The following is a 72089-nucleotide window of genomic DNA, read 5'->3' as shown; positions in this document are numbered from 1 at the left end:
GTGGGAAATTGGAAAGCACTTATACCTGGTGTTTATACCCCAGCGGTGGGCGTAGGGCCAAAGGAGGCCCCGGAAGCTCCAAATCTGAAGCTAGCTCCACCTACCACAGCGCCCTTGCGTGAGCACCCAGCCGTACGCCCGGCACCGCACCAGAGCTCTCGCACCTGGCCTCGGGCAGTCCTCCCACCAGGCTGCAAGGCTGGGCATCCTCGTGTCACCCGGTTTGACAAATACCGCAACGACGCACAGAGAGACCGAGTGCCGTGCCCACCGTCATGCGGCTGGCTTGCGGCAGAGTTAGGATTTGAACCCGTGGCCGCTGAGCCCAAAGTTGGGGCCCCTAACCCCTGGGTGTTCAGAGATCAGACTGGACGTGGCTTCATCACAGAGAGGAGAGGTGGTGTCAGAGGGCCTGAGAGCTTGGGGTGCAGGGCTCTGCAGTGGGAGGCTGGCTCTGAGCACCACCACGTGTGCAGCTCTGCAGCTGCGCCGCCCGGGAAGACTGCAAGGGGAGGAGCAGGGCAAATGCGTGTGTGGTGTGTCCTGCTGGTGACCGCCCGGGCTGGCCCTGCCCAGAGATGCCTGGGGAGGGCAGCCCACACTCCCCAGCTCACAGCTCTGCCCAGCACCCTGGAGTCTGGGGAGTGGCCCCACCCTCTAGAAACTTCTGAGAAAAAGGGACTCACAGAGGTGGAGGGAGTGGTGGCTGGCTCATGGTCATTACGACAAGGAGGCTAGTCTCAGGAGAAGATTGCAAATAAAGACGGGAGATGGGGCTTCCCTGGTGGCGCAGTGGTTGAGAGTCCGCCTGCCGATGCAGGGGACATGGGTTCGTGCCCCGGTCTGGGAAGATCCCACATGCCGCGGAGCGGCTGGGCCCGTGAGCCATGGCCGCTGAGCCTGCGCGTCCGGAGCCTGTGCTCCGCAACGGGAGAGGCCACAGCAGTGAGAGGCCCGCGTATGGCAAAAAAAAAAAAAAGACGGGAGATGTTCCAAATGGGATCCTAATGGCCTTGCCTCGGGAAGACTTCAGCTGAAGAGGGTGCCGTGTCTAGGGGAGAGGCACTGGTGTCCAGCTCTGTGCACTGTGCTCCCTGGTGGGAGGCCCTGGCTCAGGCCACCAGGACATCCTGGGCAGGGCCATCCACGACTCATGGATGCAGAGCCCAGAGCCAGGGCATGCGGTCACCCTGGCTGCCTTGCTGCCTCCCCTGGGCTGCAATGGGGGCTAGCTCAGGAGCATATAACTCACGTACCCCAGCCCTGTAACTGAGCTCCAGCTTGGCTTCCCCGACAGCCCCGGCTCTGTGCTTCAGGACTCAGGGCCGGTCGCTGGTACCCACTGGCAGCTCTGTGGAATGCCTGCCCAGCCCTCTGCCCCGGCCCCTGTGCCCAACACATCAGACTTTTCAGGGTCTCTTCTGATCTCCAGGGCTGGCACTTGGCCAACCTCCAGCTGGACGTTGGCCTCAGAGCCACATGCTCCTGGATCAACATTGCATCACTTACTAGCTGTATTCCCTGGGCAAGAGACTTTATCTGTGCTACTGGTTATTGAGTTCTTATCTCTCAGCTCCAAACCCGCCCTGTGGGATGCTACAAGTCAGGTTTATGCCCTGCCAGGGACTCTCTAGGCTCCGCCAAGAGGGGACACCAGAGGGAGCCCGCCAGCCTGGAGAAGGAAGAAGGGACCTGCTCCCTGTTCCCACCAGCAGTCGCCTTGCACTCCAGCAGCAGCTGCTGGTTCCAGTTGTCCGTGTCCTCCACAGGTCTCCGTGTACCTTCAGGGTCTGGGTCCCAGCCTCAAAGGCCCCTCCTCCAAGTGTCTAGGTCTTTATAACCCCCGAGTCTCACCTTTGTTACCCCAGCCCTGGGAGCTATTACCACTATTGAGCATCTTTTCATGTGCTTAATTGCCATTCCTATATTCTCTTTAAGGTATCTGTTGAAATCTTCTATTTTGAAAAACTGGATTGCTTTCTTGTTGTTGAGTTACAGGAGTCCTTTCCACATCCCTGCTGTTACTACTTCTGTGATATCTCTGTGTTCCCTTTTGTCTTTTTAGTTCTGCAGTTCCTGGTTAGCAATGCTTACGTGAAATTAGCTCTGTCAAAAAGACATTTTCCATCTTCTGATGGACACACCTGTTCATTCTTCAGATTCTGCATCCGTCCAATGGGGACTCCACGCACACAGGTGGTCATGAGGGCTCAGTGACGAGATGCCTGTGAAGGGCATCACGGACCGAGGTCTGGCGCCCAGGGAGGACGTGGTTTGGGTGCCTGAAGCCTCAGCAGCCGAGGGCCCCAGTGCAGCGCCCTGTGTCTGTTTTAAGCTGAAGGAAGAAGGAGAGTGCTCTCTTGGGTTCCTCTCATCTGACAAAGAGGCAGTTCTTTCCAGCCAGGAGCTCTTGTGAGAACTGATGGAATAAAAGAGAGACCCGGACCTGCGTGTCTCTCCACCGTGGAGTGGGGCGGGGGCCGAGGGAAACCTGCCTTCTTACCCAGACCGAAGCCACGTTTAAGAAGGGCCTCAATGAGAAATCAAAAACTTCTGACCTTCAAATACACTGATAAGAAGCAAAAAAGCAAACTATAGACAGGGAACAACGAACTCACTAATAAGTATACAAACAACCTAAAAAAATGGGCAAAAGATTTGAATAGCTACCTCACAAAAGAATGTATCTGAATAGCCAGCAGGCACATGAAAAGATGCTGGATATCAGCCATAGAGAAATTCAAATGAAACCACAGTGAGATATCACTGCAGCCCCCACTAGGATGGCTAAAGTTAAAAAGGCTGACGATACCAAGTGTTGGTAAGGATATGGAGCAACTGGAATGCTCCTCCTTTGCTGATGGGATGCAAAAAGATACAGCCACTTTAGAAAACAGTTTGACAGGTTTTTTATTTTTTTGGTTTTTTTTTTTTTTTGGCCATGCTGCACAGCATGTGGGACGTGGGATCTTAGTTCCCAGAACAGGGATTGAACCCCTTCAGAGGAAGCGCAGAGTCTTAACCACTGGACTGCCAGGGAAGTTCCGACAGTTTCTCATGAAGTTAAACAACACTTACAAAATGATCCAGCCATCCCACTCCAGGCATTTGCCTGAGAGAAATGAAAATATCTGTCTCTATAAAGCCTTGTATGCAAATGTTTGTAGAAGCTTTACTCACAACAGCAAAAACCTAAAAACAACCCCAATGTCCATCAACAGGTGAAGGAATAAATTGTGACATATTAGTAGAATGGAATACCAAGTCAGCAATGAAATCAACGAACAACTGAACACAGGAACACGGATAAATCTCAAAATCACGCAGAGGGAAAGAAATCAGACACAGAAGATTACACACTGTATTCTTCCATTTATATGAACCTCTAGAAAAGATTAATGGAGTCTCTAATGATAGAAAGCAGACCAGCGGTTGCTTAGAGCCAAAGTGGAAGGGAGCATTGACTGGGAAGGGGCACGGAGTACTTTAGCGTGATGAGAATGTTCTGTACGTTGATTATGGCAATGGTTACGTGTATAAATTTGTCAAGACTCATCACAATGTACACTTAACATGGGTGCATTTTATTGTGTCTCAATTATACCTTAAGAAAGTTGATTTTAATACTGATTTTTGTTTGTTTTTTGGCCGCACCGCGAGGCATGTGGGATCTAGTACCCTGACCAGGGATCTAACTTGTGTTAGATCTTCCCTGCATTGGAAGCGCAGAGTCTTAACCACTGGACTGCCAGGGAAGTCCCATAGAAAGTTGATTTTAAAGATATCACTCAGGCAGGGACCCATCACCAGAGAGAGCCCCTAAGTAGCACCCCTCACGTACTCCTCACACCCCTGTGCTGGGTATCTCTGGGTACCCTCTCCCCACTCCATCCTGCTCTGTGTCCGGCAGGCTGACGAGAATGGACTGCATGGACAGCCCCTTGCCAGTTGTCTTCGTATTAAATTCGTATTAAATTCAGAATGACAGGCACCAGCAGATCCGAAGGAAGAGGAAGGTTAGTAGGAGTATCTCTTCCTCTAGCAGATCCTGTAGGGTTGCTGCAGGCCACCGGTGCTCCTGGACTGTAGGTCACAGGCCCCTCAAGGCAGTCCTGCCTGGACCACTCTCCCTTCCAGGTTCTGGTGACCCTTCCATACTCCCACTCTTTCAGCGTCTGCACTGTCCCTGAGGAGGCCCTACACTTGTGCACAACGTTTGAACGGTCCATTGGTTAAACCCCTTCAAATCATCCTAATTCGAGTATGCCGTACCTTGCCTGCTGGGATCCTGACTCATAGAGCACATGACCTTTTTGGTAAAACAAATCAGAGGCTCTGACACTGGCAAGAGAGCCTGGGGAGCAGGTGGAGGTGGTGAAGGCAGAGCCAAGGGGCCCTAAATTTCCTGCTAATGTGTGAGTTCTCATGTCATCGCCCACTGGGGTTGACTCCCAGTCTTCTTCCAAAGCCTTGGCCCAGGCCTGGAACCAGATTCCTTCCTTCCTTCCCTAAAAGGGCTGTTAGTTTTTAAATGAGTCAATACCAAGGGACATTAGCAGGGAAACAGGACGCAAGAGGCCTGAACCACGGCGGGTGGCACAGAGCAGGTTGAGAGCCCACAGCAGCCCTCACCTTTGTGTTACTCAGTGTGGCAGCAGTGGTTCCCAGCTGCCACAGTAACAGCCGCCACTGTGCCCTTGAAGCTCGTCTGGCCGTCTTACCTACATTAGCACATCTTTTCCTCTGCGAACACTATGACCGAGGCACCTCTATTTCCATTTTTTACACATAATGAAGCTGAGGTTCAACGAAATCAAGTAGCTTGTCCAAGGTCATACCGCTTATAACTTGCACGTCCAGATTCGAACCCAGGTCTCAGTCTGAATCCCAGTACTCTTTACTGCTGCCCTTCCTTACTAATCTTGGGTTATAAACACTCAGACCTTGTCTGGATGGTGCCCCCACCTGTGGAATCCAAGGACCAAAAGGATCTACCTCCTGACCGCCCCCCCCCCCCCCACCAAATGCCTTGATGAAGCCCAGGAGACCCAGGCCCTCCTGAGCAGAGAGGAGGGGAGGCGGCTGGCCAGGCCATCGGTCCACCTGGCCCTCCACTGACCCTGCTGTGCCACACAGTGCCGCAGAGCCCAGAGAACTCACCTCACTGGGCAGGGCACTTGTCCTTGGCATGGGGAGCCCCTCTGTGTTCTAGTTTCTTAGAGGAGTGTTGAGGACACGTGTCGGGCTGCCCAGGTCTCTGAAATGCCTTCTGAGCGTTGTCCCAGCAACAGTACTGGTCCCTGGCCTCCCCTTGCCGCTGGAGGCCAAGGCTGACCTCATCTCATGCGCCTCTGTCCTCATCCCCCAGAGCCCAATTGCATGCTCTGGAATTATTTTTGGCACGTATAAAACATCACGTAGAGTTTACAGGATATATATAAAATGATCACCTTTGTACATTGCCAAGGTTTTAGAAGCCCTGTGAGAGCCAGCCTCCTTGTCCCCTAGATCAAGGTGTCTCAAGGGCAGCACTGTGAGATTTGGGCAGGATAATACTATGGGGGGTGTGTATGGGGGGAGGGGCCTTAGCAGCACCCCTGGCCAGTAGCACACTCCCCTGTCCCCCACAGTTGTGGCAATCAAATACTTCTCCAAGCACATGGGGGCAAAATCACCCCAGTACAGGACCTCTGCCATGGAGGAAGCCACTACTCTGACTGGTGACAGTCACAGCTTTGATGTGTAGAGTTGTAACACCCACGTGTGCATCCTTAAAGCAACATGGTTTTGTTTTGCTTGTTCTAAAACTCGGTCAAAATGGAATCATGCCTGTGCTGTTCTGTGTCTGTGTTTGTGAGATTCGTCCTTGCTACTGCTTGTAGTTGTTGCCGCCCGTGCATTTTCGTAGCCGTGCAGCCTTCCATCGTGTGAGCCTGCCACACGTTACTCACCCACATCCTAGCACTGGTGGCCCTGGGGGCTGTTTGGGTCTCAGGCTATGGCGAGCAGTGAGACTGGGAGTGGGCTCGAGCAGCCCTCCTGGGGCACAGACCTGGGCATAGACTTTCTCCTACGGTCACAGGGAATGGGCATCTCTAGTGGTTTTTGAGTAGTTGTACTAAATCAGCTTCCCACTGGCAGGGTGTGAACATTCCTGTTGCCCCACGTCTTTGCCGACGTTTGCGATGGCCAACTTTAACATTTTTGCCAACCTATTGATGCACGTGTGCCTCCTCTGTTATCCTGCACACCCATTGGTCTGCACACCATTGGGAGCCTGCCCCCCATGCTATCCTGAGTGACCCGAGCCTCCCTCTGTCTTAGCTCTTCCTACCTGCATTGCATCTGCCTCATTTCAGGCCCTCCCTCTCTCAGGCCTGGAAGCCCCGCAATAGCAGGGATGTGTCTTCATCGCCGTGTCCCCTGGTCCCACGAGAAGTCTGTGTGTTGGGTGAATGAATGAATAATTCGGGGGGGGGGGTTGTCCATGCGTTTGGAGATGCTGCAGCCCAGTGGAGATAAAGAATGGGCCAGGGGGGCTTCCCTGGTGGCGCAGTGGTTGAGAGTCCGCCTGCCGATGCAGGGGACACGGGTTCGTGCCCCGGTCTGGGAAGATCCCACATGCTGCGGAGTGGCTGGGCCCGTGAGGCATGGCCGCTGAGCCTGCGCGTCCAGAGCCTGTGCTCCACAGCGGGAGAGGCCACAACAGTGAGAGGCCCGTGTACCGCAAAAAAAAAAAAAAAAAAAAAGAATGGGCCAGGGCTCCGTGGAGGAAGGCAGAGGCTCCCCACCCTTTAACCCTGCCCCTCCCGGTGGGACACTTGGCCCCAGCTGCATTTGGGGCTGAGGGAACAAAAGCAGAAGCCCCCCAAACCCTCCTTCTTGTAATTGTCCTCTGCTCACCCCCATCCCCCAATATACTTTGTCCTGAAAGCCACTTGGGGTCCCAACAGGGAAGCAGCAGACAGCCCCACCTTGGGCACCTGCCCTGCTTCCCTCAAGTGGCTGGATTTCTGGGATGTCTTGGTTGGGCAGGGAAGGGAATAGGCTGGTGGTGTGATTGAGGCAGTGTGAGCTAAGTTTGTCTGCTTTTCTGCGGCACTTGGGGGACAATGACAGTGACCAGATTCCCATCATAAGAGAGGGTATCCAGTGCGGTTTGGGGAGGGGCAGACAGATGGGAGATAGAAGCTGGCAAAGCTAGTAGCTTGGAATCCTGAGAGTGTGGGAACATATGGGGGAGGCAACGGTGCAGGAGAGCCTTCCTTTAGACAGAACACTTGGGGGACTGCCAGCAACCCAGCCTGGTGCGGTGGAGGGCGGGGTGGACAGGTGGAACTGGAACTGGCCCACTGTGTGTCCACTGTGCGCCTGGTTCCATATTAGGTGCTTTGCCAGCATCGTCTTCTTTTCTTGTCTTAAAGATGAGCTAGGGTTAGCATCTTCCCATCGTGCAGGTGACGACTCTGACACTCAGAGACAGAAGTAGCTTGTCCAAGGTCTCTGCTTCCACAGCAGAGCACGCGCTCCAGCCAGGGCTGTTGCCTGGACCCGGGAGCCTCCCCACTGCATCACACACTCCATGAAGGCCAACGTCACATTGAACCCAAGGTGGATTAAGCCCAGTGCGCAGGACCCAGAGCAGACGATGATTTCAGCTTCCAAGAACCCAGGGAGCCTCTCCAGGACCTGGGGGTGGAGGAGGTGTGCGAGCCAGAGGGGAGCAGGGCTTAGAAGAGCAGGGGAGTCCTTTAGAGATGAAGAGATTCCACTGCAGTGGGAGTGGGTATGGATGTGGGGGGGGGGGCGGGGAGGGCCTTGGGCGTTTCAAGATAAAAGGCCTTTTTGGTTGCCAAAGTTACCGTCCACCATCTTTCCAGAATACCCCCCAGCCTGTACTTTCAAAGCATTTACAGTTTGAAGCCCTTTCACCCAGATGACCCCTGTAAAGTCTTCCGAGGGAATACAGTTGCCAAATAAAATACAGGAAAATTTGAATTTCAGGTAAACATCAAATAATGTTTTTTTTTAGTGTAAGTATGTCTCAAATACTGCATGGGCTATACTTGTACTAAAAGATCATATGTTCATTATCTGAACTTCAGATTGATCTGAATTTCAGAGGAGGTGGCGTGGGCTGGTGTCACCCCCATTTTATTCACAAAGGATAGAGGCACAGATAAGTTGTGTGGGGCACAGCTGGCACTGGCACCGCGCACCCTGATTCCAAGACCGGGTCCCTTCCACTCCACACAGCTGCCACCTCTGAGAGCTAATTGCCAAGTGGAGCTGCAACCTGACATCTGGGGCATGTGTCAAACCACAACAGAGCCTGTCTTCCCTTTTATCAAGAGCGGAGCGGGGAGCTGCCGGAGCCCTTGGAGGGAGGGAGAGGCCTCACTTCAAAGGCCTCCTCGCTGAGAATTCCAGCCACAGCCTTCCAGTTTTGCTCTTGGCTTCATTTCTTGGACTCGCTTGGCTCTGGGGACCAAGGTTTTACTTCTGTGTAGTGAGAAGATATTGCTTCTTTTTCACACTGGGGGGAAAAATACCACCTTCACTAAATGGTGCCAGGCCCTTTTCCAAATTATTTTACATCCATTAATCTCCACAGTGACCCCATGAAGTGCCTTTGTGTACTGTTGTCCCCATATTACAGATGGAAAAATTGAGCGCAAAGCTCGTAGGGGGCTGTCCAGAGCACATAGAAGGCTTCTCTGCCTCTTTTCTGGATCAGAGGTCTTCCTGGCTCCCCTGGGCGGGGGCGGGGGGAAGCCATGTGCCATGGAGAGTTGCTCCGAGAGCTCAGAACAGAAATCTCACTAAGGCGGGACCCAGCAAACCAAGTCTCCCATTGTCCCACATTCCACCGCCTTCCTCTGCCTTCTCCATGAATGCATGGAGAGAAATGAGATTCGAGCTTCCCCCTAAGGACGGAGTCCTCAAATGCATCCTCAGGCCAGCCCAGCTCCTTCCCTTTCTGAAGTCCTTGTGTTGCTGGGGCTTCAGAGTTAACATTCAAGGGACATTTCACCCAGAGTCACCAGCAGTGATGGGAATGCTGGGATTTCAGAAAGATTATCAGCCACAGGCTGGGAAAGGCAAGCGACTTCAGGTGCCCCCTCTCCTCCCCAACAGAAGAGCCCACTGCCCCAGATCTCTGGCCAGCCAAGGCCTCCTGACCCACAGTTCCACGGCTCGGCGATAAGGTTGCTGTGGAGGAGATACCAAGGAAGTAGGTCCTGCAGCTCCTTCTCCTTCTCGCAGGTAGCAGAGGAGATGAAGCCCAGAGGTGTGGGCACATCTCATGGCCCTGTGGGTTTTTGGCTTTCCCTCAGAGCAGAGATAGCCCTGTCCTTCATACATTTCATCCCCCGCCCCACCGCTGTGTGTGTGTGTGTGTGTGTGTGCGTGTGTGTGTGTGCGTGTGTGCGTGCTGGGATGGTGCTGCCATGGGTTCTGTGACCAGCCTCTCTCTCTCTTTTTATTTTTTGTGGCGGTACGTGGGCCTCTCACTGCTGTGGCCTCTCCCGTTGCAGAGCACAGGCTCCGGACACGCAGGCTCAGCGGCCATGGCTCACGGGCCCAGCCGCTCCGCGGCACGTGGGATCTTCCTGGACTGGGGCACGAACCCGCGTCCCCTGCATCGGCAGGCGGACTCTCAACCACTGCGCCACCAGGGAAGCCCCAGCCTCTCTCTTTGAGACAACCCAGATAGGCCTCAGCTGGGCTCCCTGCCTCGCTGGGAAGAAGGAGGGGAAGCCTTAGGGACACTCTCCGTGGTGTCAGTGCAGATGGGAACACGTGTGTGAACAGCCCTGTGTCATCCGTCAAGTGCTGCCTGCCTCGACCCGGCCAGTCCCGTCCTTGGGCAAACCTCGACTCTCAAGCCCATTTCAATACTGTAGTCAGGAAAAGTTAGAGGAGGAACAGTGCTTCCAAAATCACAGTTAAGAACAGGGTGAAAGCACGCTGATTTCAGTAGCCTCCAGGCTGCCTTCCCATCCTCTCATCCCACTGCTGCCAGAGGGATCTTTGCAAGGGCTGCCCCTCTTGGGTAGAAGTTCTCTGATGGCTGGAGGACTGGTTCAGCTTCAGCAGTCAGGCACTCAGGTCCCCGTCTCAGACTGCATCTTCTCCTTCCAGCCTGTGGACCAAGCCCCACTCACCCCGCACTCTGCAATCCCCGTGCTGCTGGGAACCCAACCCCCCTCCTTCGTCCCAACCGCCTGGCTCAAGGCCCATCTCTCCCTTCCACCCTCCTCCGGCCTCCCTGGCCCTTGCTGCCCACACCAGCCATCCTGTACGTGTCCCAAGGCTGTCCAAGTTTGTTATCATTTTGTGATAAGCACCTCACACAGGTGCTCAGAGCTTCCCAGTGGACGAAGCACCTCCACAAGACACGCTCATTCCTCACTGCAGCCCTCCAATGCAGGCCTTCCTCTCCCCACTCTGCAGACAAGCCTCAGAGAAGCTGACTGATTCTAAATCACCCGGTTTGTGAGGCTGAGCTTGCTTCCGGGGCTGACGTTTCCTGACCCACACTCTCTCTGTTATCCCACATTGAAAGGTCCACAGCCAAGCCGTGTGGGCACAAGTGGGGTCCCTCAGTGCCAGATGCGAGGAGCGTTGGTCCTCTGGTTCTCCTGAACAGGCCCGTTTAGAAAAGCAAGTCTCCCCAAAGACAGGGTTGCAGAGATTTATCACCAAGCTTCCAAAATTAGAAAGAGGGGTTAGCATGCCTGGATGTGGGCTTTGGGCATTTAGGAGGTAGACTGGTCTCTGTAGCAAGGTTTCTGTCTCCCCCAAGAATGGTGCTGCTGTCTGCTCCCTACTTCCTCCTCCATCCTCGGAGACCCTGTGTCTCTCTCTGCGGGAAGGAGGGAGGGTGAGGATTCTCTCTGCCCACAGGGCCGTTGGAAAAGGAACCAAGAAGCTGCATGAAAAGGGAGGACACAACTATATCATTCCGAGCGAAGGAGAACAGGGAGAGGGGCCACCCTGGCTTTACGAAGGACCAGGTGGGAGAGGGCTCCTCCAGGGCTGAGCCAGCCGGCAGGACCCATTGCCTGGGGCCTGGGGGCTGACAGCGGTCCCACAGCACCACCTAGTGTCATCCCAGAATAACATGCGTCCCTTCACCCTGCAGAGTTGGGCGCTGGACAGGAACCCAGAACACGTCCAACCGGCCAGGTGAAAATCTGGATCTACACGAATGAAGAGCACTAGAAATGGCATATATGGGTATGTGTGTATCTGTCTATCTCTATCTATCTATATGTATATTCTTATTACTTAAATATCTTTAAAAGGTAATCGTTGGGAGAGTTTGGCTGTTTCCTACGAAACTAAATATATTCTCACCATATTATCTAGCAATCATGCTCCTAAGTATTTTCCTAAGTGAGTTGGAACTTATGTCCACACAAAAACCTGGATATGAATGTTTATATTGGAACACTTGATCGGAAGCAGTCAAGATGTCTCTCATTACGTGAATGGATAAACAAACTATGGTACATCCATACCATGGAATTGTTTTTCAGTGACAAAGAGACATGAGCTATCAAGCCACAAAACGCCATGGAGAGATGTTGAGTGCATATTACTGAGTGAAAGAAACCCGTCTAAAAAGGCCACATACTTTATGATTCCAACTATAGGACATCCTGGAGAAAGCAGTGGTTGCCAAGGGTTTGGGGGAGCAGTAAAGGTTGACGAGCTGGAGCACAGGGCATGTTTATGGCTGTGAAACTATACTGGATGGTACTGTAATGGTGGATACCTGACCTCATGCATTTGGGAAAACCCATAGAATGTATAACACAAAGAGTGAGCCCTAGAGTAAACTATGAACATTAGCATTTTAAAAAATGTATCAAGATTGTTTATCATTGGTAACAAATGCAAAATATTAATAACTGGGGTGGAGGTCAGGAGAGAGGGTATATGGGAACTCTCTGTACTTTTTAGGTTTTGTAAACCTAAAACTGCTCTAAAAACTAAAGTATTAAAAATGTGAAGGGTAGTTGACTGTTTAAACAAAAATAGTAACCACCCACTCTGGGGTCTAGAATATATGTATGCAAAATATATGTATAGATGTCGATATATATGTGAAAGGTATGATAAAATAGCATAAATACTGGAGGGGAAAAAACAGAAGTATACTATGGTGTGTAATATCACACCAAATGTGTTATAGATATATACTATCCTAAAATAATTACTAAGATAAGAATACAATAAGCCAACAAAGGACATAAAGTGGGTCATGAAAAAAAAATGAACACTTTGGGAAAGAGCAGAAAATTAAGGAAAAGCGATCATGAACAGTCTGGACAAATAAAACCTAAACAGGTTTCTGGTTTAGCATATAAGGAGCTTAGAAGTCATCACTCTATCCTAACAATTAAATGGGTGGACAAACTGAAAATCAGCAGACCTTCTTAGGTCTGTCAGAGAAGTGAGATCACAGGGCAAACTGCTGCCCCCAAATTGGAGAGACAGCTAGGTGGATACATAGAGTCACAACTTCTGCAGGAACTAGCACAGAGGTGGGAAAACTTGAACTGTAATTGACAAATTGCTGGAGGCTCAGTGTAGACTAGTATGAGGGTTAAAGACACTTAGGGATATGTCTGACAAAAGATATGATCTGTACGTTGGAAGCTACAAAACATTGCTGAGAGAAAGTAAATAAGATCTACATAAATGGAGAGATAAACCTTGTTCATAGATGGGAAGACTCAATATTTTTAAGACCTAAATTCTCTCCAAGTTGATTTATTGGAGAGAATAGGTTTAATTTGACCTGAGATCTTAGATTTGATCTGAGATATGATATAATCTCAATCAGAATTCCAGGAAGGATTTTTATAGAAATTGAATACCTGATTCTAAATTTTATATGGAAATGCAAAGGACATAAAATAGCCAAAACAACTTTGAAAGAAAAGAGAACAAAATTGGAGAACTAACACTACAAGATTTATCATAAAACCACAGTAACAATCAGCATAGTATTGACATAAAGATATAAAAGTAGATCAACACAATAGAACAGTTTCCAGAAATAGACCCACACATATACAGACAACTGATTTTTGACAAAGTTGCAAAGGCAATTCAGTGCAGAAAGGACATTCTTCTTTTTTTAATTTTGTTTGTTTATTTTTCTCTGCATTGGGTCTTCGTTGTTGCACGTGGCCTTTCTCTAGTTGCGGCGAGCGGGGGCTACTCTTCGTTGTGGTGCGCGGGCTTCTCATTGCGGTTGCTTCTCTTGTTGCAGAGCACAGGCTCTAGGCGCGTGGGCTTCAGTAGTTGTGGTGCGTGGGCTCAGTAGTTATGGCCCGTAGGCTCTAGAGCACAGGCTCAGTAGTTGTGGTGCACGAGCTTAGTTGCCCTGCGGCATGTGGTATCTTCCCGGACCAGGGTTCGAACCCGTGTCCCCTGCATTGGCAGGTGGACCCCCAACTACTGCACCACCAGGGAAGCCCCAAGGACAGTCTTTTAAACAATGATTCTGGAACAACTGGCATATATATGCAAAAATATACTTCAATCCGTACCTCATTTTTTATATATATATATATATATATTTTTTTTTTTTTTTTTTGCCATGCCACATGGCTTGTGGGATTTTAGTTCCCCTACCAGGGATTGAACCCGGACCCCCTGCAGTGGAAGCATAGAGTCCTAACCATTGGACCTCCAGGGAATTCCCTATATTTCAAAAATTAACTCAAAATGACCATAGACCTAAATGTGATTTCACATTTATTTCACATAAACCTATGAACTTTCTAGAAGAAAACATAGGCGAAAACCTTTGTGACCTTGGATTAGGCAAAGCACAACCCATAAAAGAGCACAGTGATAAATTTAAAATTTCTCTTTAAAAGATATTGTTTTTTTTTTGTTTGTTTTGTATTTTGCGGTACGCGGGCCTCTCACTGTTGTGGCCCCTCGCGCCGTAGAGCACTGGCTCTGCACGCGCAGGCCCAGTGGCCAAGGCTCATGGGCCCAGCCGCTCCGCGGCACATGGGATCCTCCCAGACCGGGGCACGAACCCGTGTCCCCTGCATCGGCAGCCAGACTCCCAACCACTGCGCCACCAGGGAAGCCCAAAAAGTTAAATATACACTTGTCATATGTTTCAACCATCCCACCCCAAATATTTTCCCAAGAGAAATGAAAACATACATCCAAGCTTGTACACAAATATTCATAGGAATTTTATTTGTAATAGTCAAAGGCTGGAAACAACCCAAAAGTCCCTCAACAGGTGAATGGATAACAAATTGTGGTACATCCATATAATGGAACATTATTCAGCAATAAAAAGGATTAAACTGACATGACAACATGGATGAAGCTTAAAATAACTATGCTTAGTGAGAAAGCCCCCCAGAATTCATGCTTATGATTATAATCTGAAGATTATAGAACTCTAGAAAATGCACACCAGTCTGCAGGGAAAGAAAGCATGGTTGCCGGGGGGAAGGGTTGTGCCAGGAAGAGTGGGAGGAAGGGATGGGGTGATGGACATGCTCGTTATCTTGATTGTGGTGATGGTTATATGGTGTGTACATAGGTTAAAACTTACCAAATCATATGCTTTGTATGTGGGTAGTTTATCGTATGCCAATTATACCTGAATGAGTCTGTTTGTTTATTTATTAAAAACAACAAGACAACTGCACTGGAAATTGTTAAGGTCAGGGATATGTGTATTCTCTTCTCATATGTTCCATGGAAGCTATGCCAGGCCTGGGTGTGCAGAAAGTGGCCAACCACCATTTGATTACTTTCATCCCTACAAGAGGTACCAGCATAGAAATAAAACTCATTGAGCAGGGATGGTAGTTCATGTCATTTAGTTGGTGGGGATATTATTATTCACTGATGTAGCCAAAGTCACAGTGGGTGAGGGGAATTGGTGTGGTCACCAATTTCTCTGGACTGCTAGTTCAAGTTAGTTCATTTCCATCTGAAATGTTTGCAGCCCTGGATGGGTTTTTTTGTTTTTTGTTTTTTTTGCGGTACGCGGGCCTCTCACTGTTGTGGCCTCTCCCGTTGCGGAGCACAGGCTCCAGACGTGCAGGCTCAGCGGCCATGGCTCACGGGCCCAGCCGCTCCGCGGCATGTGGGATCCTCCCAGACTGGGGCACGAACCCGTGTCCCCTGCATCAGCAGGCAGACTCTTAACCACCGCGCCACCAGGGAAGCCCCCTGGATGGGTTTTAAAGAGACAGAACGGATGCCACACAGCCAGGGAACAAAATAAGATGAGACAAGAAGGATGATAATGGTGGTGATGAGAGTCATAGTAATAATATTATCTACCACTTGCTGGGCACTGACTATGTGCCAGGGCAGTATCTACTTCATGGCTGTTAACCCTCACCCTGCTCCTATGAGAAAGGTGGTATCATCCCATCTTGGAGAGGAGGAAGCCAAGGTGGTGAGTAGCAAGGGCTCATATAGCTAATAAATTGTAGAGTTAGAATTTGAACCCATATCTGTCTGATTCCAAAGCTCTTACCATTAAACCTCCCCATTCCCAGGCCAGCATAGATGTGTGAAGACTGGGACTTCCTTAAATGTGTGAAGACTGGGACTTCCTTAAATACCAAAATACAAAATACATGCATGTCCATCTATGCATACACAGGAACACACACACGTTCAACACACATACACATGTGTACACACACACACACATTTGAATACACATGCACACTCACACCAATTGACCACCCATACATACACATATGCACAAACACATGTCCCCTGGAGACAAACAAACATGCACATAAACATTTGTGTGATGCACACAGCCAAACACGCACTGCATGTGCACCTACACACAGACACACACTTAGGGCATCCTAAGAACATACATGCTGTCCTTTCTGGCTTCCCATTAGTAGTGGCCAGTGCATCCCACTGCCAGCTTCTCCCAGCCCAGGCCCCAGGAATCTTCAGGAAACTGCAGTCCTGAGTCTAAAGTGAAATAATGCCCAGGCCTCTGATCTGGGAACTGCATGCAAGTCAGGGCAGTCAGATGCATCACATTTTATCATGAAAGAAATTTCTGATGTGCTTATTAACCTTTGAAAATACCAGCTCTCAGTCCCAAAGACCTCCTGAGTCCAGATCAAACTGAAAAATAACCTTGTGACAGACCACCCGGTTCTGAGCTGATGGGAATTACTTTCAACCCAGGCCAGCATGTCCCTCAGACAAAATGTTCCACATACCAAACCTGACAGCAGCCAGCTCTGGGGAGTAGGGGAGCCAAGTGTCAGCTATTATAGATCATGTCCACAGTGGCTGTGCCATGGGATGATTGCTCTGGGCCTGCGTCACAGTGGGGGCATCCGGGATGGCAGGAAGGAGCCGGCCCAGGTGCCTTTGACATTTATGTCGCTGTGCTATAGGGCAGAGTCTGCCTGTCATCACAGACAGATGTAGCCCTAGCCTTGGGCAGTTATTTTCTGTTTCGAGTGTTCAGTTTGGGGTAGAATTGTAGTTCAGTAGGTGTTGTCAGAAGAAAAGAGACAGAGTGTCATGTGGAAAATTAGGGATAAGCTGATAATTCCAGGGTTGGAAGAACTGACTCATTCACCGCACTATCTCGTGGTGGAGGACAGTCTCCCTGCCTGCTCTCTTTTGGGCCACATTCTGGGCTCGGAAGGCAGTCTCTATTATTTTCACAAGTCTCAGTGTTTTTCCTACCCCATGAAACACAAGTGAAACAGAGCTTTTCCATTGTAACAGCTGCCAGGGACCACAGAGTTTAGCCTCGTCTCTGCTTTGAATAAATTGGGTGGCCTTGGTCAAAACCCTTAATTCCAGAGCCTCAGCTTATATATAGAAGGTGGGACTATCAGTGCCTGCCTCGTCTACTTCACCAGTCTGCCATGAGGACACACAGGGCTAATGAGAAGACTGTGCTCTGAGTGATCAGGAAGGACTGCCCTGCAGTGCTACAGACCGTCCCACTACTCGGTGGGCTGCGTGGATTCAAGTTCTAGCATCACAGCCACATGCACAGCCCCCAGCAGCTACTTCAGAATTCTCACTCCTGCAGCTCCCAACACAACCCTACCTTTTCTCAGCCAATGACTTTGCTTTCCATTGCTCAGAGAAGAGAGAGGCCAAGAGGCAGGAAGGCCCTCTGATTCTCTACTCAGAACCTATCCACACTCTACCCATCTTTAACTCTCTGCCTGCTGGTTCAGAGGCCCCTTCCCATCAATGGACAGCGTCCCCACTTAGAATCTTATTTCCTGATACTTCCTTGGGGACCTCCCCTCATCACGTATCCCTTCTCGCTTTACTCTTTCTCTTGCTACTGGTCCCTTCTCGGCGCACAACGGGGCTTTGACCAAGGAATTTGTGTCTGTAGGAACCTGTTGGGGGTTTGGACCGTGAACAGGAACAGGGCGGAAACACTCTGGGTGAGGACAAAAATGCAGCAGGTGTGGCCCTTGGGAAAGGCTTCAAAGATAAGGTTTTGAAGACTCTACGGAAGTTGCAAGGGTGTTGCTGAAAATTGCAAGGGTTCTTAGATTGTCCAGACTGTCACCCTTCTCCCTCAGTCCCTGTTCTTTCTGTCTCCGTCCCTCTCCCTGACATCTATCCTCATACCCTCATCTTGAAGAATTAAAATCCTAGTCCCTTTAGGGAAATAATGAAAAGTTCAGACTTTGTAAAATCACTGGCAGTTGAGTAATTGAAACATCACTTTTGTTTTACAAATAATAGGACTCATTCTTGCTGCACAGAGCTAGGCATCCCTCTCCCAGATTTGACCTGATGAATCCTACCAGTAGATGCAGCCAAGTTGTCTTGAAACTGTCAGTCGGAGGACCAGCTCTCTCCATTTCCCAGGGGTGAATAGAACCCCACCGAGGCCAATCAGCTTCTTTCACCAGAACTTGAACTTGATGGCAAGCATGTAAAGTCATCCCTCAGCATCCGTGGAGGATTGGTTCTGGGACTTCCTTAAATACCAAAATACAAGGATGCTCAAATCCCTTACATAAAATGGCATAGTATTTGCTTATTGCCTACACACATTCTCACTTACACTTTAAATCATCTCTAGATTGCTTATAATACCCAATATAATGTAAATGCCGTATTAATAGTTGTAAATACAATGTAAATGCTTCGTAAATATTTGCTGGCACATGGCAAATTCAAGTTTTGCTTTTTGGAACTTTCTGGAATTTTGTTTCTGTGAATATTTTCAATCCACAGTTTGAACCCATGGATGCAGAAGTCGTGGTTGTGGGGACTTCCCCGGTGGCACAGTGGTTGAGAATCTGCCTGCCAATGCAGGGGACACGGATTCGAGCCCTGGCCCGGGAGGATTCCATGTGGTGCGGAGCAACTAAGCCCTTGCGCCACAACTACTGAGCCTGCGCTCTAAAGCCCGCGAGCCACAACTACTGAAGCCTGCGCACCTAGAGCCCGTGCTCCACAACAAGAGAAGCCACCCAATGAGAAGCCCACACACTGCAGCGAAGAGTAGCCCCCGCTCATCACAACTAGAGAAAAGCCCGCATGCAGCAACGAAGACCCAATGCAGCCAAAAAAAAAAAACGTCGTGGATGTGTCATGTGTGGATTCAAAGGGCCAACTGTAGGTGGAACCACGTCATTCTGACAGCAGCCTCCTGGAGAGATTTCTCTTCAGTTCTTGCCTGGAGCTTGCATCCTTCAAGTCCTTCTTGAGGCTTGGCTGTTCAGCTTCCCCTTTAACTCTGTGAGATATTAAGCATCCTTCCCATCACTTCCATCTCTGTTTTATAGGAAAGATTTTAGTCGCTTGTAACCAGAGAATCTTAACTGATAAGCATATACCTCTGTAAAGCTCTCCCTCTGAAGATCTTCAGAAAGCCACCGACTTGGCTACCACATGACCTTCTTGTACCCTCTTTGGAAACACCAGGCATTAGATCCTGAAAGTACTTTATCCTCAGAGTCTGCAAGATAAGTACTATCATCATACCCATTTTTCAAGTGAGAGACTGAGGCTCTGAAAGATGTGGGCATCGGCCGAGGATTAAAGCTGGGACCAGGAAACTTGGTCATCCCATTAGTAAAATTTAGTGTAGCCCAAGAAAAGGAGGTTAACAGAAGGAAAGTGGGAGAGTCTCTGGCCAAGATAGCACCTCCCTCCATCTCTCTCTTTCTCAGACCTCCTACTCTGCCATTTCTGCTTCTGCTCCATTTTCCTGCCTTTCTCTGTAGACTGGCTTTCTTTGCTCACTCATTAGTGAGCATATTGCTGAAAAAGGCTGTTCCAAACCTAACTCTAAATAGTTACTCACTTCAAGCTTCTACCATCAACTATAGTTTCTGTGTTTCTTAGTTTGAAATATTGAGATAAAATCTGCTTGGTACCTGGACAGCTGGGGTCAGCTGAAAAATGTCCACCCTCCTGAAAAGATATTTATTTCCTAATCCCTGGAACCTGTGAATGTTATATGGAAACAGGGTCTTTGTAGAAGTGTTAAGGATTTGAAGATGGAGAAATTACCCTGGTTTATCTGGGTGGGCCCTAAATGCAATCGTATGTATAACCTTACAGAGTGAGGCAAAGAGAGATTGGGCACAGACAGAAGAGAAGGTGATATGAAGCAGAGATTGGAGTGATGCAGCTGTAAACCAAGGAATGCTTGCAGTCACAAGAATCTGGAAGAGACAGATTCTCCCCTACAGCCTCTGAAGGGAGCACAGCTCTGCTAATACTTTGACCTGAGTCCAGTACTACTGATTTTAGATTACTGGCAACCAGAACTGGGGGAGAATACATTTCTGTTGTTTAAAGTAACCAAATTTGTTATGATTTGCAACAGAAGCTACAGGGAACTAATACAGCAGCCAATGGATTCACTTCTCCTGCGTTAGGTGTCCACTCATTGTCCAATCAGTTAGTTTTATCCAGGGGGATGTTAAATGAACAACCACAGAGGCCTATCCTCTGGGAAAGTAGTTGGTATATTCTCAGAGAAAAGACATAGCTGGGAGACACTTGCATGCATCCCACTACTACTCCATGATACCTTTTATCCGATAGGTGTGAGAGGAAGTGTTGGGACACACTGGGCAGCAGTCATGCCTGAATGCATCACCAAGCCTAGGGCTCTCTCCTTCCCTGCCTGAATAGGGAATGAGTTCATAAACAGAGCTCTTACTGGGCAGTGGGTGAGGTTAGAAGATGAGTCTATCTGTCTAGCTAATTCAAACAATCGTTTACTTAACACCCTTCTTTAGCCAGGTGTTGGGACAAGTTAGTACAGGCACCAGCCTATAGTCTGATGGAGGGCAAAACCTGCACATCCTGGACAGCTGGGAAGAACTTAACGGGATCCTTTCATTGTTCAGTTAGTCATTTATTCAACAAATGTTTGCTGTGTACATATGTACCAGGCTAGGTGATATTATAATACAGTGTATAAAGTCATTGTCTTCATGGCATGAGAAAAATAAGCAAGCAGATAAATGAGCAAAATAATTGAGCACAAATTGAGAAAAGAGCTACTACAGAAGAGACTTAAGATTCCAAGACAGCAAACGGTGCGTGAGTTGATGGGGAATGGTGGTGGCAATCAGAGCTTGGAATCAGGTGTTATTTGGCGGGGTTGGTGGGGTGGGGCCCCGTGAGAAGTTTGAACGGAGAAGTCGAATGGGCAGTTGGATTTAAACCTGGGGCTGGGAGAAAAGGTTTGGGCAGGAAATTTGTTATTGAGAGCCATGGAAACGAAGGAAAGGTCTAGGAAAAAGAGCACATAAACACCTTCTACTTGTGAACAAGCGGTTTACAAGAAACAATCTATTGCTTCATAAGCAGAAATTTATTGTTTTATAAATAGACATTGCGTAGCTTCCTGCAGCCTCCTCCCTCCTCCCTCTTCCACACTACATTTCCCAGAATGCCCTAAGAACCGCGCGAGACCCGGGATCGCTCTCAGACGCTTCCGGCGTAAGTGGCCCGGATAAGTATGGCGATCCTCGGAGCGTTTGTGTCGCTGTTCACCCCGCAGGCAGGTTCTCGGGTCACCTGGCGGGTCTGTTTCCGGGCCCGCACTCGGCCCCGGCCCGGTTCCCTGTTCCAGCCTCTGCCCGGGGTCTGCGGGGCGGGAACGCCATGCCGTGGGCTCGGCTCCGAGGCAGGTAAGTGACCTGCGAGGCGTCCGCTTGGGCGTTCTCCTGGGAGATCTAGAGCCTGCTTCAGGCTGGCGAGACCCACACGGGGGCCCCGGCTCTTCCTGCAGCGCGACCTTAGACCCAGTCGTCTCTCTCCTGTACCCGCGGGGTCTGTAGTCTACCGCGTTTGTTCATTAATTCCTTCACTTAAGCGTCAGTGCCTGGACTCCGCTCTTTGTAAAGCACAGAGCTACGTTTAGGGGATACGGTGGACTAGGACTGACATGGGTTTTGCCCTGAGCTAACTGGCGGCCCAGTGGGGAATGGCAGTACATTGTGACCCGGACTGTGATAGGGGTCGCAGAGAAGAGTGGCACTCAGACTAGGTTGAAAAGGCAAGGAAGGATTCCTGGAAAATATGGCCAAAGCTGAGACCTGGTTAATCGTGCCAGGGAGAAAACAAGAAGCATTCCACGCGGAGGAAACAGCATAAACAAAAGTCCAGAAATGAGACCGAACACAGGTAGTTTGGGAACCCACTTTGGAGGTAGGATTGATGAGGCTGGTTATGACTTTGAATCTGGATATCAAAGGAGAAATCAATGTTACTTCTCAAGTTTCTGGCTTGAGCAGTTGAGTGGAGAGTAGTCCCATTTACACCAAGACAGAGAAAATTAATTATAGGGCAGTTTTTTAGATGGGAATGAGAGGAGGAGAAATCGGGGAGAAAAGGCAGGGGTAGATGAGGTAAGGAGATGGGAAGGGAAGCAAAGTTAAACGTCTGTTTTGGACGCATTAAATTTGAGGTGCGTTTGAGATTCAAGTGGAGGTGTTGGGTATGCAGTTACATAGACATTGAGAAGTACTGGAGTAAAAATGTTAACCGAAGCTGGCGGAGTGGGAGGGACTGTCTGAGGGGAGAGTAGTGCTGAGCACGACTGTGTGCCAGGCACTGTAAGAGACCCTGGGTGCCAGAGACCAGTACAAAACAGGATTGTGGCCTTGGGAGAACACAGAGTCTAGTGGGGACACGGTGCAGTAAGCAGATCACCTTAACTTTTTTTCTAAATGGTGTTGAAAGCCATTGGTGAGTTTTAAGTATGGGAGTGACCTTGATTACACTGTTAAGATAAAAGTTCTTTTCCAGTTTTATTGAGATATATTTGATATACAGCAATGTATAACTTCAAGGTGTACAACATAATTTGATTTACATATATCGTGAAATCGTTACCCCAGTAAGTTAACGTCCATCTTCTCATCCATCTTCTCATAGAGATCCAAAAACAGGAAGAAAAAGGTTTTTTTTCTCATGATGAGAATTTTTAGGATTTACTCTCAACAACTTTCATGTATACCATACAGCATTCCTAGAATTTATTTATCTTATAACTGAAAGTTTATACCTTTTGACCGCCCCGCCCCCCCAGCACCTTGCACTTCACAAAGGTCATACGGTATTTGTCTTTCTCTGCCTGACTTATCTTAGTGTAATGCCCTCAGGGTCCATCCATGTTGTCACAAATGGCAGGATTTCCTCATTTTTTGTGGCTGAAAAATATTCTGTGTGTGTGTATTATTTTACATATTAAATTTTAAACTTCTCTGACAGCCATGATTTTCTACTAGGGCGTGATCTTTGGGATGCTTTTCTTCTCACTAATAATATTCTTTCTTAGTAACTGTAAAGACAGGATGCTATCAGGAGTGCCTACTCTAACAGAACCACCTTTTACATGTTTTTAAACTATCTTTCTGGAAAAATTCAGAAGTATCTGTAACAAAATTGTATGTTATTCACTATATTTTACATACACGTGTGTATGTATATGTGTTTATGTGTATATAAAGATGTGAGGTATGTAACATCTCACTCTTGTGTGCACATAAACATATACGTATGTATGTAAATATGTATCATTTATCAGTCGGTACTTAGGTTGTTTCTATGTCTTGGCTATTGTAAATAATACTGCTATTAACATGGGGTTGCAGGTATCTCTTCAACATAGTGTTTTCATTTCCTTCAGATATATTCCCAGAAGTGGAATTGCTGGGTCATATGGTAGTTTTTTATTTTTTAGGAACCTCCATACTGTTTCCATAGTGGCTGTACCAGTTTACATTCTCACCAACAGTGCAGAGGGGTTCCTTTTTTCTGCACATCCACACCAGCATTTGTTATCTCTTGTCTTTTTGATGATAGCCATTCTAACAGGTATGAGATGATATCTCATTGTGGTTTTAATTTGCATTTCTTTAATGACTAGTGATGTTGAGTACTTTACATGTACCTTTCATACATCTTCTTTGGAGAAATGTCTGTTCAGCCCCTTTGCCCATTTTTTAGCTGGATTATTTGTTTTTTTGTTATTGAGTTGTATGAATTCTTTATATATTTTGGATATTAATTCCTCATCAGATATATGGTTTGCAATTTTTTTTGCGTTTCGTAGGTTGTCTTTCCATTTGTTGGTTGTTTCTTTTGCTGTGCAGCAGCTTTTCAGTTTGATGTAGTCCCGCTTGTTTATTTTTAATCTTGTTGCTTGTGCTTTAGGTGTCATATACAAAAAATCATTGCCAAGACGAATGTCAAGGAGCTGTTTTCCTGTGTTTTCTTCTGGGAGTTTTATGGTTTCTGGTCTTACATTTAAGTCTTTAATTCACTTCGAGTTAATTTTTGTGAATGGTGTAAGCTAGGGGTCTAGTTTCATTCTTTTACATGTGAATATCCAGTTTTCCCAGCACCGTTTATTGAAGAGACTGTCTTTTCTCCTTTGAGTATTCTTGGTTTCTTTGTCAAATATTAGTTGGCTCTATGTGCATGAGTTTATTTATGCACTCTCAATTCTGTTCCCTTGGTCTCTGTGTCTGTTTTTATGCCAGTACCATACTGTTTTGATTATATAGCTTGAAATTAGGAAGTGTGATGCCTCCTGCTTTGTTGTTCTTTCTTAGGATTACTTTGGCTATTCAGGGTCTTTTGTGGTTCCATACAAATTTTAGGTTTGTTTCTTCTGCCTCTGTAAAAAAATGCCATTGGACCCTCGATAGGGGTTGCATTGAATCTATAGATCATGCTGGGTAGTATGGACATTTTAACAATATTAATTCTTCTAATCCATGAACACAGGATACCTTTCCATTTATTTGTGTCGTCTTTGATTTCTTTTCAGCAGTGTTTTGTGGTTTTCAGTATAGCAATCTTTCACCTCCTTGGTTAAATTTATTACTAAATATTGTTTTTTTTTTTTTTTTTTGCGGTACGCGGGCCTCTCACTGTTGTGGCCTCTCCCGTGGCGGAGCACAGGCTCCGGACACGCAGGCTCAGCGGCCATGGCTCACGGGCCCAGCCGCTCCGCGGCATGTGGGATCTTCCTGGACCAGGGCACGAACCCGTGTCCCACTGCATCGGCAGGCTGACTCTCAACCACTGCGCCACCAGGGAAGCCATAAATATTGTATAGTTTTTGATGCTTTCTTTTTCAGATAATTTGTTGTTAGTGTACAGAAATGGTATTGGTTTTGGTATATTAATTTTGTGTCCTGCAACTTTACTGAATTTGTTGATTAGATCTAATGGTTTATTGATGGAGTCTTTAGGATATTTTTATAGATAAAATCATGTCATCTGCAAATAGAGACAGTTTCCTTTTCAATTCTGTTGCATTTTATTTCTTTTTCTTGCCTGAGTACTCTGGCTAGAACTTCCAGTACTGTGTTGAATAGGAGTGATGAGATTGGACAGCCCTGTCTTGTTCCTGACCTTGGAGGAGAGGCTTTCAACCTTTCGCCATTGAGTAGATTGTTAGCTGTGGGTTTGTCATATATGGCCTTTATTATGTTGAGGTGTGATCCTTTTGTACTTAATTTGTTAGAAGTTTTTAATAGTGAATTTTGTCAAATGCTTTTTCTGCATCTGTCAAAGTAATCATGTTTTTTTCCTTTCATTCTATGAATATTGATTGATTGACCTGAGTATGTTGAATCGTCTTCGCAGCCCAAGAAATAAATCCCATTTGATCATGGTGAATGATCTTTTTAATGTTATGCTGAATCAATTTGCTAGTATTTTATTGAGAATGTTTGACCTGTAGTTTTTATTTATTTACTTATTTATTGTTGGGTCTTTGTTGCTGTGCGCGGGCTTTCTCTAGTTGCAGCGAGCGGGGGCTGCTTTTCGTTGTGGTGCGCGGGCTTCTCATTGTGGTGGCTTCTCTTGTTGCGGAGCCTGAGCTCTAGGCTCACGGGCTTCAGTAGTTGCAGCATGTGGGCTCGGTAGTCGCAACGCGCAGCCCCTAGAGCACAGGCTCAGTAGTCCTGGTGCACGGGCTTAGTTGCTTCGCGACTTGTGGGATCTTCCTGGACCAGGGCTCAAACCCATATCCCCTGCATTGGCAGGCGGATTCTTAACCACTGCACCACCAGGGAAGTCCTGGCCTGTAGTTTTCTGTTAGTATCCTTTATTGGCTTTGGTATCAGGTTAATGCTGGCCTCATAAAATGAGTTTGGGAGTGTTCCCTCCTCTTCGATTTTTTGGAAGAGTTTGAGAAGGATGGGCATTAATTCTTTAAATGTTTGGTAAAATTCATCTGTGAAGCCATCTGGTCCTGGGCCTTTCTTCATTGGGAGAATTTTTTATTACTGATTCAGTCTTCTTACTAGTAATTGGTCTGTTTTGATTTTCTATTTCTTCCCGATTTTGTCTCGGTAGATTGTATATTTCTAAGAATTTTTCCATTTCTTCTAGGTTGTCCAGTTTGTTGGCATATAGTTGTTCGTGCCTCTTATGATCCTTTGAAATTCTGTAGTATCAGTTGTAATGTGTTTTTCAGTTACAATTTTGTTGGTTTGGATCCTCTTTTTTCCTTGGTCTAGCTAAAGGTTTGTCAATTTTGCTTAGCTTTTCAATGAACGAACTCTTTGTTAATCTTTTCTGTTGTTTGAATTACATTTTTAAGAGATGACTGTGATTGTTCTGTGGAGAACGGTCAGAATGGAGGCAGGGGGATAGGTTAGGAGGCTAAGGCAAGAGATAGGATGGCCTTGACTAGAGTAGTGGCAGTGGGAAATGGAGGCCTAAAGACCGATTTATGAGGTGTAACAGGCAGTATGTTTTGTGTCAGTATCCTTTTTTGTAAAATGGGGATAATCGTAGTATTTGTGGGGTTGTTAGGAGGATTAAACGTGCCAAGTATGTAAAGTAGTTAGTACCGGCACATAGTAAATATCTAACAAGTGTCAGCTGCTAACATTACTCCTGCTGTTGGCTAGATGTGGAGGGTAAAGGAGAAATCAAGAATGACTGTAGGCTTCTGGCCCACGTGACCTGTTGGATGGTGCTAAGGATAATAGGAAAAGCAGGTTCGTGACAGGAGAGAAATTATGGGTTCTGCTTTGGCAGCATTGAACTGCATGTGAGATATCCATTGGGTAGTTGGATGGAAGATGATCTTGGCTGGAGATTCAGATTGTAGAGTCTCCAGCATATAGAAGTAATTATAGGAGGTTAGGAGATCATCCATCAAGACTGTGAGAAGGGAGGAAAGAAGAGTGTAGTTCAGAATCCTGAGGGACACCAGGACGCCAGCATTTATAGGACTAGCAGAGGAAGAGGTGGTTGGGAAGGAATGGCTTTTTTTTTTAATGGAAATGGAGGTTGGGCAAAGGGATAGGCAAGCTGCATAAGGCAGAGCTGAGATCTGAGTCTCCTCCTCTTCCGTCCAGCTTTCTTCCATGATGCCACATGACCTCTTCAGTGTCATGTCCAGTGACCCGGGCCTCTTTTTCCTAGCTGGATCCCCTCAGCCTAGAATTTCCTTCCCTTTTTCTCTGCTCTATTCAGGCGCCTGGGAAGCCTTCTTTGACCCTACCATGCCCTTCTCTGCTCCCAGGCTATGTTTAGTTTCTGCCTCTGTAATCACACAACCCCCTGTACCTTCCTTGTATGTAGCACTTGCTCTAAGGAATGTAATGGAAGAGTGGAATTGATCTAGGCTCTGGCATCAGATAAACTGCAGTTTAAATCCTGGCTCTATCATTTAATAGCTAGTTGTCTTTAGGAAGACTCCAATATCCGATATCCTCATCTACAAAACTGGGATGTCAGTATTTTGTGGGTTGTTGTAAGCATTCCTGAAAATGTATGTAATGAGTGGCATATAGGAGACAACTCTGTAGATGGTAGTAACCATGATTGTTGTTAATGTTGCATTAGCTACTTTTTTCATGTTGCTTTCTTCACTAGACTTTCAGTGCCTTTTTGACAGAAACTGTATCTTTATCATAGTGAATGCTCAGTAATTTTAAATGAACGAATGAAGGAATCTTGGAGGTATTAGTATTATGCATACTGAGGTAGACCTCGTGTTAATAATTTTTATTGTTGACTTTTCCATTTAGAGGTCTTATTGGTTTGTCATTTTTGACATCTTATTTACTAAAAATTCATTTTAACAGAATCTGGTAGCTCAAAGATCAAGAAACCTACCTTTATGGATGAGGAAGTCCAAAGCATACTCATCAAGATGACAGGCTTAGATCTGAAGAAGATTTTTAAGCCAGCTATACAAGAAGTGAAGCCACCAACGTATAAGCTAATGACCCAGGCACAGTTGGAAGAGGTATGTGAATGTAAGAATATTGGTATAATACCTTCCTTTAAAGGATTAAACAAGATTTCCAGGACCCCTTCAGACGCTGGTAGCTGCTCTTCCACAGGTGCTAGTGAGGGGGAGTTGCAGGCACAGAAGTGAGAAAAGAAATGTGAGCAGGCAGGCAGAGAGGAGCAGGGGGTATGGCCAAAATTAGGCAGACTGGGCGTGTGGTCCAGGCCTGGCTGTCCGGCAGAGCCGCCTCTGCTCCAGAACCAGCTTGATCAGCCTCCCTTTGTGCTGCCTGTTCCAGCTTCCTTCCTAGAGGAACATTTGTTGTGAGTACTTTGAGGCTGAGGCTTTGGTGAGATTATGAGATCCTTCTGGACAGCATCCAACTCCAGGCAAGGGTCCTCCTGGAGTCGTGAGTATTGAGTGCTTTGTGGAAAATGCTTTGATGTATGAATATGTGAAGAGCAATAGCTCTTCTTTCTAATTCAAAAATAATTAAGAGTCATAGCAAAAAATTCAAATACCCAATAGCATATCACACGAAGGGCCCCTTTCACCTCTCAGAGGTAACCACCGTTAACAGTATGGCATGGAGCAGTGTGCTCAGTGGTTAAGGGCAGGGGCTCTGGAGTTAAGTTGCCTGGGTTCAAATCCTAGTGCTGCAGCTTCTTAGCAATTTACTTAACATTTGTGTGCCTCTATTTTCTGTCTCATAAAATGACATAACAGTAGCACTTAGCTCATAAGGTAGTTGTGGGCATTAAATGAGCCAAATTTAATACAAAATATTTAAACACATAGTAAGCACCCAATAAGTGAAATCCTTTGTCCTATTTCAGGCAGCTTTTGTGGCCTGGCTCTGTCTTAGAGCATCCCTTTGCTGTTTTGAGAGTGGTTAAGCCTGTAGCTAGTGCTCTCAGCCACACCACAGAGGCAAAGACCAGGGCCCAGGAGCCCACTTATTCATGGCTACAGCCTCTTCTCTTTGAAGTCTTTAGCATTTTTCATTAGTGTCTGCTTTTGTCAGGTGATCCTTTTGGTCTGTAACCTTGCGGCTTTCCCAAGAAATATTTTATTTCATTAGGCTACAAGACAGGCAGTCGAGGCGGCTAAAGTCCGATTAAAAATGCCACCAGTTCTGGAAGAGCGAGCGCCAATAAATGACGTGTTAGCTGAAGATAAGATTTTGGAAGGAACAGAAACAGCCAAATATGTGTTTACTGATATATCATATAGCATACCACACCGGGTAAGTGTATGTCTAATTGCAAAATGATTTTTATTTGAAATACTGTGTAGAGATGGGCCTGAGGGACGAGGGTCAACATCGTGTGACCCAGCTGTCTCTGAATCTTCCAAACCAGAATTTCTGCGACTGAGTGAGACCTGGCAGATACAGCATAAAGAAGAAAAATGCAAACCAGTACCACATCATCATGTCACCATTTCCTTACAGATTATGGACACAGTATTTCCAGATTGACTGCAGAAAAAGAGACAGGTGTGCTGAGACAGAACAAGACAGAAACCTACCCTCAAACCACAAATAGGAAAGTATCTTCAAGGCAATATAGGAGAAGGGAGATTCTGCTCAAGTTAGACTGATTTCCGTAGGTGAAGCTTTTTAAGATGGAAATTCTTGCTGATGCCAAAAAAACTCAGACTTCCTGAAGGATTTTCACTGTTCAGAATTTGCAGTAAAAATGGCAGGTTTCCCCAGATAATTTTCAGGCACCACTTCATCTGTTGTAGTTTTTATTGTCTAGCTCCTCTTCCTCTGATTGCCAGTTCCAAAAGAACACTCTGGCACTTACAAAATATATTAGTTGTTGTTTGAGCCTTTTCAAGTAAAGAGCAAAAGAGTAATTTACAGTTCAGCCCACAAAATGCAGTAGAATATTGCATAGTGATAGGGCTGGGAAAAGGGCCACCCTGTACTAATCTTTCTATCATATGTGATTTTGGTTGGAAGACATGATTTGAGTAATGTCCATGTCTGTACATCAATCACCTGTATATCTGACATAATGAACAGGGATCAGAATTTTCATTTTTAATTATAGAGTTTTTGCTTTTATATATGTTTGCAGTGCTGTGCAGGCTGGTTGTGGGAGCATTCTATAACCTGAGAGGGAGAAAGGAACTTGGAATTCAAATTACCAAAATCCTTTTGAGGAACAACTGTGGTACTTTGCCATCTGCTATTTTTTTTCTATTTGCAGTGCTTGATGAAAGTTTTAATTATATTATCCTCAGAACACATTCAGAGACTCTTAACATTTCTGAAGAGTTGAGTGTCAGTACCATCTGGTTAATTTAAACATTAATCAGATGGGTCTCATTTATCTGCTATGTGCAAGGCTCTGTGTAAGTCACTCTGGGTGTTGCAAAGAATTGTAATCCACAGTTCCTGACCTCTTCCAGTTCTGTAACAATATTAACAATATCTGAGAGGTGTTAAGAATCCTGCACGTGATAAATTGCCAGTTGGGTGGTACACACAGTGGGTGGAATTCAGTGGAGGAAGCAGTCCTGTGGCCTGGGATTTGGCAGGCGGACCAGCCAGTCTGACACTTTTGTCTCCAGTATGAGGCATCGCAGAGGTGTGGGATTAAGACTCCACACCTTTGGGTTTGTTCCTTCAATCCCTGGGACTTTAAACATAAATCATAAAGTAGTAAAGTCTGTCTGTGTGAGACTTTAGGATGGGGAAATGAAATAATTCAGAAAGGTTTTATAGCACTTCTTTCTTTTGAAATGGATTTAGATGAATCTCAGGTCACCTTTTTTTAGTTGAACCGTTTTATGTATCGAACCCACTTGAAGGCTATAGATCACATTTAGTACATACTTTGATTTAGGTTTCTGCTTGTCAGAGGCACGGCAGTGATTAGTGAAGGGAGTATCAAATCTCGCCAGGTCTTTGAGGCTTACAGTTATCGTTGAAATCATACAGATGATTGCATCTTATGTTTCCCGGTTGCATTTTATATTGTTGATTGCAGGTTATTCTTATAATGGTGCTTAGTGGGACACTGGAACTAAAAATTAAGTCCTCACGGCCTCATCCTTGACTACGTTTTCTATTTCAGGAGCGTTTTATTGTCGTCAGAGAACCAAGTGGCACACTACGCAAAGCCACTTGGGAAGAAAGGGACCGGATGATTCAAGTTTATTTCCCAAAAGAAGGTCGTAGAGTTTTAACACCAGTAATTTTTAAGGAAGAAAATCTTCAGGTAAGGTGATTTTGGTTTCATAGAGGTAGCGCTGATGGTTTCTTTGTTGAACAGTTGGCTCTGGTGCTGCTGGGCCTTTTGCTTTGATAAACAGACATTTCTAATGATAAGGAGGGTTATTTATCTTGTAATTGGCTTAGGTAGGATTTGAATCCAGGTGTGACAGTTACGAAGCCTGTGTTGTTTCTGCATCCCTCTTGCTGGGCACAGATGTGGCCTGTGTGTGGATGGGCAGGTCCGGCATGGCGTCAGGACAGGTGTTGCACTCTCATGTTCTTCTCATCTAATTCTGTGTGTTGGTTTAGACCATGTACAGCCAGGACCGGCATGCTGATGTCCTCAATCTCTGCGTTGCCCAGTTTGAGCCAGATTCTGCTGAATATATCAAAGTGAGTATATTCTACAGTTTCTAAAGTATGGGCTTAAGTGTGATTACGAGTATGATTTTTTAATCCAGCACAATGAGTTAGGTTATAAGCTTTGATACAGGGGAAAAGAAGGGAAATGCCTGAACACCTATCAAGTGCCTGATGTACACCAGATAGATATTTTCATCCTCACAACCCTTGACTGAAGGATGAGAGAATTTAAGAGAGTTAAGTAACTTGTTGAAAGTTGCACAGCTAGTCAGTGGTAGAGGTAAGACCCAAACTTGACGGCAAAGACTATTCTTTTTTCAGTTAATCACACAAGAAAACAGTTGTTCACGGAAATTTGCCAGAATGCAGTGTATGTATCTTACAGTTCAGTTTAATAAATAATCATATAGTACCTTCCATGTATAAGGTATTGTTGTGGAGGTGTAGGTTATGGCATGAACTAGGATAGGGAGCCCTGTCAGAGTCCACAAATGATTGTGGGGAAGAGTGCTAGTTAAGTATACAGATAATTAGCACTGTAGGTCTAAGATGTTAGGTGCTAAGAGAAGGTTACAACGTGCTCTCAGGCGTCATAGGGTTCTTGAAGAGGGTTCTAGAAGGGCAGGGAACATTATGGCTGGTGGAGTTGGGTGAGGAGAGGTGTTTCAGGTAGAGGGGAAAGTATGAACAACAGGCAGGAAACAAAGTATACTTGAGAAATGGCCAGTCATCTGGTTTGCTTGTACATGCAGTGTATATGTAGGGGAGTGGTTCAAGATTAAGCTAGAAAGGTAGATGGGGCCATATCACAGGTGACCTCAGATGCTAGGCTGATGAATCTGGACTTCAGTCAGCAGCCTTTTGAACACAAGAATGCCCTCATCAAAGTCCTCATTTAGGAAGATCACTCTAGAAGAACTGAAGGAACATTCGTTAGTAAGTTAGTGTGGGGTAGCTGATTGGATAGGGAAAAAAGGGAGTGGTGGCCCATTATTTCCAGTGGTCCATATATATATATATATATATATGTAATAGGAGCTTAATAAATAGTGCGTGGCTGGGCTTCCCTGGTGGCGCAGTGGTTGAGAGTCCGCCTGCAAATGTGGGGGACACGGGTTCGTGCCCTGGTCTGGGAGGATCCCGCATGCCGCGGAGCGGCTGGGCCCGTGGGCCATGGCTGCTGAGCCTGCACATCTGGAGCCTGTGCTCTGCAAGGGAAGAGGCCGCAACAGTGAGAGACCCGCGTACCGCAAAAAAAAAAAAAAAAAAAAAAAAAAAAAAAAAGTGCGTGGCTGCTGAAGAGTAATTGATCTGGCTATAAATGTTTGGCAGACTTGTTCCAGGCCCTATATACTTTGACAGTAGAGGCTGGTCTAAATCATATCTGCTGGTTAGTGATAGTGGAGGCCGGTATAAGTAGACCTCGTTTACTGATACCTTCTTGGGCAGCTCACATGCTAGTAGATGTATACCCAGTAATGCTGCTCACTTCTATTTATTTTCATATCTCTGAAAAGTTGCATTTTGTGTGGACAGATTCATCATCAGACCTACGAAGATATAGATAAATATGGAAAGTATGACGTTTTACGTTCAACAAGACACTTCGGTGGAATGGCTTGGTATTTTGTAAATAAGAAAAAGATTGATGGTTTACTGATTGACCAGATTCAGAGAGATTTGTAAGTATGATCTTAGTAAGTAAAGAAATTCTTATTATCATTAAACTTGTATTTAATCTATGTTATTTTTCCAGTGATAACAATGTACTGTCCAGTGATAGATTTCACTTACCTCAGTTTGTTTATGGGTTTGTTTTTCCAGTATAATCCAGTTTTCTCAGTCTTTGCTTCTGTGTTGTGTAAACGGGGCTGGATTCTTTGAAAGAGTAAATGGCTTTGGATCTGTACTGTATACCCTGGATATTGACTTATCCCTGGCCTTACTGGTGCTCCTGGATACCAGTGAACTTTCCATATACTTAAAGGGGATTAAATAGGAAATGTAAAGAAGTAGACATAAGCTCTGATGGGTGCTTTTCAGTAAAAGTCATTTAATTTATGAAAATACTCTTGCTTTTGATCCTCCTTGTTTTTGCAAGATTTTTAAGGCATTAAAAAGGTTACAGGTTTTTTTCAAAGTTGTGTGAAACAAAGAATGTCTGTTGTATTTTAGCATTCAACTGGTGTGCACCCAGCCTTCTAGCTGAAGTAATACTTTACAACTTGTGATGAACTGAGGAGATTATTTTTGAGTATCTTTCCACTGGTTGAGTTAGAGAAAGGCCAAAATAACAAGGAAAAGAAACCAACACGGCTGTAGTAAGAAAGTCACCAGAGAGCTTAGTGATTATTGCCATCTTGAATGTAAGGAGTTTTGACTCAGACTATCCTCCGTGTAATCTGAATCGTTCACACAAAGGTAAGGCATTTGGAACTAGAAGGTTCCATATTGTCTAAGAATTACAGCCCATGTGGAAACAGCGTCATTTCTCATAGAAACATCATTCCTAATGGTAAGTGATTTCCAGGCTAGCCCTCTTCTCCAGCATATGTAGTGTAATCCAATTCAGAGGGCAGAAATATACCTTCATCCCACATAAGCAAGAGGCTGCTGCTGGTCATGAGGATGCTCAAAAATGACTTGCCTTTAGGTGCATTAGCAGTGACATCTCCTGTGAATGAATTTTCTTATAAAGCTTCTCAAATGTAAATATTCTGAAATTATTTTATTATAAAAAGAATTTAACTTTTTTTTATTTTTTGCGCTACGCGGGCCTCTCACTGTTGTGGCCTCTCCCGTTGCGGAGCACAGGCTCTGGAGGCGCAGGCTCAGCGGCCATGGCTCATGGGCCCAGGCGCTCCGCGGCATGTGGGATCTTCCCGGACCGGGGCACGAACCCGCCTCCTCTGCATCGGCAGGCGGACTCTTAACCACTGCGCCACCAGGGAAGCCCGAATTTAACATTTTTTATAAGAAATTAGAGCAACACAGAAATGTACTTCTGGACTTCCCTGGTGGCGCAGTGGTTAAGAATCCACCTGCCAATTCAGGGGACACGGGTTCTATCCCTGGTCCAGGAAGATCCCACATGCCGAGAAGCAACTAAGCCCGTGCATCACAAGCCTGCGCTCTAGAGCCTGCGAGCCACAACTACTGCGCCCACTTGCCTAGAGCCCGAGCTCTGCAACGAGAAGCCACCGCAGTAAGCCTGCGCACCGCTGTGAAGAGTAGCCCCTATTCACTGCAACTGGAGAAAGCACATGCACAGCAATGGAGACCCAACACAGCCAAAAAGGAATAAATTAAAAAAAAATGTATTTCTTTGAAAATTAAGGTTCTTTATTGAGGAGTACTAATAAGCGATATTATGGTAATACTCATCACACGTACGCTTTACCTGTGAAGCAGTTCATTTGCATACTGGGAGGGAATTTTGAGTTCCCTGAATTTCCTGATCTGCTTAAGTAAAACTTCCTGTGGGAATGCTGAACAGGACAGTTTGCTGCAAATTCCCAGGCTAAACAGTAGAGGGTGCATGTCCTCAGTGAATGGAGCCCAGGCCAGAATTGAGATTCTGCACATTTATTTCAAACTGAAGTTCCACTGTTGGTTTTGAATTGAGATGCCTTTAAAATCTTTGCATGTAAATTTATTTATTTTTTTTAAATTTCAAATATGGGCTGGGTGTGAAGCTAAATTATTCTGTGAGACACAGGCATTGTACCGTAGCATGAACGTAAAGAAGCCCTAAGCATGACTAAGATATAGAAACCCATTTAAGCTCTTGATGGGTTCACGTGGTTATGCTCTAAAGAGAATTACTGCTATCTTTTGTTGTCATGTTTATTGGACTATTAGATTACAACAAACACAACAGATTTATACTGAACATTTAAAAAATATTTTTCCTCTGGAAAGTTTTACTTTCTCACTTCTGGCTTCTCAGTTCTACCAAGACATGGCCTTTAGGGTGGATGGGCCTTGGACTGAGCCCAGAGCATCTCTCAAAGGTCACCATGTCTTGAGAAATTCTTTACCCCACTCTAGAAGGGTTTTTATTTTTCCTTTAACATCTTTATTGGAGTATAATTGCTTTATAATGTTGTGTTAGTTTCTGCTCTATAACAAAGTGAATCAGCTATATGGATACATATATCCCTATATCCCCTCCCTCTGGCATCACCCTCCCATCCTCCTTATCCCACCCCTCTAAGGTGGTCGCAAAGCACGGAGCTGATCTCCGTGCTATGCGGCTGCTTCCCACTAGCTATTTCACATTTGGTAGTGTATATATGTCAATGCCACTCTCTCACTTTGTCCCAGCTTACCCTTCCCCCTCCCCATGTCCTCAAGACCATTCTCCACGTGTGTGTCTTTATTCCTGTCCTGCCCCTAGGTTCTACAGAACCTTTTTTTTTTTTTTTTTTAGATTCCATATATATGTTAGCATACAGTATTTGTTTTTCTCTTTTTGACTGACTTCACTCTGTATGACTGACTCTAGTCCATCCACCTCACTACAAATAACTCAATTTCGTTTCTTTTTATGGCTAATATTCCATTGTATATATGTGCCACATCTTTATCCATTCGTCTGTCAGCGGACACTTAGGTTGCTTCCATGTCCTGGGTATTGTAAATAGAGCTGCAAAGAACATTTTGGTACATGTCTCTTTTTGAATGATGGTTTTCTCAGGGTATATGCCCAGTAGTGGGATTGCTGGGTTGTATGGTAGTTATACTTTTAGTTTTTTAAGGCACCTCCATACTGTTCTCCATAGTGGCTGTATCAGTTTACCTTCCGACCAACAGTGCAAGAGGGTTCCCTTTTCTCCACACCCTCTCCAGCATTTATTGTTTCTAGATTTTTTGATGATGGCCATTCTGACCGGTGTGAGGTGATAGCTCATTGTAGCTTTAATTTGCATTTCTCTAATGATTAGCGATGTTGAGCATCTTTTCATGTGCTTTTTGGCCATATTTATTTCTTCTTTGGAGAAATGACTACTTAGGTCTTCTGCCCATTTCTGGATTGGGTTGTTTGTTTTTTTGATATTGAGTTGCATGAGCTTCTTGTATATTTTGGAGGTTAATCCTTTGTCAGTTGCTTCGTTAGCAAATATTTTCTCCCATTCTGAGAGTTGTTTTTTCATTTTGTTTATCGTCTCCTTTGCTGTGCAAAAGCTTTTACGTTTAATTAGGTCCCATTCATTTATTTTTGTTTTAATTTCCATTTCTCTAGGAGGTGGGTCAAAAAAGATGTTGCTTTTATTTATGTCACAGTGTTCTGCCTATGTTTTCCTCTAAGAGTTTTATAGTGTCTGGACTTACATTTAGGTCTTTAATCCATTTCGAGTTTATTTTTGCATAGGTGTTAGGGAGTGTTCTAATTTCATTCTTTTACACGTAGCTGTCCAGTTTTCCCAGCACCACTTATTGAAGAGGCTGTCTTTTCTCCATTGTATATTCTTGCCTCCTTTATCAAAGATAAGGTGACCACATGTGCGTGGGTTTATCTCTGGGCTTTCTATCCTGTTCCATTGATTTATATTTCTGTTTTTGTGCCAGTGCCATACTGTCTTGATTACTGTAGCTTTGTAGTATAAAGTCCGGGAGCCTGACTCCTCCAGCTCCATTTTTCTTTCTCAAGATTGCTTTGGCTATTTGGGGTCTTTTGTGTTTCCATACAAATTGTGAAACTTTTTGTTCTAGTTCTGTGGAAAATGCCAGTGGTAGTTTGATAGGGATTGCATTGAATCTGTAGATTGCTTTGGGTAGTAGAGTCATTTTCACAATGTTGATTCTTCCAATCCAAGAACATGGTATATCTCTCCATCTGTTTGTCTTTAATTTCTTTCATCAGTGTCTTACAGTTTTCTGCATACAGGTCTTTTGTCTCCTTAGGTAGGTTTCTATTTTATTCTTTCTGTTGCAGTGGTAAATGGGAGTGTTTCCTTAATTTCTCTTTCAGATTTTTCATCTTTAGCATATAGGAATGCAAGAGATTTCTGCATTTTGTATCCTGCTACTCTACCAAATTCCTTGATTAGCTCTAGAAGTTTTCTGGTAGCATCTTTAGAATTCTCTATGTATAGTATCATGTCATCTGCAGACAGTGACAGTTTTACTTTTCTGATTTGGATTCCTTTTCTTTCTTTTTCTTCTCTGATTGCTGTGGCTAAAACTTCCAACCTATGTTGAATAATAGTGGTGAGAGTGGGCAACCTTGTCTTCTTCCTGATATTAGCGGAAATGGTTTCAGTTTCTTACCACTGAGAACGATGTTGGCTGTGGGTTTGTCATATATGGCCTTTATTATGTTGTGGTAAGTTCCCTCTATGCCTACTTTCTTGCAGGTTTTTATCATAAATGGGTTTAAATTTTGTCAAAAGCTTTTTCTGCGTCTATTGAGATGATCATATGGTTTGTATTCTTCAACTTGTTAATATGGTGGATCACACTGATTGACTTGCCTATATTGAAGAATCCTTGCATTCCTGGGATAAACCACACTTGATCATGGTGTATGATCCTTTTAATGTGCTGTTGGATTCTGTTTGCTAGTATTTTGCTGAGGATTTTTGCCTCTATGTTCATCAGTGATATTGGCCTGTAGTTTTCTTTGTGACATCTTTGTCTGGTTTTGGTATCAGGGTGATGGTGGCCTCTTAGAATGAGTCTGTGAGTGTTCCTCCCTCTGCTGTATTTTGGAAGAGTTTGAGAAGGATAGGTGTTAGCTCTTCTCTAAATGTTTGATAGAATTTGCCTGTGAAGCCATTAGAAGGGTTATTTTTATGTACCCTCTCAGCTTTGAGGTGGCAAATGGTAGGAAGGTATTGACTATGTGAGAGCACAGAGATTATTTAGTTTGGGGAAGGCTAGGTAAGTTTTAAGGTTGAAAATTGTTTATAGGTTTCACAAAAGATAAGTACAAACTGTAAGAATTGAGCTTTTTTGTTATGGCTTCATCATAGATAGTTGTGTGACACTAGATAGGTTGCTGAGGTAGAACCTGACTTTCCTTTTGTTTGGTATGCATAATTGCACATTTGCTTCCCTAGGATGCTGATTTTTAACTGATGTGTTCCTGGGAATACAGGAGGCCTGGGAGTCTTGCCTTGGACTAATAAAATGCTTCATACAGAGGCATCTGTCTCAATGAAAATTTGTTAGCAGATGTCACTGCAATGGTGGCACTGAGCAATCCCCATGACCACCAGCCTCCCGCTTATGTAGGATGAAGGTACAGTCACACCCCCCTTGAGTTGCATTATGTTATCTGCTGATGATGTGGGCTGGCTTGGAAATCATCTACCATTAGAATGCTGTCTCTACAAGAAATGATGTTCTGCTTCCAAAAAGGATACAGCCACATTTAGAATATATTCACTGTCAGAAATTGGGCCCTGCCTGTATTGACTCCTGCCCTACCTATCTCAGAGTTGAAATGAAGCCTAAATTAGACAGTATTCCTGAAAGTGCCTTTGAAAATATGAAACTGAAGGCCATAAAAATTTTTTTCTGGCCCAAGGGAAGTTTGAAATGTAATTTAAAGTTTGGCACATTTATAGGACTGTAAAGCAAAAGAAGAAAACAGTACAAACAAAAATTAAAAAAGAAGAAAACAATAAACCTTTTTAACAGTAAACCCTTTCCCTCTAGAGTCGATGATGCCACCAGCTTGGTCCAGCTTTATCACATCCTCCATCCAGATGGCCAGTCAGCTCAAGAGGCCAAAAAGCAGGCGGCTGAGGGATTACATTTAGTTAAGGTAAAGGGACTTTTTTTTCACATTAGCTACTGTGTGGTGACTGAGTTGGAAAGAATTTTTAAGTGGGTCATATTTAATATTTCTTTAGCCTGGACAGTAGAAACAGAGCTGCTGCTGGAGTCCAAGAAGTTCACACAGTGGGGCAGTAGCCCCCTTGTTTTTTGCAGTACTGGCAACTAAGTGGTCAGGTCACCAGCAGGGCGTGGTGGAGGACTGCTGGGTAGTACACGTCCCCAGTGCAGCTTCCTGTCCTCCAGTTCGGTCACATTCCTGTTCAGGTGTCCAGAAGCTGGGAGGGTAGTGCTTGTATAATACCAAGCCTTAGTTGTGCTATCATTTTGGAACTGCATACCTCTCAAAACTATGGGCTAACATAGATGTCTCTGTAAATGTTGAGAGACGATTTTTTTCAGGAAGGGAAGGGGAGACCATTGTATAATTTTCATCTCTAGATTCTAATGCTCAGGTTAGACATGTATTTGTGGATCTGGCTTCTATCCCAATATTACTTCATGCATACTTCAAAGCAGTTACAAAGCTTACTAAGGATAAAAACAACCAGTGATGATGACATCATCGGTGGGGTAGAAAAAACCATTCTTTAAAGTGAAAAATCAGTTTGCTAACTCTTATCCTCCAGATTTCTCTTGAACCTAATGGTTTTTATTTTGATCCAGCAATGTCAGGTTTCTTAATTTTTTTCTGAAAGATGGCATCCATATTTGGATACCTCTGGTGTTTAGAATTAGTGTTGCTTTAACTGTGATACTGTTCTCTGTCCATGTAGTATGCTTATTGTTTGGTAATCAGAAAAATACTGGAAATGTGGAAGGCTTTTTAAACTGGGACTTTCCTTTGCTACTACAGAAATGTTTGTTAGTGATGTCTCAAAACTAAAAACTATCAATAGTATATGCTCTATTATTTTCAAACTTTTTTTTTAAACAGGTCTTTGCAGAAACAGAAGCACAGAAGGGAGCATATATAGAATTAACACTGCAAGCTTATCAAGATGCATTCATTAGCAATTCTGCAGCTTCCTAAAAATACTTTTTAAATAAATTTCATTTTACTAAATACTGGCTAGTTTTCTCTGTTAATACTGAGCAGTTTAAAAATGTCAAAATTGGGAGTTCCCTCCCTATAAAATTACTTCTTTTGTTTTTTAAGTTCCAAGTAGTGCCTCTATCAGAAATACAAAGAAAAACTTGTTACTCTGCTCACTTTCCTAGGCTACAAGGGGATAACTGAGAAGTACATCTTAGTGCCTGGTTATGAATTTTTCTAATCATGTCAGATGAGTACAGTGTAACAAGAAAGGAAAAAAAAAGTACTATGCCTCTCTGTGTTACCAGATGGGCCAGTCAGTCGGTAATTTAACTAGAGCCCAGCTTAATGAGGTCAGAGGAGCTGGAGTTTCAGACCCTGATTCCAGAAACGGGTACCTACCAGACAAAGTCAGGGCAAGGCATAAGAAAGCTACATAGAGAGGAATAATGCCATGAGGTCAAGGAAAATGGTTTAGCACGGATATTCAGTTCTAAGAAAAATGTGATTGATGGTATTTGAAAATACTTATTCAAAGAAAAGAAAATGCGGGCTGATCCCTAGGTGAGGTGTAGTTTTGGCTCAGCCTTCTAAAACTAGAATCCTATTTTCATTATGCAGAAAGGAAACTTTGAAGTATCTTCATTAATTCAAAAGATTTTATGAGATATGGTCTTAATGACAGTATGAAAAAAATCAAAGCCCACAGCAGTCTTAGTTAACAAGGAAACATTGTGATTTAGATGCTGCACATAAACTCCTCCGAAGATGAGGGCATTGTGCTCCCAGTGGGCCACAGCATCTGCATATAAAAATCTAAGGAGTTTCTCAGAGTCCAAAGCACTGTGGTCAGGGTGATGATCAATACCTGTCCATAATAATGATCTGTTTAGTTGAGTAAATGGGAAACATTATTCAGTCATCCAAAATATCTTCATCCAGGTTGATATCTGTTGTGTCAATATCTTCTAATTCCAAATTATCCAAATCTACTTCCAGTTCAAGTAAACTCTGCAAAGAAAAGGAAGAGGGTGAGTTATATAGTACTGTGTTAAAGCAAAGTTATTAAAGAAGAGTTATCTGTGATTCATGAACCAAAGAGAACTAAAACAGCAGTCAAAAGGGGACATTTTCTCATTTCAGAACCCCTGCTCTGAAACTGATTACATCACTTAAAACGCAGAGGCCTGCACATCCTGCAGACATTTGCGAGGAGGGAGGGTGAGGCTGGGGTCCAACAGGAAGTTGGGTATGATGTCCGTACCTTTTCTTCTTTGTCTGTGTGGGGGGCCACAATAACAGGAGTAGGAGAAGCAGGTTTCCCATCAAGTTCCTGAAAACCCAAGTAGAAACACACATAAAAACAAAGGAATCTGTTTAGGAATTTGAAATTTTTCCCGAAGGGAAGGCAGACGAGGATTAGGAAGTGGGAAATGGTACTTAAAATCACCAAATCTCAGCCAGACTTTCTCATGTCTGACTGACCTGCTGAGATGCAGATCTTGAGGGCTGAAAGCCTTTTGCCTCTTCCATAACATTTCTTTCTTCATTTGGCTATCAGAGAATAAAGCAATGATGAAATGAGATATTCTGAAAGCATAATTCATCTATAAACTTGGCCTAAATCCCAGATACTAGCTCCTAATCGAACCATAATGTATGTGATGCAGTTCAAAACCTTAAGTCGTGAATGCCTTTCCACCCCGTAGTCACATGGGATGAGGCACCCCAGGCACTCACCGTGACAAGTGGGTATTGTTTGGCTGGCCACAGGTCAGCATGTGTTTCCTTCACCCATTCTTCTACAACGAAGGCTTCTTTTAATCCAGGAAAAAGGTTTTCATATTCTGTTGGATCAGCAAGGGATTCTGCTGCTTTCTGATTGACTTTTGAGAGATTTTCTCTCCAGAGTTTCACCACCCTATTACAGATATCATAGAACCATTGGGAGACTGTTAGGGGCTCTGTTTTTATCTGAAACATTTCTTCCTAAAATGAAAAGTCTGTACCTTGAAACCTGACTGGGTAAGTAAGTCCGTGCCAGGAAGGCAGCTTCTGGCAGTCGTCCAGTTCTAATCAAGAGCTCCAGGCAAGCATCAAGCCTAAAGATTAAAAAGGAGAGGCACTGTTACCAAGAATAAACGCTATAATAATGGCACTTAACACATTAAAGACATGTGGGTTTAGTGCTGGCAAGTCAGCACTTCCTCTCCAACTCTCACACATACACCTCTTTTCTGTCACTGAGCCACTAACTTGTCATCACCAGTGTGTTACATAACGGACTCCAGGAGTGTGAGAGATTTTTCAATCTCCTTAACTTCCCTAAGAAGAATCTAAAGGGGCTTTTTAAAACAAGGAAGCTTAGATGAGCACATTTAAGGGCTTCAGAATATGAAGGCAGAAACTCGGTTTCACAAATACAGTTTTGAGGGCAGCATCTCTAACATGGACTGTGCTGGACAATCCAGTGGTGCCCAGTAGGAAAATATCCAGGTGTCCATTTTCTTTTTTTAATTTTAACTTTTTCTTGGGTAAGTTTGATAAAGTGGATAACATGCTTTAGAACTCAGAATTTTTTGGATTTTAGAAAGTACATATACCATATGTTCGATAATACCCTCAGCATCAGAGTCACACACATCAGTATTCTGCTATAACACGAATACTAAATGCAATAAAAACAAACCAAGTGGCATAAAAGCAACTAATAATAACACTTCAGCGTTTAGGCCAAGTTTTGCCACCAAATAAAATATTCTCAGAATGTTTTTGGGTTTTTGAGTTATTGATAAGAAATAGTGGACCTATTCTTACAGGTATATAAATTTACACATACATATGTTATAAAAAACACATTCAAAGTTTCTCTGATTCAGTGCGAGGTTTAAAAAGTATGTAGGGCAAAGTTAATGAATACTTGTGTGTTTTATTTCATCATATGGTCAACTAATGATCTGATATGCACTAACTGCTAGACTTTCTAATACATGACATTTTTATGCTTTATAGTTGAAATCGAATCTAAAAGTAACTGGCATCCTCATCCGCCTTATTTTTGTTGTAAGCAGATCAGAATTATTCAACTTGGGTAAAATCACCTGCCGTTCAGGTACCAAATGAAGCAAGCAGCCCAACAGCCTCCTGCCTTCATTAAATAAAATACCTTCGCCAGTAAGTGGCAGGGCTGTTGAGAAAGGGGTTTACCATTTCTCCCAGTTGAGCCTCCCTGAGCAGCTCCTTTTGCTCAAACATCAGACCTAATGTTAGTGGTAAGAGCATCCTTTGCTGAAGAGCATCCTCTGAGTTCTTCCAAAGCAGCACTGTCGTCCTGCCTGCTCCCGTCAGCAGCACCACTTGGCCAGGCATCAGCGCTCTCTCCAGGGTTCCTTCTTCATGCTCCTCTCCAAAGACCACCCCTGAAGTCAGTGCTTTATTACTGTGCCCACCTCTTTTAGACCTTGGGTTAATACTTACTTGCCCTGTAAAAAGTAGCTCATGAATGCCACATTATTCTTGCCGTCTCTCTCCGCACCCTCTGCTAGCTTGTTCACCATAGTAGCATTTCCAGAGGCAGTGGCCAAAAGCAACAGACCCCCATAATCCTGTGCATGGTGCAGGCACTCCTGGGCTAGGCCAAATTGGCATTTACTAATGGCAAGTTCAGCAAGTTGTTTCCACTTCTGTTCTGACTGTAAGAAAAGAGATTCCACATTAAAATATCTTTAAATAAACATTTGAATTTCCAACATCAACATTATTCTGTTAGTCTGAACATTACTGTAATAATAATTTTATATTTTCTATAATTATAAAATACATATTTTATGTATACTGAGCTGTGCTTAAGTAGGTTCTATCAAATTAAGAACGGAATGACAAAATGTATAATGAGGAAACTGAAATTATTCACATACATAAGATTAATTCAAACACAAATTTAATGCTGCATGTGAATAATCATCAGCCCTTTAATTACACAGTGAAACTAAAACTAACGAGTTTTAAGGTAATAAAGACTGTAATTATTTTAAGGAACGATGTAATACCATTTTTTGAAAGCAGAAAAAACTTTTTATGTCCTTAAATATTTAATAATAAATATTATTTCTGTCATTTGTAGCTTCTCAGAAATCAAATAAAATGCTGCTCATTTGGATGATCTTAACATAGCTAAAATTTATTTAGTACATCTGAAATGAATTTACCAGTAAATGCTAGACTTAAACCACAACTGGGAGCCCTCAGTATACAAAATATACAACGATCCATAAAAATGTCATCAAACTGTCTCAAAATGTCAAAACCCTTCTTTAAAACCAACATCTTCCTCACTAGTTTGGGATATTGGCAAATTACTGCTGTGTCTGCATCCTTTTAGAGTTCCAGACTCCTTTATCTACTATCTTCTAGCTTTCCTTCTCTTCCAAAACAGATCTCATGTAATATTAAAAAAAAACCCACTTTTTCTTAAATTAGAATGCTAAGAATATATTAATAAGAATATAATAATATATATCTCCAATATAATCCATTTAATTTATGCAAAGATAAATGTAATTTATTTTTTAAGAAGACCAAAGAAAGGCAACAACCTCACCAAAATGAGTCACTAATTTGCATTTCAGAAATCTTTAAAACACAACTTATAGTAAACACATGTAAGTACCTACTGACCCTTCCATCAGTTACAAAAAATCATAGATTAGTACATACCTCTGCTTCCACTGCTAATTGGTACGCAATTTTTAGTTCTCCAAGCTGAAGAGCAAGTTCGAAGCGATGCTCAGGGTCTGTGGATACTGTAAGAGCTTGCTGCTTGAAGCCCTAAACAGATAAAATACGTGTTTATGTACAGAAAAACCTGTGTGTGTAGTCTACATATACAGTGCACACACATGGCAAACAATCCATTGCTCTCTCAAACTAAATAGGCTGCTGACACTGGAAGCCCCATTACTTAAAGTAACAAATAAAAAATACTCTTCAATTAGAAGACAGAAAAATTAAGGAGTTGTTAAATTAACTGGTAAAAAACAGGGCAGACAAAATTCAGTCACACAACATCTACTGTTTTCTAAGCAGTGGGAGCTGACCAATGCTTGATAAACTCAAGTAAAACAACAACCAGTAAAATTTAGAAATGTAAAAGTAAACAAATGTCAAAAAGAAAAGGATTTTGGAAAGTTGACTGAACAAGAGCCACTTCAAAAAGAGAAAGACAGACACAGTGGTGTAAACCTAGCTGTCCGTAATCTCCGAGCTGGGCCTTAGAGATCTAGTCCAGTGCCTCAGAGAAAAGGAAGTCGAATGTAAAACCTTCCAATTTTCTATCATCTGCAGGTCATTTAGCAAACGTTTTGCTTTCAGGTCCTGATATTGATCTGGTGTCATTACCTATGCCTTTACTGTTGGTCTCATGTCCAGTTTACTCATGAGCAAGTATTCCAGAGCACAGAAGTCTAAAACTGCCTTCCCATGCTCCAGTCATCAGCAACAAGCTTTTAAACCAACTACTGTAATTACTACATTAGCCTCTCCCCCAAGACAAACAGGGCTGATGGGGTCTGCCCTATGGGTAAGTTCTTCAGCTCCAGGGATGTGGTATATGAGACTTCCTCAGACTGAGAGTGAATGCTCTGTTAGGGGGTGGTCAGGAGGGAGAAGCTGGACAGCTGTCTGAGTTCTGTTTGGGTAGATATTCAGCATTGCTGTATCACTGTGTTTAAAATAACTTCCCAGACTATACAAGCTGCCCCTCCCTCCATTCTCCCAGGAGTACAATGTAACAAGGCATTCTGAATAATCTGCATTACTCCCTTTCTTCCCTAGCACTGATGTAGACAATATAAAATCCAAGAGTGGAGGAAGATCTATAGAACTAGTCAGATATAGGTGAGGGCAAAGCAGATGAAATGAGGTGGGCTATATACACTTACTTTTGCTTTCCTGCAAATCCCCACTGAAATGACACTTAGGGGGTTCTTTTTTAAAAGCATAAACTCCCAAGGACACACATAAAGGCAGCAGAGACATGAGTAACAATTTTGGAAGCTTGAAAGCTGGTGGAGGAGTACAAACATTCAAGTTAAAACACGAGAGAGGACTAATCCCTAAATCAGGAGTGAAGACAGCATAGAAACAACCTGATTCACACCTCAGAATCCCCAGAGGTGTCTTGTGAAGGGTAGTGCTAAAACCAGCAAATAAACAAAACTACCTGAAAGTCTATATAAGAAGCCGTTAGATACCCCAGGTCCCCACTCCGCTCCCTGCCCCGACCTCTCGACACACACAGAAGACAGGAATCTTGTTCTTTGGAGAGAGTAAACTAGAGGGTCTCCAGTCTGAGGGATCCCTGCACACCCAGAAGGAGTGCTGAGTGGCAAAAGGAAAACAGGAGATTATAAGAATAGATGTTGACACTAAATATTTGAAATACTAAATACTGAGACACCAAGTCATACTCTGCTCAGCCCGCACAAGGATGGTGATTGGGGAGCTTCTCTGTAAACTAACCAGTCAAAGGGGTAAGACTTAAAAATGCTAAAATGTCAACGAGGGCCATATGCCAGCCTGAACAGTGCCTGGTACAATATTAAGTGCTCATTAAATTCACTAAATGAATAAGTGAAGAGTCATTAAACTCATTAGATGAAGATACTGATACTGATTGAGGCTCCCCAATCAAAAGGCCCAGCCACATCACATATTTTTAGTCCAGCCAATAAATTCACCCATAAACTCAGATCTTTTGACCTGCTTCTTAGACCTCCACTCTTAAATGAGTGCCCAAAGATCATCAGATACCTGAGGAAAATCTTTAAAAGGAAAGACAGAGATCAAAATGAACCAATAACAGCAATCTGAAGAAAGCATACCACATAAGGGGAAAAGAAAACTCAACAACAAAAACTATCATTCATACCCTTACAGAGGGTATGAAGACAAACTCTGATCCATAAACAAGATTTAAAAAGTCCACGAATAACAAAATGAGAAAACCAGTGCAAGAGGTCCAACATCTGAATAACAGTTGCACAGAGAGAATATAGAAAACAAAGGAAGGAAATCAACAGAGAAATGATTCAAGAAAATCTCTCAAAAATGAAGGAATGACCTATACAGTAATGATGAAAAATCTGAACGTGAAATCAAGAAAACACTCCCATTTACCACTGCAACAAAAAGAATAAAATATCTAGGAATAAACCTACCTAAGGAGACAAAAGACCTGTATGCAGAAAATTATAAGACACTGATGAAAGAAATTAAAGATGATACAAATAGATGGAGAGATATACCATGTTCTTGGATTGGAAGAATCAACGTTGTGAAAATGACTCTACTACCCAAAGCAATCTACAGATTCAATGCAATCCCTATCAAACTACCACTGGCATTTTTCACGGAACTAGAACAAAAAAATTCATAATTTGTATGGAAACACAAAAGACCCCGAATAGCCAAAGCGATCTTGAGAACGAAAAACGGAGCTGGAGGAATCAGGCTCCCTGACTTCAAACTATACTACAAAGCTACAGTAATCAAGACAGTATGGTACTGGCACAAAAACAGAAATATAGCTCAATGAAACAAGACAGAAAGCCCAGAGGTAAACCCACGCACATATGGTCACCTTATCTTTGATAAAGGAGGCAGGAATGTACAGTGGAGAAAGGACAGCCTCTTCAATAAGTGGTACTGGGAAAACTGGACAGGTACATGCAAAAGTATGAATTAGATCACTCCCTAACACCATACACAAAAATAAGCTCAAAATGGATTAAAGACCTAAATGTAAGGCTAGAAACTATCAAACTCTTAGAGGAAAACATAGGCAGAACACTCTATGACATAAATCACAGCAAGATCCTTTTTGACCCACCTCCTAGAGAAATGGAAATAAAAACAAAAATAAACAAATGGGACCTAATGAAACTTCAAAGCTTTCGCACAGCAAAGGAAACCATAAACAAGACCAAAAGACAACCCTCAGAATGGGAGAAAATATTTGCAAATGAAGAAACTGACAAAGGATTACTCTCCAAAATTTATAAGCAGCTCATGCAGCTTAATAACAACAACAACAAAAAAAAACCCAATCCAAAAATGGGCAGAAGACCTAAATAGACATTTCTCCAAAGAAGATATACAGACTGCCAACAAACACATGAAAGAATGCTCAACATCACTAATCATTAGAGAAATGCAAACCAAACTACAATGAGATATCATCTCACACCAGTCAGAATGGCCATCATCAAAAACATCTAGAAACAATAAATGCTGGAGAGGGTGTGGAGAAAAGGGAACCCTCCTGCACTGTTGTTGGGAATGTAAATTGATACAACCACTATGGAGAACAGTATGAGGGTTCCTTAAAAAACTACAAATAGAACTACCATATGACCCAGCAATCCCACTACTGGGCATATACCCTGAGAAAACCATAATTCAAAAAGAGTCATGTACCAAAATGTTCATTGCAGCTCTATTTACAATAGCCCGGAGATGGAAACAACCTAAGTGTCCACCATCAGATGAATGGATAAAGAAGATGTGGCCCATATATACAATGGAATATTACTCAGCCATAAAAAGAAACAAAATTGAGCTATTTGTAATGAGGTGGATAGACCTAGAGTCTGTCATACAGAGTGAAGTAAGTCAGAAAAAGAGAGACAAATACCGTATGCTAACACATATATATGGAATTTAAGAAAAAAAAATGTCATGAAGAACCTAGGGGTAAGACAGGAATAAAGACACAGACCTACTAGAGAATGGACTTGAGGATATGGGGAGGGGGAAGGATAAGGTGTGACAAAGCGAGAGAGAGGCATGGACATATATACACTACCAAACGTAAGGTACATAGCTAGTGGGAAGCAGCCGCATAGCACAGGGAGATCAGCTCGGTGCTTTGTGACCGCCTGGAGGGGTGGGATAGGGAGAGTGGGAGGGAGAGAGACGCAAGAGGAACGAGATATGGGAACATATGTATATATATAACTGATTCATTTTGTTGTAAAGCAGAAACTAACACACCATTGTAAAGCAATTATTCTCCAATAAAGATGTTAAAAAAATAAAAAATAAAAATAAAAATAGTGCCAACTTCACAGGCACTGTATCAGAAAAAAAAAAAAAAAAAAAGAAGGAATGAGTTTCCAGTTAAGAGAGCTCATCTAATACCCAGCAGAATGAACAATAATTGACCCCTACACCAAGGCCCACCATCATGATAACATCACAGAACAATAGGGACAAGATCCAAAAAACTTCCAAAGAGAAATAAACAGATCAGGTACCAAGAATCAGGCATATAAATGGCTTTAGACCTCAACAACTAGAAGCTAGAAGGCAGAAGGCAAAATAAGAGTTTTGTCTTCAAAATTCTGAGAGAAAATCATCTCCAACCTAGAATTCTATATCCAGTTAAATAGCCAAATATGTTTTAAGGTAGAACAATGGCACTTTCAGATAATTGAGGTCACAAAAAAATTTACTTGCTATTAATAAATAACCCTTTTCTCAGGAAACTACTGAAGGACATACTCCAGCAAAATGCGGGAGTAAACCAGGAAAGATAGGGAATATAGGAAACAACGGATCCAACTCAAGAAAGCCAAAGGGAAGCCTCAACACGATGGTGAGGGGATATCCATGATGAGGGCAGAAACCAGTTTAGCCTGAAGCAGACTGAACATACTGAAAGGAGATTTCAAGGAAATCTGGAGAACCATCAGAGTAGGGAGAATAACCCTAAGCACATAGAAAAATAAGCAAAGTTTTAAAAAAAGAAACAATTATTAACTCCAGGGAAAACAAACAACTGCAAGAAGAGAAAGCTATTGCCATAATATATCACATGGCTCAGCTATGAACAGTGTTTACACAGCCACAATAATACAAACAATGAATACCAATTTAATCAAAATTATGATGTAACTATACTGGGAGGATAAGAAATAGGAATGTGGCATGTATGTGGTAGAAGCAGGTGGAGTGAAAGATAAATTCCTCATCTTGTATAGAGTGGAAAGTCCCAAGAAATGCCTAAAGCTGAGAGACAGCAATAGAAGCATGTTAGACATGTGAAAATAAATGCCAACAGAGTCAGCTAAAAGAATTACAAGTGATTACCGCTAGGGAGGAGAAATGAGAGAGGGAGGGCTGTTTTTTTCCTAAGCCTTGCAAAACGTTGTACTTTGTGCACATATAACTTTGAATTTATACTAAAAAGTGCTACATTAAGGAAAAGGCTTATCAGTAATGGTAAATTTTATGTATATTTTACAAAGAGAGAGAGACAGACACAGAGAGAGAAGCCAGCTAGGATAGAGAAAAATGCAGCATAGAAATGAAAATATTGATAGAACGGAAAAGCAGTCTACAAAAAGGGAAGACTAGTAATCACCTCCAACATTTAAAGAGGATGCGAAGGGCAATGAGAAAGGAGGAGGAGGAGTGTAACAAGTGACTTAAATTTACAAGAGAAATTCCATTGCCATAAGGAAATCAGTGGCAGTTAAGAAGTAAAGTTCTTCAAATTTGTATTAACATTCTTTCAAATTGCTGGTTTTCAAAAACACATACAAAACAAACAAACAACCCCCACCCCCTTACCTGCTTTTCCAAGAAGTGAGCAACTCTGGTCCTCTGCTCTTTGGGAATGGTCGGAAGGACCTTATCAGCCATGCTGAAGTCTCTCCGCATGACAGCTGTCTGGTATTCCAGCACTGAAACCAGCAGGGAGTAGCTAACGATGTTGAGTTCCTTATCCCCCAGATACAGCCTGTTGTCTTTAGGAATATAGCCCAGGAGATACATCGTCCTGTAAGAGAAACGGAAACTAATTTAGAACTAAGCCCAAGTCAGTACATACACACACTCTCTCTCTTGCAGTCACTCACTCACTCTGCCTCTTGCTCAAAATCTTTCCATTTGATTGACGCAATTTTGGTTAGCAATTGCCATCTATTAAAACGATAACACTGAAAAATCAGGCCTATCATTGTTAAAAGCCAGCAACTGGTTTTATGTTTAAAAAGTATGCTTTTAAATTTAGGATGCTGAAGACAAAAGCAAAACGATACTCAGCTACCTGTCCAAGTGGGCAATGGTGACTATTTCTCCTCCGACATAATAATTTAATCTGTTCACAGAACTTGTGTAAATGAAGCAGTCGCCTACCCACAGCCCGGTTTTCACGATTTCCTGAATCTCACCAAGAACCTGCAGGAAAAGAATAAAGTCTATTATTATCTTATTCAGCAACAGGAATCCTGTCAATGACAAAAAACTGAATATAATTAGGGGTGATACATAAAATAAGAAATGCAAAGAAAGAATCCTATTTCAAGAAAGAAAATCTTTCCTTGGAATTTCTACTTTCTTCATTTAAGAACAGATTCCTGGATGAGTATCTGTACTGTAAAATCTCACTGTTGCGTCAAAGCTGTAATCTAAGAATGTGTTGATCTAAACTCCTAACATACATGAGACTGGCATAATAAGTATTTCAAAATGTCTTCCAAGACACCTCCACAATGGACGATTTATCTTTACATTTGAGAGCTCATTTCAAATAACTCTGGCTAAACTATCTTAAGACCAAAACACCTTCTAATTTCCTTACTGAAAGATAATCAAAGTTAGTCTAAAGGTTTCCTAAAATCAAAGCACAAATTTCTTTTGAACAAATACTTTCAGACCCTGATCTCTGAGCCAAGATTTTAATTTTCACATTTTACCGTAACTCCTTAAATGCTTATTAATTTCCCCAAACCTATTTTATAGTAAAATGTTACAATGAGTGAAGTTCTGCTATAAGAATATAAATCATTTAAAAACAAAGCTAAAGTTGTGCTGATGCAATTACTTCAAAGCCATCTTCAATGCCATCTTCAGTAACTCCCTCATGTGTTTCCTGTGCAGCCAAAACTTTTTCCGACAGATATTTAAGGATAAAAAATGACTCTTCAGTGGCAATACAGACTAGCTCTCCAGAGTCAGACCAGAAAATCTGCAACATGACAAACAAAAACACAGATAAATGATTTCGGATTTCTAAGTGAGTATGACAAACTGCATACACTTTGTTTCCTACAAGATTTATCTTCCTACATTAAGATACTAAGTATACACTTAACAATTTTGTCATGTACATACACACATATTTGGGAGGGTGGACAGGGCAGTACTGTTCCATTCATAGAAATGGAAAGACCTAAGGGAGGCAGCAAGGAGCGCGGGCAGTAAGTGCCAGGTGTGCTGAGATTCAGAGGAGCACTAGCCTGTTCCCTATTGCTCTAGAATAGTGTTTCGCACTCTTTTTTTTCTTTCCCATTATGACCCCCACCCCAAACTTTTTTTAGGCATTTTTTTCCCAATCATCTTCCCCTGAAGTTTTAGTATCACAGATACTATATGTCTGTACATATATTAATACATAAACATATACATAAGGTACACAAACACATAATGTGTATAAACATATGAGCATCTATGCTTTATAGATAAAGAGAGTACTTTTTTTCATCAATTGGTTTCAGGAACCAATTTCTTCCCCCTAGGGGACAACGTCCCCCTGCTGAAAATGCATGCTCTAGAAGACAGAACCAGGACCCTGGGGAGGTGGATTTGCCTCCACAGATAATTTCCTGACAGTTAAAGTTGTCAAAGAAGCAGGCAGATGTAAAGGTTGAAAACTTTGTCACTGGAGAATGGCTACCTAAATTTTAAACAGCCATTATCAGGTAGAGTATGAAAAGGCTTTCTGAACTGAGTGGGAGACTTGTAGGCCCTTCCAGGTCAAGAACTCCCTGGCTACTTATCTTCAAAGCATTAAAACCATTTAAAATATGAACAGCACTTGGCATTTGTATAACTTTTTATACTTTTCAAAAAGCCCAACATCTACTGCCTCACTCAAATACCACGACTCTCCTTTTCTAAGCAATCCTGAGGTACATGGCACTGTGTCCAGCACAATGGAACAGGGACAGCAGGGTACAAGGATGTTTTTTGGCCTCAGGGACTCAGAGCTTGTCACAAAGATGTACACTCCAAAAACAGTAATGGAGGGAGCTCACGTGTTTGGGCTGAATTTCAATTCTGCGTATGAGTTCTGTGTTGTCCCAGTCATAGAAAGCTAAGCCATTTACAGATCTGACTCCCAGTAAGAAGCCTCCATAGATACCTAAAAAGAACAAAAAAATTTTTAGATCTTTAGATGTTTTTGAGCCATTACAAAGCTTCTAAAATTGTATCATATATAAACAGCACTCACTTTCAGCTCCAAAATCTGGTTTAAATGATTTTTTTTCCTTAAAGTTCTTAAATATCTTTACAACACTGTTGCTCTCTCTTATTGCATATCTGGGGGGTGGGGAAAAAAAGGAAAGCAAACATAGCATGTTATGTATATACTAAACTGCAATTCCACCAAATGTTACAAATATCTTCAAATATATGTTAGTGAATTATGCAAAAATATAAAATTAATAGTTGAAAATTCAGTATTATATTTTTTCCTGAGAGATCAGTGACCTGCTTACAGTTGGACAAATAATGAATGGGTTTCACAAGGTCTATTACACAAATTACTAGGGCTTACAAACTATTTTAGAAGCTGAAAAGATCCAAATGTTCCTCAACAGGTGAATAACTAAACCAACTGTGGTCTGTTCATACAATGGAACACTACTCTGCAAAAAAGGGAACGAATTACCCATCCATGCAGCAACATGGATGAATCTCAAAAACATTAATGCTGAGCAAAACAAGCCAGACTAAGAGTGCATACCACACAACTCCACTGACATGAAACCCTAAAGAAGACAAATCTAATCTACTGGGGAGTAGGGGCTGGGGTGCTGACTGTTAAGGGGCACAAGGGGATTGTTTTTGAGATGACAGAAATGTTCTATATATCTTGATTGTGCTGGTGGTTGTGGATTATATCCATTTGTCCAAATTCACTGAAATATACATTTAAAACAGTGCATTTTATTTGGTATAAATGATACCTCAATAAAAGTAACTTAAAAAATAAAACTTTTATTATAAAGGGCTCATTAGTCAGCCATGTTTGGCAACAACTTAATAAATCATATATACTCGGGCCTCTGCCTTGAAAAGGGGCTGTGGTTGGATACTTGGGAGTATATGAGGAAGTGATCTGACAAGTGCTTTGCTCAAGACGGGAAAGATGCTGAACAGGGTCTGGGCTGGATAAAGCTGAAAAGAGGAAACTATCAAAACAGAGAGAGAGGTATGTTGAGAGAGGTAAGGCGACCATGCTTAAGATGGTAACTAAGTACCTTTTAGTATATGGAACTGCATGAATGAGTTTATTTAGGAAATTTATGAAAAGATCTTACCTTTCAGTGACCTTTTTGTTAAAAAAAAAAAAGCATGCATCTTACTATGCAACACTGAGGCTTACGTTACCCACTGCTGGCAGAAGAGGCAACACAAAATATGGGGAAAACAAAACTAAGAAAACTGTAAAGATGTAATTCAGTGTCTGAAAAAAACGTGTAAGCCCCGAAGTTTATTACATGCACCAAACAGGAATCAAAATGGAACCGATCAGTGACTATAATAATTGAGACGTAAATTTTTCCTGTTTTTAATGAGACTATTTTATGAACATTTTGAATTCTGACAGAATTTGTTAAGAATGGGACGTGAGTAAAGAAATACTTTTATTTGAATTACGCAGCTAAATGTGGTTTTTCCCCTTTTCTCCACTTTATTTAGAGATGTATAAAATTTGAGGATGCTTAAAGTTTATGCAAGGAATGAACAGACTTAATTAGGTATAAGTTCCTAGAAGGCATTCTGTAAGCCCATTACTGTTCTGAGGAAACAGGTTCCTCTGTGTTGTTCTGTTTCATTTTCAAATTAGGATCCCAAGTCCTTGATTTAGATTCTCAAGGAGGGTGATGATATATTTAAATAAAATTAAATGGATCCTAAGATTGTAAAAAAAAAAAAAAAAAAAAAAAAAAAGAATGGGAGGTAACATTACAGAAAATGAGTTTTTTTTTTTAACGTCTTTATTGGAATATAATTGCTTTACAATGTTGTGTTAGTTTCTGCTGTATAACAAACTGAATCAGCTATATGCATACGTATATCTCCCTATCCCCTCCCTCTTGCATCTCCCTCCCACCCTCCCTATCCCACCCCTCTAGGTGGTCACAAAGCACGGAGCTGATCTCCCTGTGCTATGCAGCTGTTTCCCACTAGCTATCTATTTTAAATTTGGTAGTGTATATATGTCCATGCCACTGTCTCACTTCGTCCCAGCTTACCCTTCCCCCTCCCCGTGTCAAGTCCACTCTCTACATCTATGTCTTTATTCCTGTCCTGTCCCTAGGTTCATCAGAACCTTTTTTTCTTTTTAAAGATTCCATATATATGTGTTAGCATACGGTATTTGTTTTTCTCTTTCTGACTTACTTCACTCTGTATGACAGACTCTAGGTCCATCCACTACAAATAACTTGATTTCGTTTCTTTTTATGGCTGAGTAATATTCCATTGTATATATGTGCCACATCCTCTTTATCCATTCATCTGTTGATGGACACTCAGGTTGCTTCCATGTCCTGGCTATTGTAAACAGACCTGCAATGGCAGGGCAGGAATAAAGATGCAGATGTAGAGAACTGACTTGAGGACACGGCGGGGAGGGGAAGCTGGGATGAAGTGAGCGAGTAGCACTGACATATATACACTACCAAATGTAAAATGGATGGCCAGTGGGAAGCTGCTGCATAGCACAGGGATTCAGTTTGATGCTTTGTGACCACCTAGAGGGGTGTGACAGGGAGGGTGGGAGGGAGGCTCAAGAGGGAGGGGATATGGAGATATACGTATACATATAGCTGATTCACTTTGTTGTACAGTAGAAACCAACACAACATTGTAAATCAGTTATACTCCAATAAAGATATTAAAAAAAAAGATTCATTGTGGTTTTCATCAAGATTACATCAGAATTTAGCATCTCTCCCCAGCAGCTCAGAAAAGGGCAGCTGCAGCTCAGGATGCCAGGTCCTGGGGAGGGCCTGCCATGGTCTTGTTTTGAGGGCCTACTTTGCCTTCAGCCCATAAGTACCAGGCCCTGCCACGGGCTCCACCAAGGAAATAGGTGCTGGGTCCCCGGTTTAATGTGATTATTATATCAGATTGAGTGCCCGCTCAATACTGAACACAGAAAAGGCAGAGGCAGCTCAGGCTGCATAGCTGCCCCTGACCAATCTTCCAACACAGCTCTGGTGAGAACTGTTCTTTAACATGGTGAAGAACAGCCTACACTGAGCCTTGCAAACCTCTTTAATACAGCTGCACAGAGAACACACATTGGCAATCAAGGCAAGCTGGATATGACACAGCCAAAACTTACTCTGAAGAATCGTGGGCCCACGCAAACTCCTGGGCAGACCCAAAGCTCTTGTTTCTCAGTGCCATTGCTGTGTAGATGATATATTCGCCATCACCACACACCACAACGAACCTAGAAATTATAGAACCCAGGGAGGGAAGTACAGAGGACCAATGACATGTAAAATTTAAGTAACAATGATTCATCTTTATGGTGAAATATTTCTAATAACAAACGTTATTTCTGTTGACTGTTACAAATGAACCTATTACCTTTTAAAGTTATATATTTCTCTGAATATGGAGCTAGACATAAATATTCCACCCAACAAATCAAAAGCAGATTATGAAGAGGGGGTTACTACTGAAAATGTTACTGCAGTGGCCTCTCTTATAAACAAAGGGTCAGGAAGATGAGAAAGGGTGGAGGCACACAGGGGAAGATTCCCCTAATTCAACGAGCACCTGTTGAGCACCAAGATGCTTGGCAGTTTGCTCATTACATTTACACCATAGGAAGGCACTACCTTGTTGCAAGGCTATCTTCATTTTAAAGCTGATCATTCAAATGAATAAAGATATCTTACCCCAGTTTTTAACGACTGTTAAATTTATCAAAATCAACAGGATATTTTAACATTTAAATGTAAGAAAAAAAGAATGTTGCATAGTCAAAATTTTCTCAATAGACATATTGGCTGTTATTAGATTGCCAAAGGTGAAATGTAAAACTTCAGCAAGAAACATTTTATGATATTAAGGGGAAAAAATGCAATGCGTTCTTAATCTTCATAAGAAAATTTTATTACAAGTAATTATGGATACCATTTACTGAACTAGGCAGCATACTTGGTTTATATACTCTGTCTTTTTTAATACTCAGGACAGCATTATAAAATGCCAAGATCTATTGTAAAATAATTTTTAAAACTCACAGGTTTAAACTTATTGTACTAGAAACTCTCCTCTCACAAGATGTTCAGTGCTTTACAAATCTTAAGGGAGAAACAGAGCTGACGATTCAAATTACAGAGAAGAAGCAGAATTATTAGCAGTCCCCAAATGTTTTCAAATGACAAAGACCTCACAACTCTTCTTCTTAAGAGCACTGAGTCAGCAAGTATTTAGAGAGCACCTACTAAGTCTCAGGATAAGACATGATTCTATGCCTTGAAGGAGCGGAAGGACACATACCAACACATCTGAAATAAAGAGTCAACACAAAACTATTCAACTGTTCAAAACTGCATGGTGGGATAAGGCCAGGAAGGCAACTATACTTCACCTTGCATGCCAATCCGATCAGAAGCATGGCTGCCTGCTGCTGTGTTGAGGACTGTGAGGCCACGGCAAAAGCTCAATGAGGAATGCCCACCAAAGGGCAGGGGTGGGATATGCTGTGGATATGCAAACATACACAGAAGCCCAGAGAGAGATTTTGGTGGTGGCTTACCGCCCATTAGGATTGTGCTGGATAGTCTGAGGGTATATTTCACAACTGCCCATATCCTTTACTGCCAGTGGCAATCTTTCTCCATCTTTAATTTCAGCATCTCCCATTGCTTTTAGGTTGGCCTGCTGGACTTCCGAATGTTTGGCCCAAATTATCTTTCCATTGGCATCCATGGACATGGCAGGTTCCTCCCGACCAAGCTGGAGGAATGACAAATGACTCTTAGCAATGAAAAGGAAAACAAAATAAAACCACAACAAAATAAAACCACGACAAAATAAACATTTTCTATTTTCATTTAATGGAGGGCTCCTTTCTTCCACTTTAAATCTCCGGTGCTAATCTCTTGAGCTTAATGACAGAAATGCCAGTTTAACAAAACTGGTGACTTGGAAGATAACTGCTTCCCCTATGTCCATCTATTCAGAGACAGTGTAATGAGAGATTACCTTCACAATGATGCTCCCTTCATCATAGCCCAAAGCAACGTTGTTGGATCCTCGCAGGCTGGCCACACACCATACCCTCTCCATGCCATAATTCAACGTGCTCTCAAGGCGATAGGTGCTTGAATGCCAAATACGCACGGTTCCTGAAAAGAACCATGTGAATATGCCCTTTTGATTTGAACATCCAAGAATGAACTGTCAGGTGAACCAGCCACATGGAAGTCTTTATATTCAAACAGAACACACTTCCTGACAGCTTAATTTCTTGATCTATAGTCTGTGATTTTATAAAGCAACATAAATAAATAATAGAAAATTTATAAGAAACTAAAACTAAGAAATGTGATCTTAAGTGTGAAATAATGACAGGATTCCTGGGTACAGTGCCCACTATGTGCCAGATGCTTTCTATACATGATTTCTTCCCATCCTTTCACTGTAATCCTATGAGGCAGATATATCTATGCCCATTTCATAATGTACCCAAACCACACATCTATGAAGTGGCAGAGGCTGAATTTGACCCCGGGCTTTTAGACTCCAAAGCACAGGCTTTTTCAGCTTTTCTCTAGCACTTCTGGTGTCCTCTTATTTAAGTAACAGAGTCAAAACACATTAGAATGATGCTGGTAACAATGCCCCTTTACTCTTTTACAGCTTAAGCAGTCTACTCTAATAAAAATATCAAAATCCTTTAAAACTTCCAATGAAAATGCAGGGCACTAGCCCGCTTAAATATCCACTTAGTAATGATATTAAACACAGGACTAAATATCCATTTCTAACTTACCATCTTCTGAACCTGTGATGATAATTGGCAGCTCAGGATGAAAACTGGCACAAGACACATTTTGGGCGTGTCCCTCCAGTGTCTGTACACATGTTTTATTCTGTAATCAGTACACAGAAAACACTTTTATTAGTGGCAAACAATAACTCATCCTTAATTTTCCCAGTGCACAGATACATAATAAATAAGAGTGGTTATGACATCTTAACAGTATTCAATACAGAGATTTTTGGAACAGAACCATCTTACCGTGTACACATTTTCTCTAATTATTTGATAGTACAGGCAAATGTAAATGTAACTATCACATTTAAAGAAGAAAACACAACACACCCCTGAAAGATGTGGTCTTCATCTAAGTATCATTCCCTCAAATTCCTGTCTTTAATATTTTTACCCTGTATTTAAACACAAATTTGAGTATCTCAGTACAACTGGTTTCTACGCCTCATTTTATTAACTGTTTATTGAAATTTTGATGTGAGAAACAAAAAAATAAAAATTTAACATACTCTTGGAGATAAAAAGTGTAGTAACAGGGCTTCCCTCGTGGTGCAGTGGTTGAGAGTCCGCCTGCCAATGCAGGGGACACGGGTTCGTGCCCCGGTCCGGGAGGATCCCACATGCCGCGGAGCGGCTCGGCCCGTGAGCCATGGGCGCTGAGCCTGCGCGTCCGGAGCCTGTGCTCCGCAACGGGAGAGGCCACAACGGTGAGAGGCCCGCGTACCGCAAAAAAAGAGGCCCGCGTACCGCAAAAAAAAAGAAGTATAGTAACATACCTAGGTTTACAAGAGTCTTTGTGGCAAAATGATTGTACCATGGTGATGTCATGACATTATTCATTTGTCTGCTAGTTTTCAAATATAAATGAAAGTCTGAGACCACATTTTAGGTGCAAATTCTGATGCCTTAAGTTATTATGCTATAAACAGAGTTCAACAACCCAAGTTTTAACTGTCCTGTAAGAAACAGTAAGAAGCATATCTAATATATGGCAAGTAGGTTATGAAAAAACTGTACCTGATAGTCCCATATTTTCACAAGACGGTCATCTGCACCTGAAATGAGGTATGGTTTGTCGCCCCCACTGTAGTAATCAATGCAGTTCACACCTTTTTCATGTCCCTCCAGAGTGAAGTTTGGTGACGAGGAGCCCAGCTGCCATACCTTCAGAGAGCAACAGCATCTGCCAGTCAATATGGGGCCTTGCTTTTCAGAAGGCAGCTCCACCACACCCCTGACAGGTCATGTAAATGCCAAAGCTGGGGGGGCGGGCTGAAGAAAGCTCATTTTTTCACCCACTTGTTTTTGTTTTTTCTCACTTTCCTTGAATTTCCAGGGGGCAGAATCACTATAGCATTCTCTGAAAAATGCCAATTTCCGGGCTTTATCCCCAGAGATTATGACTCAGTGGATCTACAATGAAGCCCAGGAATCCAGATTTTTTTAACAGACAGCCCAGGTGTCTTGACTTGGAGAAACACTACTTTAAGGGCAGGAAATGACTTCATGAGAGATTTAATATAAAGCTAATGAAAGTGGACTTAGTAGGACGTATTAAAAGGAGAAAACTACTGCTTAGTCAAAAAATTAAAAGTATGGAAAAGTAGTCAAATATTACTACAGCACTGGTATTGAGCTTTACCTTTACAAATGTTTATTTTGTATGCCTACTACATGGGAGGCCCTGTGGGGAGTATAAAGATGTGTAAACAAACTTTACTAGAGCCAAAGATAAGATAATTTTTGTCTTCAAGATATACCTAATTTAGTGAAGAAAGTTTAAAACTAATTTCAAAGTTTCAACCTATGTCAAAAGCAGGGACAATCCAGTGAAAGGAAAAAAAATAAAGTAGGCTGAAGTCCTAAGATATTCAACATATAATGTTTAATAATAAATTGTCAGACAAACAGCATATAACATTTTATAAAAGTTAAAGGAAAACTAATAAAAATGTTATATAGATGTAAGCCTATACATGCAAACAAAAGTTTATGTAATGTATATTTTAAATCTATGCATACAGAAATAATTTAAATACTACAGTGGGAAAAGAAATGTATTTACACTCACTGCAACGTGTATTAAGCATCTAGTATAGGCAAGGCACTGTGCTGCTTGCTAACGTGTGTCTGGGGGAGGGGGTAACACAAAGTTCCTGCCCCAAACATCAACATTTCAGGGATAAAAATTTCCGGAGACACGTTCATTATTATTCAACATGAAGGTCATAATAGAGGCAAAAAGCGATGGAAGGAACGGGATGAAAATGACTGGCTCTGTCTAGAGGTGAAATGTATGTCTGAAGAGAGCTTCTCAGAGTAAATAACTGTGCTAATAAGCCTTGAAAGATGAGTAATTAATTATCCAGAGGAAAAGAAATCAAAATGGCAGAATAAAGAATACTGCAGGCAGAAGGACCAGCTGAATTAGGTAAGGTTCTGTGAACATTCAGGGCTTCTCTAGAAAATGGTGAGTAGACCAGGGTTACTGGAGATATCTCATAACATTAGCTAAGGCTAGTCTTGGAAACGCTTGTATTCCACACCAAGGCATTTGGACTTTACCCTTAGACTGGGAACTGACAAGATGGAATCCATGTTTTAGAAAGATAACTGGAAGCAGTATGGAGAAATGAAGTAAGAAAAGGAATGGAGGCAGATGACAGTTAAATATAAAACAGATTAATAATCAGCAGAAGTCAACAACAAATATACTAAAGGAGAGGAAACAGTGACCTAGAGAAGATACAGGCATTTTCTTATTCTGGGTGTGCAGAGGTTTAAGAAGTCTTACACCATATTGCTTCCACGTGGAAAAACACTCCTTCATTAAGAACACTGAGCTGCCACACTGTTCTTCTCAACAGAATATGCCCTTCCGGTTCAAAATGAGAAGTCCTATTTTGCTTCAAAATGAGCTTTTGAGAGAAACTTCTCAGGAATAACTTTCTGGGCAGCCAGTAGTAAAATACCTGACACAACTATATGTCACCAACAATCATAACTGACACCAAGAGTAGACATCCTACCTTGATAGTCCTGTCCAAAGAAGCGCTGGCAAACTGATTGTTATCTTTGGGGTTGATCACAATCTGCATAACATAATGGGTGTGTCCTTCAAACACTTGTGAGCAAGACCATTTCTTATCCCAGTCCCAGAGTTTAATAAGCATGTCATCTAGACCAAAAAAAAGTCTCCAGTTAGTTGCAATTTCTATTTCTTTCATTCAGAACTAAGGTGCAGAGTCTCTGTGCCTTTTAAGGCAGCAAATCTAACACAAAGCATATATTCCATGTCTTAAAGAAACAGAATCGGAATTGAACAGATTTTTCAATATGCTTATTTATTCTAAGAATAAATTTAACTCTCTAAAGAGTGGAGATAAAAGAGAGAGATTACTAATAGCAAATATACAAATTTCATGGAAAAAAATTTAAGACAGACTCAATGGGCTTTACAGAATGATGAAAGAGGAACAAGTTTGATTAAAGTCTAAGTATGAATGAATAATGATGGCAATGACTATTTCAGAAATAAGCATTTCTCTTTTAATACAAGATTGGTTAAAAAAAAAAAAAAAGTTCTGAGTTACTTCTCAATCTCTAAATTAAACTGTTTCAAAGAGCTATTACCAGTTCAGTGCAACTGGTTTTAAATGCCTTCCAAAAGCGCCACTGTTTTATACATAATACCAAGGAGCAAACTAATCTGAGTATAAAGATAAAATTGACTAGGGTATATGGCAATCTGCCAAAAACTCACTCAATCAGCATGTAAATTAGCTTTCTGTTCAGCAGACTTTTCAGCATCTAGACCTTCAGGTCTTCCCTGACGGGAATTGGAGCAACTGCTATACAAATCCTAAGTAGAACTGATATTCATTAAAATACAAAAGTAAGCAGCACTGATAGCATGTTAATGGATTTAAATAGTTTAAAGGCTGCTTGGAATTAGAACTCTGCTTGTAACAGCAGTAAAAGAATTGCATGTCTCACTGAATGAAAATGAAATACTCAAAGAGACGCACATGACCAAAAGGGGTCATCTCTTACCGCTGCTAGTTAGAATGAAAGGCTGGGTTGGATGAACAGCAATACAGCGAATGTAGTCTGAATGAGCTTCAAACATATGAACTCTCTCCAGAGTGTTGTAGTTGAACACTCTAATCTGCATGTCATCCTGGAAATGGAAAGTTTAACACCATCATTACTGTTATGAAGTAAATTGCACAAAAAAGTATATTATAGGCTCAGGGTATAAAGCCCAGGTTCCAAAACAATGCACTAATTAACAAAACAAAGCAAGAGCCAAAGCTCTTTGACTCGCCAAAGCAGCCACTGACAGGTTCACGGATGGGTTAGAAGCGCAGGGAATTACTTACCGCCCCCGTCACAGCCCAATTCTTCCTCGCAACAAACTTGGCAGCTCGAACAGGAAGATCACATACTTCAAATGTTTTCACCAGTGTCTTAAAAATTTCACAAGAATACACTTTGAGTCATGAGAAAATAACTGAAAAATCTATCCTGTTATATTTAAAACATCCGATTTTTTATATCACTACTAATCATAAAATGTTCTCAGGCTAAAATATAAAAGTGCAACAGTCAAATGAAAACAATAGACCAAAGATCTTTTCTTTAACAGATTCAAAGTGCAAATACTTATAAATGACAAAAGAAAGCAAATGTCAACAAGATGAAGTTCCCCATCCTCTGTGCTCCAGCTTCATCCTTGGCTACTCCCAGTGCCTTCTTTGCTCATGTTCCCTCCGCCTGAACACCCACCCAGAGGACCTTATACTCCACTTTCACAACATAGCACCTTCATAATTACGTGTTTAACGTCAATCTTTCCTGCTAAGCCCCTGAGGGCAGGAATCTTGTTCACCACTGTATACCTAGAGCCTAGAACAGCTGCTGAAAAACAATGAATGTGTAATAAGTATTTGTTGAATGAATTAGCCCCTAGTTTTCTCCTTTTAAAAATTAAACCCATAAACTCGTAAAATAAATTTATAAACAAGATACAACTCTTTTGTACACTTCAGCAATATGCTTCCATACAGATGCCATTTCCTTTTAGTGAAGTACGAGAACACAGTGATTCAGATGTCCCTTAAAGCTGTTCAGAATAGAATTATTTACACAGGATAAAGGTGGAAAACTAGACCCTGCTAGAAAGAGCAGGGATGAATGCATCTCTTTGTCCTCCCACTTTGATGCTTTGTTCTTTAAAATTCTGAAAATCAAACTATCACTTTTTAATCTCTCTTTCTGTACAAGAGAATAATGAAAATAGCATATTCTGATTGATTAACGATGTGCACCAAATTTAAAAATAGGGACTGGTTCACAAGAACTGTTGAGCCCACTCTGGCTTCCTGAGCAAGACTTCAAAGATTCTTCAGTCAAAGGCTGAATGAGTGGGGACATAAGCTCCAACCTGCACAACCACTAGCAGCTGACTGTGATACAGACACTGCAAACAGGTAGAACATGCAACCTATAAGATGACAGACAAATCCACAAAAGCTCGTGAGGAGCCAACAAATTCAGGGATCTGCTGAGCAATAAAAAATAAAGCAGCTACAGAACTAACAGTCATGTTTCAGGTCCACGTTAAGTGCTGTGGCTGACACAAATGACCTAAGGGATGGTCTTCCCACTCCAGAAGCTAAACAAGCTAAACAGGAGGAAACGCTACACACTCAACATGTAAACCAGCAGCGAAATGTAAGAAAATAAAGAAACACTTGTATGGGGCCTTATAGGTCTCCTACACAATTTTATCAATTTGATTTAATCCTTCTGACAATCCTGCGAAGTAAAGAAGGCAACATATCATCTTCATTTAGGTAAGTAAACCGAGGCTCAATGTGGTTAAAAGGCTTTCCCACATCATTTAATTAGCAGGGAAACTATGTAGCAGTTTCCCACTAGCTGTCTATTTTACATTTGGTGGGGTATATATGTCAATGCTACTCTCTCACTTCGTCCCAGCTTCCCCTTCCCCAGTCCTCAAGTCCATTCTCCATATCTGTGTCTTTATTCCTGCCCTGCCACTAAGTTCTTCAGTACCAATTTTTTAGCTTCCATATATATGTGTTAGTGTACAGTATTTGTCTTTCTCTTTCTGACTTACTTCACTCTATACGACAGACTCTAGGTCCATCCACCTCACTACAAATAACTCAGTTTCGTTCCTTTTCATGACTGAGAAATATTCCATTGTATATATAACATACTGATTTTTTAACTGCTGCACCCATCACCTCAAAGAGTATAATATCTCCTTATCTGAAATTCAAGTACATTTGAATTTACTTCCAAAAACATTTTTTGGCTCTTTCAAGAATTTTGCTCTCAATACACGAGTGGCAAGTAACTTCTGTTGGTGATAAAAAGAGGAGGAAAAGCAGGTAGAACCAAAAATAGATCAACCATTCAACAAAAACTTACTGAGTATCTACTATGAGCCTGTCTGCCAGGTACCCACTTCGAATAACAATAGGAATTAACACTAGGATAATCCCTGTCCTCATAAAACCTCCATTTTTGAAGGAAAGAAGGAAATTAAACAAAAACTTACCAATGAGATGAATTATGAAAGGGGAAGTAGGTGGCCCTGCAGGAGGGCACAGAAGGGTATAGAAAGAAAAACGAAGCAAAGTAGATGACCCAGATAAAGCAGTTATGTTACAGTAAAGCCTGGAGAAAGATAAGGGAAGTACACCAGGGCTTTAGAGCACAACTATAGTGAAATGACAGAGCTGAGAAATGGTTAAATGGAGCTGACAGAGGGGACTCCAGGGAGCATCAGGAAGCAAGGTGGCGGTGGAGCAGGTACCAGTGTATCGGCTAAGCATAAAATCTGAAAGGTTTTAAACACATGGAGAGAGTAGATCCTCCCCCCGACCCCACCCACACAAAAGCAGTTAACAAGCATACTCCCTGCATCAAGGCAAAAGGAATTCACAAGATAAAGATTTGAAGTCGCTGGACAGAAATTCTGAATTAGTGATATACTGATAAAAGGAAAGTTTATTATTCACTAGGTCAACAAATAATTACTGAGCCCTTACTGTGTGTCAGGTAATGTCATAGGCACTGGGATACAACAGAGATCAAAGTGTTAATGTGAATAAAATGTCACTGGTGGGACTTGGCTGACTGTGTAGTCCTTACTGTTTCATTAGAGTGATATAAGCTATAAGGGTGTTTTTAGGTTTACTCCTGAACTTGGTTCCCTAAGGCCTATTTTTGCCATCTTAAGTTCCTCAAATGTGAATTTTACCTGGATTTTAAGAACTTAACCTTGGATGTTGGGGATAATTACTGTATAAATAGACTCAAAACTATGATATGTTCTGTACTTTGAAAGAAAAAGATTAAGGATGGCCAACAAAGACTGGAAAAGATAAGACAAACTAAGCTGAAAGACCTATTATTTACTCAGATGAAAGCATTTAAGGGAAATAATCTGTAAAAGGCACATTCTCATGTGTAATGAAAAGCTGACTACAAATCTCTCTCTGATATAATCTATAATTTGTATGGCTGACTGGAAGTTACCTGCATCATGCATTACAGTGAGCACTTGGGGACAATTTAATAAAAGTAAAAATCCCATTCTTAAGATGGTTAGAATACTCACTGAACGGAAAATTAAGTACCATTAAATACTTTCATCTAGAGCAAGTGATCTTATATTGGTGTCAGTTTCCTTAATTTCAAAGTAGAGCTAATACTACCTATCTCAGAACTTAACACTTAAATATTGGATATAATGAGCCCAGACAGTTTCTCCCACAAGCTGTACCCTCATAAATGTTAGTTTATTAAAAATACTTCGTACTAATTTTATTTAAGAAAGCAGTAGGCATACACTACTGAACTCTGTTATATTTCTTCTCTTTCACTGTAAACAGATTAAGATGGTATTTCTAATAAAGTCTTTAAAAATTCCTACCTGTGTTTCATGATTCCAAACACACACACTGCCATTGTAAAGACTCGCCAACATCCACGGCTCTGTAGGATGCAAATCTACACTCTTAACTCGATCAGATCGAGCAGTTAGCTTTCTCTTGATATCCAGTCGCAGAGGCTAAGGACAAACATAAAAAACAAACAAACATTAAATTGCTATGCCAAATAAAACATGCGTGAGATCTTAACTAAAAACAGTGCATTAACATGCCTACAAAACAATTCAGTTTTTACTTTGCTAAATTACAGACACAATTTGAAGTCTAAAGCACCTACTTATTCACTCATATATACAAAAAAAATGAGTAAGAATTTTTAATTTGTAGCAGCACTTGTCAAACTTTTTGGTCTTAGGACACCTTTACAGTCTTTTTTTTTTTTTTTGCGGTACGCGGGCCTCTCACTGCTGTGGCCTCTCCCGTTGCGGAGCACAGGCTCCGGACGCGCAGGCCCAGCGGCCATGGCCCACGGGCCCAGCCGCTCCGCGGCACGTGGTATCCTCCCAGACCGGGGCACGAACCCGCGTCCCCCGCATCGGCAGGCGGACCCTCAACCACTGCGCCACCAGGGAAGCCCTACAGTCTTAATTTTTGAGGACACTAAAAAGCTTCTTTTTAGGTAGATTATATTTATTAATATTTACCATGCTAAAAATTAAAATTGAGACATTAAAATATTTCTGTATTAATTCATTTTCAAAAATGAACTAAACCCATTACATGTTAACCTAAGTAAGATATTGTTATGAAAACTAACTATAGTTTCAAAAGAAATTTAGTGAGAAGAGTAGCAATGTTTCACATTTTTGCAAAACTCTTTAAATTCTGACTTAATAGAGGACATTTGTTTTCCCATATCTGCTTCAGCCCTCAATATGTTGTGATACATTGTTTTGGTTGATGTATATGAAAAAAACCAAAAAAAACCAAAACACAAAAACCTGGCTCACAGATACTGAGAACAGATTGGTAACTCCCAGAGGTGGAGTGTGGAAGAGGGAGAAATGAGTGAAGGGGGTCAAAGGGTACAAACTTCCAGTTATAAAATAAGTAGGTCATGGAGATGTAATGTACAGCACAGTAGTTAATAATACAGTGTTGCATATTTGACAGTTGCTAAGAGAGTAGATCTTAAACGTTTTCATTGCAAGAAAAAACACATTTTTGTAACTATGTATGGTGACAGGTGTTTAGACTTATTGTGGTGATTGTTTCACGATATACACAAATATCAAATCATTATATTGGACACCTAAAACTAATATAATGTCATATGTCAATTATACCTCAATTATTTTTTTAAAAAATTGAGTTCTTCAGAGAAAAGTATTAGATTTATTTTGGCAATAATATCAGTAAATGCTAGGCAATGTAATGTGGGATCAATAGGGGTTATATCCATGTCCATGAAGGGCTTTGGAGCCAAATGGGCATGTTTATAATGTTTTAATGTATTTAAGTTACAAGAACCAAACGGAAATTACAATTTTAAACCGAAGCTAAAATACTCTCTCGAGTCATAAAATACTAATAGTTTAAAACAGCCTTTTTCAACCTGGATTCCTCATCTAAACCACAGAAAGAAAATGATCTGAATAACTACTTTCTCAATTCTCCCAAGGATACCTCTCTAGGAGAAAAGTTAACTCATTATATATAATGATGGCTTAGGGCAGTAGTCTTAATTCTCTCTTGGAAGCAGATCTGAGGAAGACTGATTTAAAATATATTTCTCCTTCAACAGGTTTTACACACAACCTCAAAGTTTATTTGGCAAGTTGCGTTATCATCCAATTTTTATTTTTGCGATCTTCCATGATGATCATGAATTGGACAGAAATTTAACGTTACTTTTCTACACAAATGAAGACTGCTACATAATTTCCGCAGAGATAATCTCCTGAGTCAAAGCAAACACCTCACAAGGCTTTTATTCATCGTTTTGGATCTCTATCAAATCTGGGTCACTGACTGCTTCGAACCTTGCTCTGACTTCTATACAGGCCTCCCTCACTTTTGGCAACAACCTACACCTCTTACTTCCCTTTAAAAGATCCGAGTTCTCTGGCTCTTCTCTACAATAGCCACAAAAATGTTTCCACTGTCTTACCTTCTTCTCCATCTCAAACTTGCTACTTTCAAACCATCATCTTCACACACCTTGCTGAAGCAGGACCTCTTACTTCACCCATTTCTGAATTTTGTCCCATTAATTATCATCACAAATGTTAACTCTTTTTTTCTGGTCTCTTCAGAGTCAGCAAACATTATGTGTCTATTATATGCCAGGAAGCACGGTGGAGGCTTTTTCCTCTAGTAAATGAGGAAACTGTAGACTTATAAACTATGTATATTTTACCATTAAAAATATTTTAAATGCTTGATTACTGAGTAAAAGTGATGCTTCAGGAAGGTGGTCCAGGGGACTGAGCAACCCCAGTATAACTCTACATACCCCCAATGCACAATCTCAGTTCAAAAAGCACAGCCAAGAGCTCCTGCTATATTTCTCCCAAGATTTTAGTGCCTACTTTGAATGAGACATTGTACTAGGCACTGTGGAATACAAAATGAGTAAGGTACTTATACTGCAGCCTTAACTCTAAATGTCTCCTTATATCTCCCAAAAGCTGGATGCATTTAGGACTCAGCTTAAATGCTACTGTCACTACTATGATCTTTCAGATTACCCTACCAGAAGCATCCTTTCCTACGGGATCCTACAGGTTTTAATTTTAACATTTAACATTTGTGCACATGTCTGTTTTTGCTTTCTAGAACAGATGCTACTTAAGGGCAGGGTCACTGCTTATTCATGTGTTTATCTCCACAGCATCTTATATATTTGGGTATAGAGGTTTAAGTACAGACAGTATAATCGAGGTCTAAAGAATCATGATGGACTCAAACTTCAGTTCCACTACTCATTTCAAACGTACAACAGTGGGTAAATTTACTTAACTCTCAGGTTTGAAAAATGTAAAACCATTGACTATTATCTACCGCTTAGTATAATGAGAATTAAATTCAGTGTTAAACAGAACAGTGCCTGGCCTATTGTAACCACTCCATAAGCATTTATAATTCACTCTCCCAGCTGTTGTGAGAATTAGGAGGCAAATGTTTAGCAAAATCCATGGCACATAGTAAACACTCTATGGTAAATGAGTGAATAAATAAATTCACATTTTGTAGTTATATAAAAGATTTTAAATGTGTTAAAGAATGAAATATGTAATTATAAAAATACTCTTAAACATTGCAAAAGAAAACTAAATTAGGCAGATGCAAGGGCTGTTTCCAAAAATGTCCAGTGCTGAAAGCACAGCACACCCCAGAGCAGGTGGTTGGTAATACGAGGGGGCATAATTAAGTGACTTCAGTATTGTTCAGAGGCTCTTAACCTGGGAACTCAATAGTTCATGGATGAGGATTGTGGGGGGGCGGTATCTGTGAGTGAATCCACTAAAACACAGCGTGTTTCTCTATGCATTTTTCTGGAAGTATCCATAATGTTCACAAGTTTCCCCAGGAAATCAACTTGTTGTAGTTAAAACTCTGCAGCAATGAGCCTTAAACTAACTTGATTTTAAGTTTTTATTTATTTTTTTTCCTTTAACAGCAAGGTGAGGAACTTGGACTTATCAATCCCTACGGTCTTCAAGCTCCAAAATCCTTGAACCTGTGCTTCCTAACAAGTGAAGAAAAGCAGGAAAATGTTTAAATACAAAATATTGAATTTCTTACATCTTTTTGGAAAGAAATTCTCACACTATCATACTGTTTTTCTTACTATTATAACTCTTTTTGTGCAAAAGTATTTTAGAGCATATCTGGGGGTGATAATAAAAAATGCTGTCATGACTGTCATTCTTATCAGCCGCTATATTTGCAAATGAAGAAAAACACGCCAACCAGTTTTATAAACAACTCCCCAACTCTTCGTTTCTCCCTAGAAACTTAAGCTGGGGTCCCAAAGCATCTGAAATTCCACTCTTGACTCTCTATGCATTTTATTTACTTTTTTGGGGGGGGGCTTGCCTGTTTAAGTTCGTAGTTTGCGGTCAGCACATACTATACCAGAACAAACCCAACATGACTGCAAAATCAGCTGTCGTCGTTTTAAAGGCACAATGAGGCAGTTTCGCCAAAGCCTTCTACGGAGTTCAACGTTTTCAGTCTCTTCTATTTCCCTACACCAAGGATCCCGCTGCAGACCGCACGACCTCTGGCAAACGCCGTAAGCACCGGAGGAGTCAGGGACCCCTCAATTCCAGGCACTGCCTCCTCAAACCACTCCCTCCCAGAGTTCAAACTGGACCAGGACCCCGCAAGGCCTGAGGCGGCGGCCGCAACGGGAGCGCAGGCCGCTGCTGACTACGGTCCTCAGGCCAGGAGCCCCAGGAATTGGCCTTGGCCGCAGGGGCCCCACTCCCTCCTGCAGGGCCTGGACCTACCATGGCTCCGTTGGTCCGAGCCCGGGCGCCTTTACTCGCTGCGGACGAAGCAGTCCGGGAGAGACCCACCGACCAGCCGACCGGCCGACTGCTTGACGTGGAACTTCCGGGAGGAGTTCTCGCGATAGAACTCGAGTCCAGGGCCCGAGCGCCTGCGCAAACGCGGCGCGGGGGGCTGACGATTCCCAAGCCCCGCCCCAATTTCCAAGGCAACAGGGCCTCCTAAATGGCCTCGAGCCCACCTGGCGCTGCTGGGGACGTGGGGGTGTGGCCTCCACTATCCGCTGCAGTGTCCTGGGGCTGCTGAGCTTGTACGAGAATCAGAAAACCGCGAGTTAAATGAGATGAGGAAAA

The 72089-nt window shown here is 42.4% G+C and overlaps 2 protein-coding genes across 3 annotated transcripts; one reads left to right on the top strand and one right to left on the bottom strand.

The window, feature by feature from the left end:
* The first annotated feature begins 21011 nt into the window (after positions 1-21011).
* MRPS22 (mitochondrial ribosomal protein S22) lies at positions 21012-40221 on the top strand. 2 transcript variants are annotated; one of them, XM_030873369.2, is made up of 8 exons: positions 21012-21194; positions 27627-27790; positions 28857-29021; positions 30865-31008; positions 31314-31397; positions 32904-33049; positions 39033-39141; positions 40090-40221. In XM_030873369.2, exons 1-8 carry the CDS (start codon positions 21023-21025, stop codon positions 40183-40185), a joined length of 1080 nt encoding a protein of 359 aa, XP_030729229.1. In that variant the 5' UTR covers positions 21012-21022; the 3' UTR covers positions 40186-40221. The 2 variants fall into 2 exon arrangements, with proteins under 2 accessions (XP_030729229.1, XP_030729231.1); XM_030873371.2 differs by lacking the exon at positions 28857-29021.
* A 612-nt stretch (positions 40222-40833) lies between these two features.
* Positions 40834-71838, bottom strand: COPB2 (COPI coat complex subunit beta 2). The gene is made up of 22 exons (XM_030873368.2): positions 71736-71838; positions 67260-67397; positions 63670-63756; positions 63341-63467; positions 62317-62465; positions 60305-60451; positions 59285-59384; positions 58495-58637; positions 58046-58245; positions 56615-56725; positions 53486-53574; positions 53289-53395; positions 52076-52219; positions 51299-51429; positions 50821-51028; positions 44905-45015; positions 43666-43880; positions 42198-42290; positions 41929-42109; positions 41674-41742; positions 41453-41521; positions 40834-41199 (listed from the first exon to the last, which is right to left on the bottom strand). Exons 1-22 carry the CDS (start codon positions 71736-71738, stop codon positions 41104-41106), a joined length of 2718 nt encoding a protein of 905 aa, XP_030729228.1. The 5' UTR covers positions 71739-71838; the 3' UTR covers positions 40834-41103.
* Between the last annotated feature and the right edge of the window lie 251 nt (positions 71839-72089).

The sequence above is a fragment of the Globicephala melas genome, chromosome 4 (assembly GCF_963455315.2).
Source record: "Globicephala melas chromosome 4, mGloMel1.2, whole genome shotgun sequence".
Classification (NCBI taxonomy): Eukaryota; Metazoa; Chordata; class Mammalia; order Artiodactyla; family Delphinidae; genus Globicephala; species Globicephala melas.
This window is presented reverse-complemented; position numbering and strand designations above follow the sequence as displayed.

Bases quoted from the DNA above. Each gene is read 5' to 3' on its own strand.
- MRPS22 (XM_030873369.2), top strand. From the start codon at position 21,023: ATGGCGATCCTCGGAGCGTTTGTGTCGCTGTTCACCCCGCAGGCAGGT. The intron at 21,195-27,626 runs GTAAGTGACCTG...TCATTTTAACAG, and splicing joins TGGGCTCGGCTCCGAGGCAG to AATCTGGTAGCTCAAAGATC. The intron at 29,022-30,864 runs GTAAGTGTATGT...TTTCTATTTCAG, and splicing joins CATATAGCATACCACACCGG to GAGCGTTTTATTGTCGTCAG.
- COPB2 (XM_030873368.2), bottom strand. The intron at 56,726-58,045 runs GTAAGCCACCAC...TATAATTTCTAG, and splicing joins CAGCACAATCCTAATGGGCG to GTTCGTTGTGGTGTGTGGTG. The intron at 43,881-44,904 runs GTATGTACTAAT...CTTTTCTTACAG, and splicing joins AATTAGCAGTGGAAGCAGAG to TCAGAACAGAAGTGGAAACA.